General features: G+C 44.3%; 1 protein-coding gene across 1 annotated transcript; it reads right to left on the bottom strand.

Annotated features, from left to right (window-relative positions):
* Positions 1 to 32,074: 32,074 nt before the first annotated feature.
* Positions 32,075 to 66,939, bottom strand: asxl1 (ASXL transcriptional regulator 1). The gene is given in 14 exon segments (XM_061736889.1): positions 32,075 to 32,527; positions 32,529 to 33,254; positions 33,256 to 33,451; positions 33,453 to 34,348; positions 40,825 to 41,944; positions 42,044 to 42,149; positions 42,237 to 42,333; positions 43,735 to 43,901; positions 44,975 to 45,059; positions 46,213 to 46,382; positions 50,382 to 50,568; positions 53,516 to 53,633; positions 56,778 to 56,860; positions 66,627 to 66,939. Coding segments are annotated over 14 exon segments (4,407 nt in total). The 5' UTR covers positions 66,684 to 66,939; the 3' UTR covers positions 32,075 to 32,128.
* Positions 66,940 to 72,089: the final 5,150 nt, after the last annotated feature.

Raw genomic sequence — 72,089 nt, 5'->3', positions numbered from 1 at the left:
CTTTTTTCACGAACTTTTGACTTTTTTCTCAACATTTCGACTTTTTTCATGAAATTTTGACTTTTTTCTCAACATTTCGACTTTTTTCATGAAATTTTGACTTTTTTCTCAAAATTTCGACTTTTTTCACGAAATTTTGACTTTTTTCTCAACATTGCGACTTTTTTCTCGAGATTGTACTTCAACATTAATCTCCACATTTCGACTTTTTTCACAAAATTTTGACTTTTTTCTCGAAATTTTGACTTTTTTCACAAAATTTTGACTTTTTTCATGAAATTTTGACTTTTTCCTCAACATTGCGACTTTTTTCTCGAGATTGTACTTCAACATTAATCTCGACATTTCGACTTTTATCATGAAATTTTGACTTTTTTCTCGAAATTTTGACTTTTTTCTCGACATTTCGACTTTTTTCTCGACATTTCGACTTTTTTCACAAAATTTTGACTTTTTTCTCGACATCTCGACTTTTTTCTCGACATTTCGACTTTTTTCACGAAATTGACTTTTTTCTCGACATTTCGACTTTTTTCTCGAAATTTTGACTTTTTTCTCATCATTGCGACTTTTTTCACGAAATTGACTTTTTTCTCGAAATTGTACTTCAACATTAGTTTCAACATTTGACTTTTTTCTCGAAGTGCATAATGAAAAAAAAAATCTTCCCCTAGTTCTAACTTATATAGAAACATGCAGCATGTGTTTCTTCATTCTAATTCTGATACAAGACTTTTCATTTTTTGCGGCTCCAGACATATTTGTGTTTTGTGTTTTTGGTTCAATATGGATCTAAAACATTTTTGGGTTGCCGACCCCTGATCTAGAAGATGCACCTGCTGATTCCCAGCTGGGCCCAGAGTTTTTTACCGTGAGAAACGTCTTACGTCTGTAAGACAATCTTCCATCTCTGATGGGATGGAGGTGTTCCTGGAAGGACAGCCGCCCCCCCCCCAGGAAAGGGACATCAACACAAATGGTTCTTTCCCACCAGCACCTACTCGTCTCCTCCACTGATTTGGTTTATTTTCCACCAGGGTCTAACTACCGTGTAGATACTTTTCTGTTTCTATTCTGCAGAGGTTCTAAGCGGCTGAGTCGGGCTGTGATGTCATCACACTCCAGGCCACCGATTGGTCGGGGGGTTGGAGTCAGACGTCTGAGTCAGGATGTGACATCAGAGAAAGAGACTCTGACGGAGATTCTGGTTCATTTGATTCCAGCAGAAACGGCAGCAGAAGTTGGTGATCCAACTCTGAGGTGCAGATGTTCATAAACCTGGTGCTGAGGAGAGAATTAAAAAGATCTAGAGGAGATAAGGAACCACCAGATCTACCAGGAGAGAATTAAAAAGATCTAGAGGAGATAAGGAACCACCAGATCTACCAGATCTACTTTTTGCAGATGATGTTGTCCTGTCGGCTTCATCAGGACCTTCAGCGTCTGCTGCAGCGAACAGTCAGAACGGCATCACCGCCCCCTGGTGGTCGGCTGGTGATTTTCAGTCAAAGGTTCTAGTCCAGGATCTTCAACCTTTTTTATCCTTGGATGAGAGAAAAACAGAGCAGGACCCGCTTGGAATTCTTATTTTTTCCCTTTTTTTTAATGTGTCAAGTTTTAAGCCTGGTTTATAATAACGTTTGAATGTGTTTTCTGCTTCTATCACCTTATTCTCCAGTTCCTGACTGGGTTATTATAATAATAACTGTTGAATGTGTTTTCTGCTTCTATAATTCCTGACTGGGTTATTATCTACATGTGTTTACGGTTGATGAAACTTTGTCGTCGTCAGACGTGAAGGAGTAACGTTAGTAACGTTAGGCCGAGCTGGAACGTTACAATCTCCAGCTTTAGGCTTCGTTATCGTCACACATTTATCCTTCAGGTCTAACTAGTTAAATGTGAAATAGACAAGTCAATTTCACAACGAATTTTCTTCTCTTAAACAGCTAGCTTGTTTTTCCGCTCTAAAGTTGACATTAGTCACATGACTCACGTCAGGGGAATCATTTATGTAGAGTTGGAGACTAAATACCGTATTGGCCCGAATATAAGACGTGTTTTTTGAATTGAAATCAGACTGAAAAAGTGGGGATCGTCTTACATTCAGGGTCTAGACGTTATACTCATTTACACCGCTAGATGGCGCCAGATATCTTTAAAGCGAATGCTGAATTTAACTCCCCAGGACAAAGGAACCCCTGTCATGAAGAAGAAAAAGAAAAAATAGCGGTAAGAAAGAAAAGAGAAGAAAATAAGGGAAGAGATAACAGAAGAAGGAGAAATGTAGCAACAATCTGGAGAAAAGAGGGGGAAGTTCGGCAGGTTAACCTGCAGCTGAGGAGAAGTTATGATGCAAACTTCAACATGATGATTTGAATGAGGCAAAATAACAAGACTTTTCTCTCAAATATATTGTTATAATCATTTGTTTCAGATGTACAGTAATTATTTTCTGTATAAAAATGTAATTTGGTGTTCAAAAAAAGTATTTTTTCAAATTTGAGTCTTGAAAAGAGGGGGTCGTCTTATAATCAGGGTCGTCTTATATTCGGGTCAATACGGTAGATGTTGTCAAAAGTAGATTATTATCACCTGTTAATGGAGTTTTCTCAATCATATATATATATATATATATATATATATATATATATATATATATATATATATATATATATATATTATAATTTTGGTTAAAATTGCCTTTATTTCTTTCTAAGTTGGAGCACCCCCTGCAGGACCTCCGTGGCCCCGCTAGGGGTCACGGACCCCCGGTTGAAGACTCAACAAGAGTCTTGTGTGTCGCTCCGTTGTCATGGAGACGCACCGGCGGTCGGCCTGTTAGCGGCTCCTGCCGCTCTGATTCACCCTGAACTCCCGCCGGTGGAAACGCACCGGTGGTGTAAAGTTCAGCGGCATCGTAGCTCAGCACGGCTGTGATTGACGGGAGGTGGGCGTGGCCAGCCCGCAGGTGGGCGTGGCCAGCCCACTGGTGGGCGTGGCCAGCAGCAGAACTGTCCTGGTACCTGGAGGATGTCCGGTTGTTTTCCTCCGTTTTCCCTCCAGACAGGTGAGTTCCAGGTGATTTATGAGCTTAGCGCTGCAGCGCCGCCTCAGACACGCCCTGCAGCAGCATTAATGATGTGTGTATTTATACACACTGAAAGTACTCGTCTCGTCGCCGGTGGCCTCGTAAATTACTCCTGACTTAACCCACTTTCCTCCCGTCCTCCAGCGGTGACACGCCGCCGCGGTGCAGCGGCAGCAACGCCTCCAACACCGGGGATTGTTGTGTTTCTGTTGTACCTGACAGCTGTCAATCATTCTGCACTAAATTAAAAGTAACTAAAGTTGATTAAAATTAACTTTCTCCAGGACTCTGACATGGGTAGAAAGAACAGATTTCTCTTTTCTGCACTGCAGCATGTTGACAAGTATCTGATCTTCAGGATTTATTCATCAAAACAAAGATACTTGACCTCACCGTGTGAAAAACAACGTGAAGGTAGAACTGAAACCAGCACTTTAAATCCTACAGCAGCGTTAGGTGCTACTTCAGATTGCCCACCGTCATTTTCTTCTATTTTACTTACTTTATGTGATATAAAATTGGCACCGTGACCATTTTATTTAAATGTTTTTGCTTGTCTCAGGTTGAACTACTACAACCTTTAACCTTTAACCTGGTTTAACTGGGACAGGGGAATGTTGAGCGTAGCTGCAGCGCTAACATCAATGCTACATGTTGCAGGTGGACCAATGAGCTGTGAGCTGATGGAACCTGGCCACGCCCCCTGTGATGTCACCGGCTGCTTCTTCTTCTCTTCCCTCTGCGCTGCCCTGTTATGTTACATTAAATACTACTAAAATACTTAGTACCAATTGTTACAGATTACTTTTGTAATCCTGTATTTGACCCGGTCTTTGTACGTTTTGACCGTATAGAAACGCAATTCTTGCCTGCTGGACTCTCTTTTAGAGGAGAAAGATTTTTCATTATGCACTTCCAAATGTCGAGAAAAAAGGTGACATTTCGACTTCATTCACAAATTTTCGACTTTATTCTCCAAGTGCATAATAAAAAAAAATGTTCTCTCAAATATTTTTTCTCCTGCATGGCCCTGATTCTCTTCCGTAGCCCTTACTTTTTAACAACTTCTTTACTTTTTTAGTATTTTACCTCTTTTCTTATCATTTTATTTCATTTTCTTTGTTATTTACTGTTTAATTGTGTCTTGCTGCTTTTAATGTTGATGTAAAGCATTTTTGAATCATACGGAAGAGTATTAGGGCCATGCAGGAGAAAAAATATTTTGAGAGGGAAAGATTTTTTTTTTTTGTGCACTTTGAGAAAAAAGTCTAAATGTCGAGATTAATGTTGAAATACAATTTCGAGAAAAAAGGCGAAATTTTGTGAATAAAGTTGAAATATCGACTTTATTCACGAAATTTCTTATTTCTTATTTATTTTTGAAATTATATTTCAACACTCTCGACATTTCGACTTTTTCTCGACATTTCAAATTTTTTCTCGAAATTGTACTTCAACATTAATCTCCACATTTCGACTTTTTCCTCGAAGTGCATAATGAAAAAAAAATCTTTTATTTTTTTTCTCATGTCTGGCCCTAATACTCTTCCGTAGAATTACCTTGTGTTGAATTGTGCTGCACAGATAAACTTGACTAACAGACGGGTGGGACACGCCCCCTACTGTCAATCACAGCGTCTCTGAGTTATCATTGGTTGTGATCAGCTTGGCCCTGATTGGACGGCACGGCCGAGCCGTTACTCAGTCCTCAGGTTCTGTTTCCAGTCACGGAGGAGAAGGTAAATCAGAGATAAAGAAAGCGATGTTAGTTTTTACGGCCGTGTAGATGGTCGGGCAGCGAGCCACCTCTCACTTTCAGCAGTAATTGTGTCAAAGCTCAATTAATATTCATAAATCGACGGTGGAACCGTCCACACATCTGAAACTCTGGTTGGGAGCAGAGCAGGAGGCCTCAGCAAGATGCATGCTGGGTAATGACGACTGTTCAAGGCTGGGAAAATCTAACGAGATTCATAACAGTTTCATGACCCATTAAAATCGGGGGAAGTTTATGGAAGAGTATTAGGGCCAGGCAGGACAAAAATAAAAATCATATTTTAGAGGAAGATTTTTTTTTTCATTATGCACTTAGAGAAAAAAGTTGAAATGTTGAGTTTAATGTTTGACAATTTCAAGAAAAAAAATTCGAATGTTGAGAAAAAAGTCAAACTTTCGTGAATAAAGTTGAAATGTTGACAAAAAAAGGCGAAATTTCAACTTTATTCTTGAAATTGTATTTTTTTGTATTTTTTTCCATTTTAGATGTATTTCGGTTTTTAATTTTTGAGAAATTGGTTTTTTAACATTTTATTCAAATGTAACTTCAAGACAGTATATAAAGTAATGAAATATAGACAATTCATGCAATTATAACTAAACAAAAACCTCAATGTTTTTACCTTTAAACATATTTAAAGGTAAAAACATGGCACTAATTATTCTCGTGTCCAACAAAACATTCCTTTTTTGGGCAAAAACAAAAAAATACCAAAACGTATTTGTATGAAATAAATAACTAAGAAATAAATAATTCAAATATTCCTTTCAATATCCATTTAAAAGGCAAAAAAAGAAAGAAATTGCAACAGCTCAACAGCGCATGTGTGAATTAAATAGGGCTGGGGATCCATTCAAATGTAAAGAATCGATTCGATTCCGATTCTTAAGATTCCCAATCAATTATCAAAATTTGATTTGATCCGATTCTAATATTGATTTGGGTTAGTGTTATTAAAACTGTTTTTTGAGCTGTTGCATGAATGATATGACTGATATGAACAGATCCAGGGCAGTAAACAGAGACGGATGAAATCGCTTTTAGTTTTTCCAGATTTTTATTTTTTCCATTTTCGTCTTTTTTGGGTTTTTTAATTTTTGAGAATTTGTTTTTTTAACATTTTATGCAAATGTAACCCCAAGACAGTATATAAAGTAATGAAATATAGACAATTTATGCAATTATAACTGAAAACGTTAATGTTTTCATACCATAAAACATATTTAAAGGTAAAAACATGGCAGTAGTTATTCTTGTGTCCAACATAACATTCTTTTTTGGGCATAAACAAAAAAATACCAAAAGTTGTAAAGTAATGATGGAGAAAAAAAAATCGATTTTTAGGAATTAAAATGAGAATCGATTTAGAATCGGAACATTTTTTCCACCCAGGCCTGAGTCCAGCGTAGCTGCGTCCTCTTCCTTCTGTCACAGCTTTTATTTCCAGCGTGTCGTTTATCCGTCCGGCTCCTCCTCACGTAAAGAGCATTACAGTTAATCATCTCTCCGTCTCCTTGACCCTCCAGGTTTCCTCCCAGGGTTTCCTCCCGGATCCTCCCATCAGCACTTTCCTCTCCGGGGGGGGGGCAGGTTGGGGGTTGGAGTCCCACCATCCCCCCCCCCCAGGCCTCCGTCATCGTCCGGCTGTCCTTCAGGAGCCGCATCAGAACCTGAGTCAGCAGCAGATCACCTTCAGCTGGGGGGGGGGGCTAATGGATCTGCTCAGGCTCCGGCCACGAGCCAGAACCTGCAGCAGAACCTGCAGCAGAACCTGAACCTGCAGCAGAACCTGAACCTGCAGCAGAACCTGAACCTGCAGCAGAACCTGAACCTGCAGCAGAACCTGAACCTGCAGCAGAACCTGCAGCAGAACCTTCACCTGCAGCAGAACCTGCAGCAGAACCTGCAGCAGAATCTGCAGCAGAACCTGAACCTGCAGCAGAACCTGCAGCAGAACCAGCACTAGCAGCAGAACCTGCAGCAGAACCTGCAGCAGAATCTGCAGCAGAACCTGAACCTGCAGTAGAACCTGCAGCAGAACCTGCACCTGCAGCAGCACCTGCAGCAGCACTAGCAGACGCCACTGCTGCCTCCCGTTTAAATGGAAAATCCTGGAAAATCCTGGAGAATCCTGGAAAGTCCTGATAATAATTTCCACACTATCTGGAGTTCAGAGGAATAATATACGGTGGCCGAAACCCGCCATTGCTGAAAATAAAATAAACGCTGCAAACAGAAATAAACTCCGCTGCAAATAAAAGAAACCCCGCTGCAAATAAAAGAAACGCTGCAAATAAAAGAAACGCTGCAAATAAAATAAACCCTGCTGCAAATAAAATTAAAAAAACGACGCAAATAAAAAAGCCACAACGGAAGTGAATTACCGGGGACTATTTTTGCTGATGCACCAGTGTTGCACATTTTCACTTATTTTCTCGTTCGTTGTTCTTCTTATTCTTCGCTCTTCTTATTTCTTCCTTTTCACTTACGTCCTCTTCGTCTTCTTCTCCTCCCACGTAAAAAACACCGGTGCATCAGCAAAAATAGTCCCCGGTAATTCACTTCCGTTGTGGCTTTTTTATTTGCGTCACTTGTTTTTGTATTTGCAGTGGCGTTTCTTTTATTTGCAGCGGCGTTTCTTTTTGTTTGAAGCGTTTCTTTAATTTTCCTTTATTTTATTTCATTTATTGGACCAGGTTGAGACTGTCGTCTCTCTGCTGAACCCTGGGAAGGTTTCTGCGGCAGGTCCGTAGCGTCCATAGCATCCCGGCTACCCCCCCCCCCCGATGTCATGTGATCACAGGTGCATGCTGGGAGCCGCATTGATTTCTAATCTCCAGAGCGGCGTGTCATGACCGTGATAAAAGTCTGTGCTGCTTTGCCGGGTTGCGTCTGCCGGCCAAACACCTAAAGCCCTTAAATAAGGTTTTGTGTTACATCAACGCAGAGCACATGCTGTTGCCGCGACGCCGTTGCCGCGACGCCGTTGCCGCGACGCCGTTGCCGCGACGCCGTTGCCGCGACGCCGTTGCCGCGACGCCGTTGCCGCGACGCCGTTGCCGCGACGCCGTTGCCGCGACGCCGTTGCCGCGACGCCGTTGCCGCGACGCCGTTGCCGCGACGCCGTCGTGAACCTCCGGACTTCTCCGTCTCTCCATTTCTCCACGGTGCTAAACCCCCCAGAACACTAGTTGATACTTTGTTTAGCTTCCAGTTTTTCCGGTCACAGTGAATCAAAGAGATAAGGACAACTATTAATAAACAAAACAACAAAAATCACACATACACGAAGAAAAGAGGCTGAAAGTTCACGACTGCTTCACCAACCGGAACCAGAAATGCGTTGCTACCAAGCGAACCAATCACAGCCTCTCGGTCTGCGTTGGGCCGTAGTTACATTTTCTGGGAGGTGTAAGCAGGCTACGACGTAGCTACGGAGAGAGCGTAGCCGCGTAGCCTACAGCGCAGAACCAGAATTCAACCTTAAAGGTATTGTGACATCATTTTTAACATGCTTTTAACACTATTAAAAGTCTTGGCCAACATCCCTCAAATGTGTCTAAAAGAGTGTAACAAGAAAAACTTCACTCTAGTACTCTATTCCTGGCTTTTTATTACAGTGTTTTTTTGCGCCGTGAAAAACGCTTCCTTTCCCCCCTTTCCTGTCAATCATTGCTCCGCTCCTCCTCCAAACCTCCTCCAACCAACCGCTACACACTTCTGCCGTCTCCACACACACGCGCGCACACCGAACCACAAACACCCACACACACAGCCCAGACAGGGCGACTACAGCCCGGGGATGAAGTCCAACCGGGACCAGAGGACCGGGACCGCAGCTCCCCGCGAGCAATACGCTCACAGCGGCGTCGGAGAGTTAAGCCGGGAGCGACAGGCGAAGCATGCACGGAAAAGCAGCAGGGCGAAGCAGACAGTCCACAGCAAACAATCATAAAAATAAAGGCATGCAAGCAGCACTGTCCCCTTATCTTAAGTCCAGTCAGTGGCCGCGGGTCTTCTTAGCAGTTTTCCTCCGGTGACGAGAACAAAAGAGGCTCTAAACAGCTCCGTGTTAAGTCTGATTTATGGTTCCGCGTTAAATTGACGCAGAGCCTACGCCGTAGGGTTCAGCGTACGGTGCGCGTCGCCGCGTAACCCTACGCCGTAGGTTCTGCGTCGGTGTAACGCGGAACCATAAATCAGCCTTTATGGTGCGCTGGAGAGGAGAGGAGGCAGGAGCTGGGTGGAGGGGGCGGTGATTTAGCGGGTCTATACGTAACGATCCGCCACCAAACCAGATGCGCCGTTTTTACATAGTTATGCGGAAAATCCCAGAAAGCACACAATACACTGAATGTTAAAAGTTCGTTGTTTTTTGGGTGTAATTGATGTCAAGACACCCAACAAAACACAAAAAATCAAGAAAAATTTGTTTTTCATGTCACAATACCTTTTAAGAGTTTCCGCTAGCCGCGCGTCGGCCGGCCTGAGACATAAGAGTTTCCCTGTTACAGCTTGTCCTAACTGCATGCCAGCGTCCGACTGTCGCGTCGCACTGCGTGGAATCGGACCCTGTCCTGAAACACTGAGCGCGTTATCGGCCCCACGTTCTTCCACGTTCTTTTGATTGACAGCTGAGACTCGCCTTTTAAAAGGCTGATTTATGGTTCCGCGTTACACCAACGCAGACCCTACGGCGTAGGTTACGCGGCGCACTCACCGAACGGTGCGCGTCGCCGCGTACCCTACGCCGTAGGCTACGCCGTCGATTTTACGCAGAACCATAAATCAGCCTTTATTCACCCGCCCGTGCGCTCCTGAAAGAAACTCCTAAAATAACTCCTAAAAGAGTAAAGAGACAAGTAAAAGATGGTGATTACTTGTAATCTTCCTACGTTTGTACTTTCTAAACAGAAAACAAGCTTATTATTCGGTGGGGGTCTATAAGTGGGGAAAAAACCGAACGGTGACGCAATCAAACAGCGAACAGCGTGGAGTGACCGGCGTGTTAAATGCAGCAAACATGTCAGCATGTCAGATCATTACTGGGATGTGGAGGAAAAAGCAGAAAACACGAGAAATCCGGCAGGATCCGGCACAAATTAAGCCCTAGTAAGATGAAGATAAGATTCTTATTATATCTTATTATCTTATCAGAACCTTCCAGCTCCCTGATCTCTCTCCAGCAGCTGCCACTTTATGGAGGTTCTTGTATTGAAATGACTGTTTCCTACAGCGCTTTACACTTTTTTTTTCTTACTTTCAACCGGCTTTCAACGCAAAAGTCCAGCTCAAAACGCTGTGTCGCTCGCAACCAGTGTAGACAGTGCAATACAAAAAATAAAGCAATGGAACTGTTTTTGACGCTGACGCTGACACTCGCTCGCTCGCGTCGCATGCAGTGTGGACACGGTGTTAGAGGGATGAGGATCACGCCCCCTCCCTCTGACCCCGCCCCCAGGCCCAGCTAGCAGCTCTTCAGGGTTAATAAACGAAGCCCAGGTGGCTTTGACCTCCATGGAGACAGAAAGTGATGATGAAAAATGGCACTTTGACGCGGCGCGGACGGCGAGCCGTCGCCGCGGCGACCTTGATATTCTAACCAAGTGCTCTGTGCTCCATAATTGACTTTCCCCCTGAAATCCATCCTGCGGTAACAATCACATCCTCCTCCCTCCCGGGTCTGGATCTGCTGGAGGCAGATTGATGCTGCTCTTCATGCTAATGTTGCTCTCCGCTGGACGGGGGGGGTTAGACAGTGATGCATTCTGGGAAACCTGGCCAGGTAGCCGCGCTCCCACTCCACTAAACACTCATGAATCTGGGTTAGATGCTGAATTATCCAGACGACATTTAGAGACATCAGAGCTACAGCAGCACTCTGACATGGAAATAAGAACAGATGCAGTTCCTGAACCGGCCACCGGGGGCTGGAACTGCATGAACCCACTTCCCAAACACTTTAACAAACTATAGAGAGACAGGGATAAACACATAAGGTAAGATAAGATAAGATATCCTTTATTTTCTCCCTCAGTGGGGAAACTTATTTTTGTTGTCAGCAGTAACTTAGCACACATGCAGGGGAGGGTAAAAAGACTGAAAAGTCAGAAATAAAAAATAGATAAAAAATACAAAAAGATACGTATAAAATATGGATAATCACAGAATGTGAACAGTATATACAGTTAAATATGAATGAACATGAATATTTATTAGAAATGGTTATTGGTGCAAACTATGATATCTATACATTGTTTTGGCGTTTTTTTAGTAGTTTGTTAGTAGTTTGTTAGTAGTTTGTTAGTAGTTTAGTTTGTTAGTAGTTTGTTAGTAGTTTAGTTTGTTAGTAGTTTGTTAGTAGTTTGTTAGTAGTTTAGTTTGTTAGTAGTTTGTTAGTAGTTTGTTAGTAGTTTGTTAGTAGTGTGTTAGTAGTTTGTTAGTAGTTTGTTAGTAGTTTGTTAGTAGTGTGTTAGTAGTTTGTTAGTAGTTTAGTTTCTTAGTAGTTTGTTAGTAGTTTGTTAGTAGTTTAGTTTGTTAGTAGTTTGTTAGTAGTTTAGTTTCTTAGTAGTGTGTTAGTAGTTTGTTAGTAGTTTGTTAGTAGTTTTTTAGTAGTTTGTTAGTAGTTTGTTAGTAGTTTGTTAGTAGTTTAGTTTGTTAGTAGTTTGTTAGTAGTTTGTTAGTAGTTTGTTAGTAGTTTAGTTTGTTAGTAGTTTGTTAGTAGTTTGTTAGTAGTTTGTTAGTAGTTTGTTAGTAGTTTAGTTTGTTAGTAGTTTGTTAGTAGTTTGTTAGTAGTTTGTTAGTAGTTTGTTAGTAGTTTAGTTTGTTAGTAGTTTAGTTTGTTAGTAGTTTGTTAGTAGTTTGTTAGTAGTTTGTTAGTAGTGTGTTAGTAGTTTGTTAGTAGTTTGTTAGTAGTTTGTTAGTAGTTTAGTTTCTTAGTAGTTTGTTAGTAGTTTGTTAGTAGTTTAGTTTGTTAGTAGTTTGTTAGTAGTTTAGTTTCTTAGTAGTGTGTTAGTAGTTTGTTAGTAGTTTGTTAGTAGTTTCTTAGTAGTTTGTTAGTAGTTTGTTAGTAGTTTGTTAGTAGTTTAGTTTGTTAGTAGTTTAGTTTGTTAGTAGTTTGTTAGTAGTTTGTTAGTAGTTTGTTAGTAGTTTGTTAGTAGTTTAGTTTGTTAGTAGTTTGTTAGTAGTTTAGTTTGTTAGTAGTTTGTTAGTAGTGTGTTAGTAGTTGACACCACAAGACTTTTTTAGTCTCAGGTGATAAATAAAGTGTCAATCAAGAGACCACACCCCTTATTATACCTACATTTGTGGTTTTAATAAAGAATTCTGTTTCACTGTGTGTGTGTGTGTGTGTGTGTGTGTGTGTGTGTGTGTGTGTGTGTGTGTGTGTGTGTGTGTGTGTGTGTGTGTTTGTGTGTGTGTGTGTGTGTGTGTGTGTGTGGTTCCTGCAGGAACCTGGTCCTGCAGGAACCTGATCTGGGCCCAGACCTCCCTGGTATTCTGATCCGGAGCAGCAGGAGTCTGTAAACCTGTTGGATCCAGCGTCTCTGCATTAATTATCTTGTAATTCCTGCTGATGTCTTAAAGAACGGCCGGTTCATCGGCAGGAAACGACCCCTTTTACTAGAAAGCTCAGCGCCGTAGATCAGCGCCGGGTCCGGGCCGACGGCGGCCAGACCGGGCCGGATTCTGCTGTTAGCGGGCCATTAAACCCCCTGAGTTACGATCATGAGGCAGCAAACCTCTTCAAATATCTGCTTACGCCGCGGCGTTAGCACGTGGACGCGCCGCGTCGTGATGGAAAACACGACTCTGCAGGTCCGGGGGTCGGAACATTGATTTTTTAATGTAAAGGAGCGACGGGGGGGCCAAAAGAACCGGAGAAGCCTCCGCCGCCGGGGCTGCGTCTGGAAACGACTGATTTATAGACGGGGGTTCAGGCGGGAGCTAACGCCGCCGCCGTCAGGCTCCACCAGATCCAGGCTCCACCAGATCCAGGCTCCACCAGATCCAGGCTCCACCAGATCCAGGCTCCACCAGATCCAGGCTCCACGAGATCCAGGCCCACGAGACGGGAACCTGGAAAGACATGGACCTGAGGAAAGTCGCTTTATTTGATAATATTTTAGAGGAGAAATATTTTTTTTTCATTATGCACTTTGAGAAAAAATTTGAAATGTTGAGAAAAAAGTCGAAATGTCGAGATTAATGTTGAATTACAATTTCGAGAAAAAAGTTGAAATGTTGAGAAAAAAGTCGAAAAAAGTTGAAATGCAGAGAAAAAAGTCAAAATGTTGAGAAAAAAGTCGAAATGTCGAGATTAATGTTGAATTACAATCTCGAGAAAAAAGTCGAAATGTTGAGAAAAAAGCCAAAATTTCATGAATAAAGTTGAAATGTTGTGAAAAAAGGCCAAACTTCGACTTTATTCACGAAATTTCGACTTTATTCTAGAAATTGTATTTCAACATTAATCTTGACATTTGAACTTTTTTCTCAACATTTTCGACTTTTTAGTCAACGAAAATCATGACTAAATATCGTCGTCAAAGAACCTTCATCACCTGAGGAAAACGAGACGAGACGAAAATGCTGCTGACGCCGCGGCGTTAGCGCGTGGACGCGCCGCGTCGTGATGGAAAACACGACTCTGCAAGTACGGGGGTCGGAACATTGATTTTTTAATGTAAAGGAGCGACGGGGAGCCAAGAGAACCGGAAAGTTCTCCGCCGCCGGGGCTGCGTCTGGAAACAGCTGATTTATAGACGGGGGTTCAGGCGGGAGCTAACGCCGCCGCCGCCAGACTCCACCAGATCCAGGCTCCACCAGATCCAGGCTCCACCAGATCCAGGCCCCACCAGATCCAGGCTCCACCAGATCCAGGCTCCACCAGATCCAGGCTCCACCAGATCCAGGCTCCACCAGATCCAGACTCCACCAGATCCAGGCTCCACCAGATCCAGGCTCCACCAGATCCAGACTCCACGAGATCCAGATTCCACCAGATCCAGGCTCCACCAGATCCAGGCTCCACCAGATCCAGGCTCCACCAGATCCAGGCTCCACCAGATCCAGGCTCCACGAGATCCAGGCTCCACCAGATCCAGGCTCCACCAGATCCAGGCTCCACCAGATCCAGGCTCCACGAGATCCAGGCTCCACCAGATCCAGGCTCCACGAGATCCAGGCTCCACCAGATCCAGGCTCCACCAGATCCAGACTCCACCAGATCCAGGCCCCACCAGATCCAGACTCCACCAGATCCAGACTCCACCAGATCCAGGCTCCACCAGATCCAGGCTCCACCAGATCCAGGCCCACGAGACGGAACCTGGAAGGACATGGACCTGAGGAAAGTCGCTCTCGTCGACAAAAACTATGACTAAATATCATCAACGAACCTTTATCACCTGAGGAAAATGAAACGAGACACGATGAAAATGCTGGTCATGTGAAGATAACGATAATTAAATATATAATACAATATCGTAGAAGAAGAAAAACGAATCTAAACTGTAGATTACAAAATAAAAACACAAATGTAAAATGGGTCTTCAGTTCCGTTGACCAAAACCAGACGAAATGTTCTACCAAATATCCTTAATGCCACATGCTCCAATATACGCTATTTATATATATATATATATATATATATATATATATATATATATATATATATATATATATATATATATATATACGCACACACACACACACACACACACATATATATATATATATATATATATATATATATATATATGTGTGTGTGTGTGTTTGTATATACATATATATTATATATATACACATATGAATGAATTAATGAATTAATGATTTTTATTTTTGTGTCATGTCCGAAGACCCATCCCTTACAGGATTATAAAACACCAGAAACAGAAAATCATCAATATACAATATCACACTCACTTAATTGGGAGCTGCACAATGTACACCAGAAAAACTAAATAAATAAAATTGAAAAATAAATAAAATAAAAATACTTAATATTTCTTTCTCCCCAAAAAAAACCAGAATGGATATTTTCACATATATGTTATTTTACATACATTTTAAATCCGTTTGAGCCTCTCAGTGTCACTTTCCCACATCAAATCCAAGTTCTTACACCTATCAAATAATTTCTGACGCAGCTCATGATATAGAGCAGTGATTCTTAACCATAGGGCCGCGGCCCACACTTGGGCCGCGAGCGCCATCTAGTGGGCCGTGAAAGAAAATCAGTTTTGTACGTGTGGGCCGCGAGAGTGCATAGCAACTCCCGACCAAATGAGGAGAAGAAGACACTCAGCTAGCTGTACGTGTAATAGTAAGAGAAATGGTGTGTATTTATAGAGAAAATCCTTCATTTTGCACAGAGTAGGTTTAGATCCGCCAGGATCAGGGATCGATTACTTGGGTCTGCGCCCAGAGCGAGCGAGCGAGCGAGCGCGGCGTGATCATTTATCCCGACGGGTCCCCGCGGAGGTCGGTGCCGCTCGGGCTCACCAATGAGCACCTTCACATGTGCATGAGGTTCTGACACCATCCAGACCAGATTTAAAGTCCTGGCAGGAGAAATTAGAGCTCAGTTCTCTCACTGAACGACAGAAAGTGGGGGCATAAGATTATAAGAGGGGAAGAAAGAAAAACTGCAAAACTGTTCAATTGTTAAGATGTGTTTATATTCATTAATTATAAAAATGTGTTGAGACAATTAACAAAGAAAAGGGGAAATTCAAACTGCTGGTAAAGAAATAAAATAAGATAGCATTTGAAAAATAAAATAAAATCTACTTTATTTTTAAGAGAAAAAAATATGTGTAATTGAAGTTACACATGTTATGGGCAAATATGTACTTTTTTAATATAACAGTCAGATGCAGATGTTGATACAACGATGAGGCTACTTGAATATATATATATATATATATATATATATATATATATATATATATATATATATTTATTATGATGTTCTGGACCTTCGCTTGAGTAAATTTTCAGCGGCGTTGCTGCTGCTGCTTCCACCTGCCTGCTGTGCTGTTGCCGTCCCTGACCCACCAGTCTGGCCCTCGGCAGGAGGGTCCCCCCTTATGATCCAGGTCCAGGTCCAGGTTTCTTCCCTCCTAAAGGGGAGTTTTTCTTGCCACTGTTTGGCTTAAGGTTTTTCTCCCACTAGGGGAGTTTTTACCTGCCATTGTTTATGTAATAACTGCTCGGGGGTTTATGTTTATGTTCTGGAAACATCCTGGAGACAACTATGTTGTATTAGACGCTGTATAAATAAAATTGAATCTAATTGAATTCTAGAAGCATCTGCTCAACGGGTCCCGAGCCCCGGCCCGGTCCGGTCCCGATGCCCGGCGACTCATGGATCCAGACCCCAGGGTGGTTCTCCAGGATCTGATCAATACTCCTCCTTAACGGCGGCGCTGGGACGTCTGCGGCGCCGAGGCTCATTAGTGGATGTAGAGCGGATGTTAACGGACCTTAGTGCCTCGTTCAGCAGAATCAGGCGGGATTAGGGAAACCACGACACAGCAGTTTATTTAAGACGCTCCTGAGGAACAAGAACAGGCCTGGAGGGTGAAGACAGGCCTAACCTGGGGGGATCTGAGACCAGGACCTGGACCTGGACCTGGGGGGACGGGGAGAACCAGATCCTAATCCAGATCCAGATCCAGATCCTGATCCAGATCCAGATCTAATCCAGACCTGATCCAGATCCATGTTGATTTCATTTTATTTATCTCATATTTTAACATTTAATAACATTGTACCAGTACAACAAAACTGGCAGTACAAACCCTTCCATTTTAGAATAAAAAGACATTTAAAACGACGAGACCCCCCCCCCTCCTCACTGTAGCAGTTTAAGGAGACAAAGATTATTCACATTGAGATTCAGCAGCACATGTGGTGATTATAGAAAAGGCTGGTGTTTACTGCACGTCCCTTAATGTCGTTACTATAACACGGATGGAGATTTAGAGATAAAGGTATTTGCTGTTAAGCACTGATATAGCCTTGGATAAAAACAGTTCTTAAGTCTGATTTAATACAATTAATTTTGTTTTAAATACCTGAGATGTTTCTGCGACTACTTTCCGCTTTTATGGATGGAACACACCGTCGCCCAAACATGTCAGGTAATTAAAAACCTAAATATATACACACACACACACACACACACACACACACACACACACACACACACACACACACACACACACACACACACACACTTCCTCTGGGGGGGAGAGAGCAGGTGCAACATGCTAGCTGCAGCATGCTAGCTGCAACATGCTAACTGCAACATGCTAGCTGCAACATGCTAGCTGCAGCATGTTTGCATTGCGGTGCTAGCGGAGCTGGAAGAGCTACAACTGTGCTTGTATCCAGGTTTTCCACCAGGTAGTTTTTTAAAACTAAAATTTCCACCCCCGAACCTCAGCCCAGCTGTCACTCACAGGTTGAGTGACAGCTGTGGTTCAGGTTCTGGTTGGGCTGTAAGTTCAACTTTTTCAATTCAATTTTATTTATATAGCGTCTATTCCAACATAGTTGTCTCCAAGATCTTTCCAGATCCAGAACATAAACCCCCGAGCAATTATTACATAAACAATGGCAGGTAAAAACTCCCATACTGGACCAGGACCGGGTCCAGGCAGGCAGGTGGAAGCAGCAGCGGGATGACCAGAGGAGGGGGGGGGGGACCACGGGCAGGTGGAAGCAGCAGCGGGATGACCAGAGGAGGGGGGGGGGACCACGGGCAGGTGGAAGCAGCAGCGGGATGACCAGAGGAGGGGGGGGGGGACCACGGGCAGGTGGAAGCAGCAGCGGGATGACCAGAGGAGGGGGGGGGGGACCACGGGCAGGTGGAAGCAGCAGCGGGATGACCAGAAGGGGGGGGGGGGGACCACGGGCAGGTGGAAGCAGCAGCGGGATGACCAGAGGAGGGGGGGGGGACCACGGGCAGGTGGAAGCAGCAGCGGGATGACCAGAGGAGGGGGGGGGGACCACGGGCAGGTGGAAGCAGCAGCGGGATGGCCAGAGGAGGGGGGGGTCTGCAGGTTCTGGTTGGTCTGGAGGTTCCAAGGAAGGTAAACTAAACTAGTATGCTAAGATGGACCTCTGGTGGAGCTGGTTTCTCTGGTCGTGGAACACACACACGCATACGTGTGTGTGTGTGTGTGTGTGTGTGTGTGTGTGTGTGTGTGTGTGTGTGTGTGTGTGTGTGTGTGTGTGTGTGTGTGTGTGTGTGTGTGTGTGTGTGTGTGTTAGCGCCCCGTCAGCACATTTCCAGCTAATTAAAGCTCCTCCAGGTTTATTAACGTCTCAGACTCTAAACCTTCATAACCAGCTTGTACTTCAGCGTCTCCTGAACATAAATATAAACTAGTGATTGATGGGGGGGGGATTACCTGAGAACATATTTCCTGATCCCGGGGGGGACGGGGTCATATTTAATGTGTAATTGATTTTTAAACACAGTGGTCTCAAGTCAAAAGTCAAGTCAAATATTATTTGTAGAGCACATAAACAAAAGGCTGAGCCGCAACCAAAGGCTTCACAGGAAGAGCTTAAAGAGCAGATTGCAGGTTGGAGACCCCTGTGAATCAATGTGTAGGAAAATAATGTAGGAACAGAATTTTCATTGAAATACGCATAAATATATACTACAGTGACCTCCGGAGTTGTTTTTGTGAGAGTATTTTACTTCCGCATCTGAAAAAGCTGAACCGGAAGTGACGTAGCTTTTTTCTGATTAAATGCATCCGAAATAGCCGGGTATTTTTAAAACTGAATATTTCCCCCTCTCCGTTTATAAAATAATTTGCATCCACATTACATCGTTGTTAAAAAAAACAACCTTCCACACATAACCGAAGATCTGCGTTTTCGACCACATTCATAAGCATTCTAACCTGTAGATCATCTGTAGATCATCTGTTCTTCCTTCGGGCCTGCCCGGGAGCGGCGTCTCCTTCTCGGTAACGAGCCCGAGTCCCCCCGTGTCCTACCACTGCCGTGTTAAATCGATGCAGCCCTACGCCGTAGGGTATGGCGTAGGCTCTGCGTCGGTGTAACGCAGTAAACGGTGGTCAAGAGCAGAGACCATTTATTTAATAAATAGCTTGGAGAACAGATGGTGGATCATCTGTAGTTCTGTAGTAAACAAAGGTCGCACGTTAGACGTCAGAATCAGAGCAGATTTGTTGTTGTTTTGGTGCATATGTTTTTATCACTTTTGACCGAGTCAAACTCAAAATAATGTCTGTAATTCCAGGCGTTAAACGCCGCATGCTGCTGCTCTCTCTCGCACTCCATGTCTTCTCTGGTTTAATTACCACTGACTTTGCGCCGCTCATACGTCAGTATGAGCGGCGCAAAGTCATGAGGTATTTTCACAAAACAAATACTGCATTTAGTACACAGTAACGCAGCCTTCTTTCAGAAAAGTAAAGGTAATCTAATTACTGTTTTTGCAATTTTAATCCCTTACTTTACTTGTTACTTGAAAAAAGTAATCGGATTACAGTAACGCGTTACTTCTAACGCGTTTCTGCCCATCACTGGTGATTGATCCCAGTGTCATACAGCCCCACACGGTTCTGTTCTGCTGGTTCTGCTGGTTCTGAGAGAATCAGAGATGATTGCAGGTCTCCAGGTGAAGCCAGTGACTGGGTGGGGGGGCCGGGGCAGAACCGGGGCAGAACCGGGGCAGAACCACTGTGGACCCGGGGCAGAACCGCTGTGGACCCGGGGCAGAACCGCTGCAGAACCGGGGCAGAACCGCTGCAGACCCGGGGCAGAACCGCTGCAGAGCAGCTCGGTTCCCCCGGGGAGCTCCTCTCCTCTAATCAATGCTTGTAAAATCAATGCTCTGAATAATCAGGACAATCCAAGGGTAAGAAACTCCTGCTCTGCATTTTGCCGTCGTCGGCACTAAAGTCCCGCTAACGCTGCTAACGCCGCTAACGCCGCCCTGCTGCACCGCTGCAGGTCCAGCTGCACCGCTGCAGGTCCAGCTGCAGGTCACCGGTACGATACCAGGAAACCTGTCGGGCCTCGCCCCCCCCACCCCCAACTCATCTGGGCCTTCATCACTAAAGACCTCCTTGAGACGAAGTGGTTTACACTCGTGCAACAGTTTCCCTTGATGTGAGTCAAACACACAATACATCAATCAATCAATCAATCAATCAATCAATCAATCAACCACACAATCAATCCATCCATCTTCTTCTTCTGCTTATCCCCGGTTGGGTCTGGGCACATTTGGTCCCCGTTTGAGGGGGTTGTGGTCCTGGAGGGTTTGGACCGTTTGAGGGGGTTGTGGTCCTGGAGGGTTTGGACCGTTTGTGGTCCTGGAGGGTTTGGACCGTCCCATGCCGGGTGGCTGGTGCTCGGCTGGGTCCTGGTCCGGAGTCCCCGGATTCCCCGGACTCCCCCGACTCCCCGGAGTCTCCGGAGTCCCCGGAGTCTCCGGTACTCCCCCGACTCCCCGGAGTCCCCGGAGTCCCCGGAGTCTCCGGTACTCCACTAATCTGAAAGGGAAACCCGTCCGGACCTGAAACCGGTCCAAGACTCCGGCAGCAGCAGCATTTCCAGACGTCGGCTCATAAAAGCGTCTCATCCCGGAGCTTTAATCTGTCTAAGTGTCTTCCAGACGTGTCTCCTCCAGACCTTAACGCTCCTCCCTCATAAATCCCAGTTACTGCTGATCTGGTTCAGAAACACTTACCAGATTAGATCTGAGACAAACCGCCCATCAGAGACGTTCAGCTTCCCCCTGACCTCTGACCCCTGACCTGTGACCTCTGATTTTTAATACATATAAAATAACTACAAATGCATATCAGAACAATATGAACGATTTCACTAGGTATTATCTTTCCCAACACTTGTACCCAGAGCCGCCTGGGAGATTTGCGAGGCCCTAGATGCGAAATGGCCGGGGGGGGGCCCTCGCGCGTGGAATTTTTTGGGTTTTTAGGGTTGGATCGGGTGTCTATATGCGCAATTTTAACTCTCCAATGATCAAAATACTGGATACCTTCCCCTGCCTCATCATCATCTCTTGCCTCCACGCGGGGCCCCACGGCTGCTTGAGACCCGGTCGGATCGGTGATTTTTGTAACAAATTTATCAAACAAGCCTTTCAGAGAGGCATTAAACTCTTCCATTTTCTTTAGTTCTTTTCTTTTTTCATCCCCTGATGGAAATGTCCTGATTCTGTCTCGTTCTCTCGACATTGTGTGACAGTTTGTTCCAACTCCACCGTCTGGATCAGAGCAGCTTGTGTCTGCGCTTGGTCTGATCAGTTGTATTGAACAACAGACACATATATTTATTGATATGCACAGACTAGTACACATTTAGGTCTGTAATGGAACGTGACTGTTGATATTTATAAGGGAAAAAAGGAAAATTAAAAAAAAAAAGGAAAAAAAAATGTTTTAATTTTTTTAATTTTTTTTTTTTCAAAAAACGGCCCATAGCGGGAGGCCCCGTGCGGTCGCACGGTTCGCACACCCCCTGCTTGTACCCCCCTCATATCTTCAAATGTGACGTCCCAGCGTCCCTGACGACAGTTTAAGATTAAGATTCCCAGAACATTCAAATTTTTTGAGATAGGATATTTGAGTTTTCTTAAACCGTAAACCATGATCAGCAATATTAAAATAATAAAAGGCTTGCAATATTTCAGTTGATTTGTAATGAATCCAGAATGTATGACATTCTTGTTTTTGTAATTGCATTACAGAAAATCACAATATTCTAATTTTCTGAGACAGTCCTGTATATTATAGGCTTTAGGTTTTTACCAACATGCTATTAACCATTAATATATATCCAGACAAGTTAGAAAGTAAAAAAAACTTACTACAACAGTATCATAAAATCCTGTAATGATGGTTTTTAGTTTTGGTTCCACCCCAAGAATTAAAGTGGCCCCATCTGGCCCCCCCTAGGAAACAGTTTTGGAGACGCCTGGTCCTGGTCCTGGTCCTGGACCTGGACCTGGACCTGGACCTGGTCCTGGTCCAAGTCCAGACCTGAAGAAGTTGCTGAGCCTGGACCAGGAGGGGATTATGGGAGAATTCAGAGTTACGCTCATGACTCTGTTTCAGCTTCATGTTTGTTGAGCAGCGAAGCAGAAAAACCGATCTGGAGATAAACGACGACCAGCTTTTAACCTGCTCCTTTAAATCAGGATAAAAACATGACTGTTTCCTGAAGCTACTCTGAAATTAATACTGACCTGCTGGATCTACTGCCCTTACTTTTTAACAACTTGTGCTTTGTATTATTTTACCTCTTCTTTTATCATTGTATTTCATTTGTTATTTAAGCGTACTCTTAAATTAAATACTTATGATTTTTGAAAACCGCGCAAAGTTATGGATTAAAGCCCTGAATACAGGCATTGTGACGTAGAATTGTCAAATTGGTTTAATTCCCCGTAAGAATTGTAACAGATTACTTTTGTAATCCTGTATTTGACCCGGCCTTTGTACGTTTTGACCGTATAGAAATGTAATTCTTGCCGTTGTAAGAATGAGATGTACCTGCTGGATCTACTGAGTATTAGGGCCAGGCAAGAGAAAAATAAAAATAATATTTTAGAGAAAGATTTTTTTTTTCATTATGCACTTCGAGAAAAAAGTTGAAATGTGGAGAAAAAAGTTGAAATGTGGAGAAAAAAGTTGAAATGTGGAGAAAAAAGTTGAAAGGTGGAGAAAAAAGTTGAAATGTGGAGAAAAAAGTTGAAATGTGGAGAAAAAATTGAAATGTGGAGAAAAAAGTTGAAATGTCGAGAAAAAAGTTGAAATGTCGAGAAAAAAGTCGAAATGTCAAGAAAAAAGTCTTATGTAATTGTAAGATATTTTGAAGAGATTAAATGAAGTTTATCAAAATTGGTGTGAATACCTGTCAATCACTGTTGAGCTGACGGATTTTTGTTTTTTTTTATAAATAATGTTTCTACATTTTTTTTCTAATAATACATGGGTGCAAATATACAGAAGAGTATTAAGGCCATGCAGGAGAAAAAATATTTGAGGGGAAGATTTTTTTGTTATTGTGCACTTCGAGAAAAAAGTCGAAATTTTGCCTTTTTTTCTCGACATTTTGACTTTTTTCTCGAAGTGCATAATAATAAAAAAAAAATCTTCCCCTCAAATATTTTTCCTCATGCATGGCCCTGATTCTCTTCCGTAGCCCTTACTTTTTAACGTGTTCCGTTTTTTATTATTTTACCTCTTTTCTTATCATTTTATTTCATTGTATTTGTTATTTACTGTTGAATTGTGCCTTGGTTTCCCCCGACCCGCCGTCAGAACGGGTCCAGTTTGACTGCAGCCTCTGGTTCTGCTGAATCAGTGCAGGGAGCCGTCAGCGCGGCCACGCCGCCCCCTGGTGGCCGCGGTGGGAACTGCAGTCTCTGGCTCTGCTGCAGGGACCGTCAGCGCGGCGACGCCGCCCCCTGGTGGCCGCGGCCGGAACTGCAGCTGGACTCACCGCAGTCATGAAAGATCTTTATTGTAATGGTTTAATTCACTGAACCGGAGATGAGTTACAACCAGGGTCACCCGACTGTTATTGATCCTGCTGACGTCACAAACTGTCTGATCTGCAGGTCTGGATAAGATAAAGACTCAGCACTTTAAGAAACTCTTCTGCATCTGGTATGTACTTACGACAAGATGGTGTCTTTTTACACGTAGCTTTCTTATATAAAGGGGAAAAAGATTTTTTTTTTTTTATATATATATATATATATATATATATATATAAAACACACAGACACACACACAGGACTGTCTCAGAAAATTAGCTTACAGTTTAAGATTCCCAGAATATTCTAATTTTTTGAGATAGGATATTAGAGTTTTCTTAAACTGTAAACCATGATCAGCAATATTAAAATAATAAAAGGCTTGCAATATTTCAGTTGATTTGTAATAAAAGAATGTATGACATTTTTGTTTTTGTAATTGCATTACAGAAATTCACAATATTCAAATTTTCTGAGACAGTCCTGTATATGTGTGAGTATATGTGTGTGTGTGTGTATATATATATATATATATATATATATATATATATATATATATATATATATATATATATATATATAAAAGTGTGTGTGTGTGTGTGTGTGTGCGTGTTTGATTCCTGCAGGACTGAAATGTCATAGCTATGGAGGAGGCGTGCCACTTGGCGCAGCCGTGGCACTAACTAGAAAATTTCAGGACATTTTGAAGTGCCACGGGACTACTGCCGGATGATTGCGATTTTGATGACATTTCCTATATCAAACCATTCAAAAGTTATTGCAGAAAATAGGAACTGTGACATATCAACCGATCAGAAGAAGGTGGGGCTAATTTGCACCAATAAAGGTCAAGGACTCAATAAGGAGTCCGATAACACCACCTACGACTCTCTACCATTCAAAAGTTATTACAGAAAATAGGTAATAGGCTAACAGAACCACTAACAGAACGGGACTGCTAATAGAACTGCTAATGGGACCGCTAACAGAACCGCTAACGTGACCGCTAACGGAACCGCTAACAGGATTTTCTAACAGGACCGCTAACAAAGCGTCTCATCTAAGAGAACACAAGATGAGTCGCTTTGGATAAGAGCGTCTGCTAAATGACTGTAGTAGCAGTAGTAATAACTAGTAATAACTAGTATTAACTAGTAATTACTAGTAATTACTTATACTTGTGTGGTTGTAAGAACGTGTATTTATCTTATTCCAGGATCAGATTTGTTGACAGTTAATGAACTTTATTCATCTCTTTTATCTGGTTTCTGTCCAGGGGACATGGACGTCTCCTGGACGGTTTCCAGCTCATTCATTTTATTTCTTATTTTCCTCTTCAAGACTCGTGAAGAAACGGTTCCGTCTGCAGGATTTATGTTTAGGAGAGATGAGAACACCTGGAAATACCTGAGAAAATACCTGAAAACACCTGAGAATACACCTGAAAACACCTGAAAACACCTGAGAATACCTGGAAATACCTGGGAATACACCTGAGAACACCTGAGAACACCTGAGAATACACCTGAGAACACACCTGAGAACACCTGAGAATACCTGGAAATACCTGAGAACACACCTGAGAATACACCTGAGAATACACCTGAGAATACACCTGAAAAAACACCTGAGAATACCTGAGAATACACCTGAGAATACCTGGAAACACCTGAGAATACCTGAGAACACCTGGAAACACCTGAGAATACCTGAGAATACACCTGAGAATACACCTGAGAATACACCTGGAAACACTTGAGAATACCTGGAAACACCTGAGAATACACCTGAGAATACACCTGGAAACACTTGAGAATACCTGGAAACACCTGGGAATACGTGAGAATACCTGGAAACACCTGAGAATACCTGAGAATACACCTGAGAATACACCTGAGAATACACCTGGAAACACTTGAGAATACCTGGAAACACCTGAGAATACACCTGAGAATACACCTGGAAACACTTGAGAATACCTGGAAACACCTGAGAATACACCTGAGAATACGTGGAAACACCTGAGAATACCTGGAAACACCTGAGAATACCTGGAAACACCTGGAAACACCTGAGAATACCTGGAAACACCTGAGAATACCTGAAAACACCTGAGAATACCTGGAAACACCTGGAAACACCTGGAAACATCTGAGAATACCTGGAAACACCTGAGAATACCTGGAAACACCTGGAAATACCTGAGAACACCTGAGAATACCTGAGAATACCTGAGAATACCTGGAAACACCTGAGAATACCTGGAAACACCTGGAAACACCTGGAAACACCTGAGAATACCTGGAAACACCTGGAAACACCTGGAAATACCTGAGAACACCTGAGAATACCTGAGAATACCTGAGAACACCTGAGAATACCTGAGAATACCTGAGAATACACCTGAGAATACGTGGAAACACCTGGAAACACCTGAGAATACCTGAAAACACCTGAGAATACCTGAGAACACCTGAGAATACCTGAGAATACACCTGAGAATACGTGGAAACACCTGAGAACACACCTGAGAATACACCTGAGAATACGTGGAAACACCTGAGAATACACCTGAGAATACCTGGAAACACCTGAGAATACCTGAAAACACCTGGAAACACCTGAGAATACCTGAAAACACCTGAGAATACCTGAGAATACCTGAAAACACCTGGAAATACCTGAGAATACCTGAAAACACCTGGAAATACCTGAGAATACCTGAAAACACCTGGAAATACCTGAGAATACCTGAGAATACCTGAGAACACCTGAGAACACCTGAGAATACATCTGAGAATACGTGGAAACACCTGAGAACACACCTGAGAATACACCTGGAAACACCTGAGAATACACCTGAGAATACACCTGGAAACACCTGGGAATACCTGAGAATACACCTGAGAATACACGGAAACACCTGGGAATACCTGGAAACACCTGGAAATACCTGAGAATACCTGAAAACACCTGGAAATACCTGAGAATACCTGAGAATACCTGAGAATACCTGAGAATACATCTGAGAATACGTGGAAACACCTGAGAACACACCTGAGAATACACCTGGAAACACCTGGGAATACCTGAGAATACCTGAGAATACCTGAGAACACCTGAGAATACCTGAGAACACCTGAGAATACACCTGAGAATACATCTGAGAACACCTGAGAACACCTGAGAATACCTGAGAACACCTGAGAACACCTGAGAATACATCTGAGAATACGTGGAAACACCTGAGAACACACCTGAGAATACACCTGGAAACACCTGAGAATACCTGGAAACACCTGGGAATACCTGGAAACACCTGGGAATACCTGGAAATACCTGAGAATACCTGAGAATACCTGAGAATACCTGAAAACACCTGAGAATACCTGGAAACAGCTGGGAACACCTGGGAATACCTGAGAATAGCTGGAAATACCTGAGAATACCTGAAAACACCTGAGAATACCTGGAAACAGCTGGGAACACCTGAGAATACCTGGAAACACCTGAGAATACCTGAGAATACCTGGAAACACCTGAGAATACCTGAAAACACCTGAGAATACCTGGAAACAGCTGGGAACACCTGAGAATACCTGAGAATACCTGGAAACACCTGGAAACACCTGAGAATACCTGGAAACACCTGAGAATACCTGAAAACACCTGAGAATACCTGGGAATACCTGGAAACACCTGAGAATACACCTGAGAATACCTGAGAATACACCTGAGAATACACCTGAGAATACACCTGAGAATACCTGAGAATACCTGGAAACACCTGAGAATACCTGAGAATACACCTGAGAATACACCTGAGAATACCTGGAAACACCTGAGAATACCTGAGAATACCTGGAAACACCTGAGAATACACCTGAGAATACCTGGAAACACCTGAGAATACCTGAGAATACACCTGAGAATACACCTGAGAATACCTGGAAACACCTGAGAATACCTGAGAATACCTGGAAACACCTGAGAATACCTGGAAACACCTGGGAATACCTGAAAACACCTGGGAATACCTGGGAATACCTGGAAACAGCTGGGAACACCTGGGAATACCTGAGAATAGCTGGAAATACCTGAGAATACCTGGAAACACCTGAGAATACCTGGAAACACCTGAGAATACCTGAAAACACCTGAGAATACCTGGAAACACCTGAGAATACCTGAAAACACCTGAGAATACCTGGAAATACCTGGAAATACCTGAGAATACCTGAGAATACCTGAGAATACCTGGAAACACCTGAGAATACCTGGAAACACCTGAGAATACCTGGAAACACCTGAGAATACCTGGAAATACCTGAGAATACCTGAGAATACCTGGAAACACCTGAGAATACCTGAGAATACCTGAGAATACCTGGAAACACCTGGAAATACCTGAGAATACCTGGAAACACCTGAGAATACCTGAGAATACCTGGAAACACCTGAGAATACCTGAGAATACCTGAGAATACCTGGAAACACCTGGAAATACCTGAAAACACCTGAGAATACCTGGAAACACCTGAGAATACCTGGAAACACCTGAGAATACCTGAGAATACCTGAGAATACACCTGAGAATACCTGGAAACACCTGGAAACACCTGAGAATACCTGAGAATACCTGGAAACACCTGAGAATACCTGGAAACACCTGAGAATACCTGGAAACACCTGAGAATACCTGGAAACACCTGGAAACACCTGAGAATACCTGAGAATACCTGGAAACACCTGAGAATACCTGGAAACACCTGAGAATACCTGAGAATACCTGGGAATACCTGGAAACACCTGAGAATACCTGGAAACACCTGAGAATACCTGAGAATACACCTGAGAATACCTGGAAACACCTGAGAATACCTGAGAATACCTGGGAATACCTGGAAACACCTGAGAATACCTGGAAACACCTGAGAATACCTGGAAACACCTGAGAATACACCTGAGAATACCTGGGAATACCTGGAAACACCTGAGAATACCTGGAAACACCTGAGAATACCTGAGAATACACCTGAGAATACCTGGAAACACCTGAGAATACCTGAGAATACCTGGGAATACCTGGAAACACCTGAGAATACCTGGAAACACCTGAGAATACCTGGAAACACCTGAGAATACCTGGAAACACCTGAGAATACCTGGAAACACCTGAGAATACCTGGAAACACCTGAGAATACCTGAGAATACCTGGGAATACCTGGAAACACCTGAGAATACCTGGAAACACCTGAGAATACCTGGAAACACCTGAGAATACCTGGAAACACCTGAGAATACCTGGAAACACCTGAGAATACCTGGAAACACCTGAGAATACCTGAGAATACCTGAAAACACCTGGGAATACCTGGAAACACCTGAGAATACCTGGAAACACCTGAGAATACCTGAGAATACACCTGAGAATACCTGGAAACACCTGAGAATACCTGAGAATACCTGGGAATACCTGGAAACACCTGAGAATACCTGGAAACACCTGAGAATACCTGGAAACACCTGAGAATACCTGGAAACACCTGAGAATACCTGGAAACACCTGAGAATACCTGGAAACACCTGAGAATACACCTGAGAATACCTGGGAATACCTGGAAACACCTGAGAATACCTGGAAACACCTGAGAATACCTGAGAATACACCTGAGAATACCTGGAAACACCTGAGAATACCTGAGAATACCTGGGAATACCTGGAAACACCTGAGAATACCTGGAAACACCTGAGAATACCTGGAAACACCTGAGAATACCTGGAAACACCTGAGAATACCTGGAAACACCTGAGAATACCTGGAAACACCTGAGAATACCTGAGAATACCTGGGAATACCTGGAAACACCTGAGAATACCTGGAAACACCTGAGAATACCTGGAAACACCTGAGAATACCTGGAAACACCTGAGAATACCTGGAAACACCTGAGAATACCTGGAAACACCTGAGAATACCTGAGAATACCTGAAAACACCTGGGAATACCTGGAAACACCTGAGAATACCTGGAAACACCTGAGAATACCTGAGAATACACCTGAGAATACCTGGAAACACCTGAGAATACCTGAGAATACCTGGGAATACCTGGAAACACCTGAGAATACCTGGAAACACCTGAGAATACCTGGAAACACCTGAGAATACCTGGAAACACCTGAGAATACCTGAGAATACCTGAAAACACCTGAGAATACCTGGAAACACCTGAGAATACCTGGAAACACCTGAGAATACCTGAGAATACCTGAGAATACACCTGAGAATACCTGGAAACACCTGAGAATACCTGAGAATACCTGAGAATACCTGGAAACACCTGAGAATACCTGGAAACACCTGAGAATACCTGAGAATACCTGGGAATACCTGGAAACACCTGAGAATACCTGGAAACACCTGAGAATACCTGGAAACACCTGAGAATACACCTGAGAATACCTGGGAATACCTGGAAACACCTGAGAATACCTGAGAATACCTGGGAATACCTGGAAACACCTGAGAATACCTGGAAACACCTGAGAATACCTGGAAACACCTGAGAATACCTGAGAATACCTGGGAATACCTGGAAACACCTGAGAATACCTGGAAACACCTGAGAATACCTGGAAACACCTGAGAATACCTGGAAACACCTGAGAATACCTGAGAATACCTGGGAATACCTGGAAACACCTGAGAATACCTGGAAACACCTGAGAATACCTGGAAACACCTGAGAATACACCTGAGAATACCTGGGAATACCTGGAAACACCTGCAGGCGCCTCAGGCTCCGAACCAGCTGAACAGTTTTTACTGCAGGTTCCACGATCAGCAGCAGCTGCACCAGTATGGACCAGTATGGACCAGTATGGACCAGTATGGACCAGTATGGACCAGTATGGACCAGTATGGACCAGTATGGACCAGTATGGACCAGTATGGACCAGTATGGACCAGTATGGACCAGTATGGACACTTACCTGACCTGAGGTCCAGTAGAACCAGGACTGGTAGGACCGGTAGGAACCGGTTCTACGCCGTAACTTCACAGGTTAAAGAGTTCAGAGTAGTGATGCACCGAAATGAAAATTTATGGCCGAAACCGAAAATAATAATAAACACTTGGCCGAATACCGAACAATACCGAACATGGTTCTTCACAGTTTTTCATTTATTTTGTCAATTTTTTCACCATTGCATAAATCAAATAAGTTTGATTTAGGCTTTTAAAAGAAACAAATCTTTTACAAAATTACAAGGTAGAAAACATTTGTTGAACATAAAAAACTGAACATTTTTTAATTTCCCAGCATTTCTTAAATATTCCAGCAGACATTATACCAGCAAAGAACAATATCTTAAAATAAATAAATTAGCAAAATACATTTTTTGGCCATCTTTGAGCTTACGTTAGGCTTAACTGACTGAACATTGTAACATAGGCCTTAAAACAATAAAAATGCATTAAAGCGCTCAGGGTTTTTTATCATTTCAAATGATAAATCAAACTTGTAGCTGAAAGACTTTGCAGATGTTTCCCCTCTAGATATTTGAGCAGAACATTCATGTCAAACAGCCATTCTTGTTTTATTCTTTGCCACTCTAAAATACTTCCACACTGCTGACATGTTTGCACCACTTCACTCGCGCTCTTCCACATTTGAGTTCGTCATCTAAACCTGTAATAGATTGATTTATGTTGTTTTGGTTCCACCTGCTGGTGAATGTTGGTAAAATTCTTATGTGGTTAGTTTTTGACTTTTTTCACAAAATTTTGACTTTTTTCTCGACATTTCAACTTTTTTCGACATTTTTTCACAAAATTTCGACTTTTTTCACAAAATTTCGACTTTTTTCTTGACATTTGAACTTTTTTCTCGACATTTCGACTTTTTTCACCATTGCATAAATCAAATACATTTGATTTAGGCTTTTTAAAGAAAAAAATCTTTTACAAAATTACAAAGTAGAAAATATTTATTGAACATAAAAACTGAACATGTTTTAATTTCCAGCATTATGTTGTTTTGGTTCCATCTCCTGGTGAATGTAGGTAAAATTCTTATGTGGTTAGTTTTTGGTTGGCCAACGATGTTTGTGGTGCAACAGTTACGGAGCGGCCAGTCTATTTCCTTATTTTACAACGCCGTTATTAATTGTTCGTTTTTTTTCCCACTTATTCCACCGAACACCAAAAGTGTTTTTTTTACCAATTTCAGCCGAACAATTTGGGTTACCGAACAATCGGTGCATCACTAGTTCAGAGTCACAACAGGAAGCAGAAGTGATGTCATTTACTCGTTTTAATGGTTAAAAAAATACTTCTTTGCGCAGAGACAACAAACAAGGAGCCAAAAACAAAAGATGACCTCCAAATGATGACCGGCGGAGCAAGACGATGAGGTAAATGGCTAAATTTACAATTAATCATGCCCCAAATTCACAATAATAATAATAATAATAATAACAATAATAATAATAATAATAATAGTCATTGCAGCTAAAAAAAACAAAAAAAACCAAACCTGAACCTGCCAAAACAAAAAGTACAGACCTATCATACACGGCCTGGCCCCGCCCCCCGGCCTGGCCCCGCCCCCCGGCCTGGCCCCGCCCCCCGGCCTGGCCCCGCCCCCCGGCCTGGCCCCGCCCACAGTTCTGAGCGCGCTCAGTGGCCCTCATCTGACCACCAGGCAGGACACGCAGAGCTTGGAGGGGCCGATGCAGTCGTCGTGGCAGAAGGCGCCGCAGCCCTGGCACATGATCATGGCCTTGAGGCGGCACGAGCACTTGAGCTGCACCTCGTCGGCCGCCGCCGCGTCGGCGAACGCCGCGATGCTGAGGGCCGGGTGGTGGCGCGGCCGCAGCTGCAGCACGCCGTCGGCCCGCGAGAAGCCGCCGTTGTCCACCACGGAGACGTTGGCGGTGTAGCTGACCGCCCCGCCCACGCCCCCCGGCTTGGGCAGCTTACCGTACAGCTGGAACGGCGGCGACGGCGCCTTGCCGCCGCCGCGCTCCTTCTTGGCGATTCGGGCCAGAGTCATTTCCATGTTCAGGAGCCCCTCCATGGCCCCCCCCGCTCAGGTAGCCGTCCATAGAGTTCCCCGGCTCCTTCTTCAGGGGGGGCCCGGCCTTGGCCAGGGCCTGGCAGGAGGGGCGACCCCCTTCGCTCTTCACCGGGGGGGGCCGCATGTTCACCTTGATGGTGGTCACCCCCTCCGTGGGGTCCGGGGGGGCCCGGGGGGCCGGCGGGGCCTCGGGGGACCTGGTCTTGGAGGAGGGGGGCACCGAGGTGATGACGGGGACCGCCCCGGGGGCCTGCTGGGGCTCCACCAGGCAGGAGCCTCTGGACTCCGGACTCTGGGGCCTGCCGCGGCCCCCGGGGTTCCCGGGGGGTCTGGGGGCCCCCAGGACCCCCGGGGACCCCGGCAGCCTGGGCAGCCGGCTGATCTCCAGCCGGCTGGCCGGGTGCGGGGGCAGCACCTTCTCCAGGGGGAGGCTGCCCTGCAGCAGCTGCGTGACCAGCGGGTTGTTGGCCTCCACGCTGGACACCGGCCGGCCGCCGGAGCCGCCCGGCCGCTTGGAGGCGATGACGGTGGCCTTGTGGGGCCCGCGGACCTCCTCCGCCTCCTCGGGCTCCACCTTCACCACCACGTGAGCGTCTCTGAGCCCCCGCGGGAGGGTGGGGGGGTGCAGGTGGGGGTGGGGGTGCAGCGGCGCGGGGGGGAGGCCGTTGGGGAAGCAGGGCTGGATGACGGTCTGGCCGTGGCGGCCGGAGACGTGGGCCTGGATGACGGGCTGCTGGTTGGGAGGGGGGGGGGCTGCAGATGACCAGGGGGCCCTTCCGCTGGGGGGGGGTCAGCTGGGGGCCCCAGTCCTGGTAGCGGCTCTGCTGCGTCTCGTCCTCACAGTCCGACGCCGTCTCCGTGGAGTCGCTGTGGGTGCTGAGCTCGTCGTCCCGGTCGGTGGGGGGCTCCTGGGGGGCCGCGCCGGTCTGGGGGGGGGGCCACGGCCGAGTGGGAGCCGTGCTGGATGATCCCGCCCCCCAGCCCCGCCTCCTTCCTCTTGTCCGGGTCTTTGGTGTGACTAGAGAGAGTCTGGATGACGTCCACGCCCTGCGCCCCGAACCGGGGCAGGGAGTCGGGGATGGAGGTCTGGGTCAGCGGGGGCCGGTCCCCCTTCGGGGGGGCCGGGGGGTTGGGGGGAGGCTGCTGCCCGGCCGACTCCGAGGACTTGGGCGTGGCGTCCGGGTCCGAGGACTCGCCGGAGGAGCTCTGCACCGCCGCCGACACTTCCTCCGTCTCCTCCCCGACCTTCGTCCCCCTGGAGGCCCCGTCCAGACCCGGACTGGGGGGCTGGGGGGACGCCTCTAGACCAGGACTAGGGGCCCGCGGGGACCCCGGCGACGTGGAGGTGCTGGAGGAGGAGGGCGACGGCTGCGAGGGCGGCAGTTCTACGTTGGAAAGCTGTAGTTGTGTTCCAGACGGATGAGGGTCCGGAGACGGTCCCTGGTCCTGCTCCTCCACCGCAGCACCTCCCTCTCTTCCTCCTCCTGTTCCTCCTCCTCCTCCTCCGTCTCCTCCTCCTCCTCCGTCTCCGTCTCCTCCGGGCTCGACGGGTCCCGGGTGCTCTCGTCGGGTCCCGCCGCTGCTAGCCGGTAGCCCAGCAGCAGGCCGCAGCCGGACACCGGTCGCCGCGCCGTCGCCGGCGGCCGCGACAGCAGCAGCGGCCTCCCGCTGGGCGCGGGCCTGCTGGGCGCGGGCCTTGATGTCCGCCAGCGTCCGCGCGCCCCCCGTCCCCGACCGCCGCGAGCCCTCGCCGGGGGGCACGATGCGGGGGCAGATCTGGTAGGTGGGGTGGCCCTTGACCCAGGGGGGTTTGATTCTGGACAGTTGGATCTGGAACAGAAGAGAGAGAAGGGGGTCAGAGTCCGGCTGGAACCTCCGGGGCTGCGACCCGGTCTGGACCCAGCAGATCTGGGACGTTACAAGAAGAGGGTCTGGACTAGGGCTGGGCGATATATCGAGACTTTAATATATATCGATATATTTTCAAACGCGATATGGTACAAGACAATATCGATTTAAATTTTTTTTTTTTTTATGATTTTGATATAGCTTATTTTGTGACAAATTGACTTGAATGTTTTATTTGATATTGTCACAAATGTTTTGTTATTTGCACAACTGTCAACCTCAGTGGAAAAGTCTGCCTGTTACTGTCTACATTGTATTAATTACAGTGTATTTTAATTGAATTGTTATGCAGGAAAGGGATATTTGTTTTATTTTATTCAAGAAGCATTTTTATTCTATATATGCAGGCAGTTTATTTTTATTTCATTTGTTTTATACATGTTGATATTGTGCAGACCTCTGTTAATAAAGGAACCTGTGTGACATTTGGCACGAGGTTTTGTATTAAAACTGACTGATTTTTTAAGGTTTTGCCTCAGAAAAAAATGAAGCTAACAGAGATGCTAACAGAGATGCTAACAGCGATGCTAACAGAGATGCTAACAGAGATGCTAACAGAGATGCTAACAGAGATGCTATGCTATAATGCTTTGGGGGAAACCCCAATTATAGCACAGAAAAAATATTGATATATATCGAGTATCGACATTCAGCTAGAAAATATGGAGATATGACTTTTGGTCCATATCGTCCAGCCCTAGTCTCCAGGTCTGGACCGAGACCAGGTTCAGGTGGTCGGTATGTTTCTTAGGTTCCTATCTTTGGTTCTGACCCGGTGTCCAGTAGGGGAGGGTAAAAAATATTGATATTTTATCGATATACATGTGTGGGTCGATTATCGATACATAAATCCAAGTATCGATTTAAAAATCCCAATTTTTCCCAAATGTATCACCCAGTGCTCCTACCCAAGTTAGTCCTGGGCATTGCTCCCTCTACCAACCCTTAGTTTGGCCTCAATTGCCAAAGCAAAATTTGTATTGTAACTAGAATATCGATATTGAATCGTATCGAAAATCGTATCGACTTGGGTCCGTGGACTTCGCGGCCATCCGTCTTTTGTTTTGAAATGACAAAATAAAAATAGAGATATAATCCAAAATAATCCGTTTCCCATCTTTTGTTTTGATGATAAAAAACGGAAAACGGATCGTTATCCGTTATCCGATTTCATTGATGTGTTTGAAAATCACTTTTTTTTCTTCACTCCTCCAAAACTCTACAATCATGGAATTGATTAACTGGTCTCTCAGCACAATCGACCAAATTTTTGCGACGAGAAGTCAGGGGGTTAGGGAGCCCTCTTGCCCCGACGGGACATTTTTTTCTGGATATATAATGGATTCCTGGAAACAGTGGAAGCCTTTATGCATCAAGATCTTGGCCGGGTTTCCCAGATCCGACCTCTCTTAAGGATTTAAGAGAGGTTCAAAGAAGGTTTCACTTAAGAGAGAACCCTAAGATACGGGTGTTTCCCAGATGACTTCTTAACACCGTTCTTTAGTTTCGCTCTTTCAGAAGCTCTTTGGAGCAGCTGTCCGGTTCTGAAACCAAATCAATCGATGCCAGGCAAATCGATCACCGATCACTATCAGCGCATTTTCACACGCAGCACTGCTACCTAACGCACTAATTCCCTGCTGCTTGTGCGTTATAATGAAAAATATAATTCAATGACCCTTTTTCATCCAAACGGTGCGTTACTCCGTTATTTCTGGCTACAGTGAGGCTTTTTTTCCCCACACGCAGAGACCGGGAGTAAACGGGGTGGGCTTGTGTGTGTTCAAAAACATGAGCCAAGAGAAGGCGAGTTTCGCAAATCGCAACTTGGAATTACAGCAAACCCTGGTTTTTCGCAGGGGTTATGTTCCAAAAAGAACCCGTGATAAGTGAAATTCTTTTTATAATTATAGAGGGCTTCAGATTGCAGAGATCATCCCCGCCTCGCACGTATTCCTGCTCTTCTGATGCTGCTGCATCCCGACTCTGTAGCGTCTTTTTATCCTAAACCCCGCGGTGCAGGTGGGTTTTTTCAAGAGAAGAAAATAGTTATGGGTCGTTGTCTTCGCTCTTTTTTCTTCTGGGCAAAAAGATTCTTTAATATAAACCGACACCATTGATTATATTTGAGACTGTAATGAACGATTCATCAAAGGATCACGTTCTTCAGCTGCTGCTTCCCTGTCATCACATAGGTGCGCTCGGGCAGGAGGATCGGTGTGACGGCTGCCTGGACAGCCCGGTCCGACACACGTCCAGGGGACTGAAGGGCTGACGCACGAATGCGTTCATATAAACAGTTCTGCTTCGCGCACGGTGACGCGGTTGATTTGCAGCGAGAACATGCTGTATAGCAGCCAAATTATCAAATAAATGATATTCATGATGATCGTTTTATTTGTGCGCATAAAGCATATACAGGAACACACTTGTTATTCCTTATTTTTCTTTTTTTTCCCCCTTTGCTGTCACCAATAAATGCTAAACAATATAAATCTAAAGTATAAAATAGATCAAAATGTGTGCGGGGTGCATTGTTTTAATATCTCATTGCTTGGTGTGATATTGATTTGCCTGACGCGGCTGGATCTGTGAGTCTTTGTTCACTAAGATGGTTGTAAAGACTGGGTCAGCAGCATCTTTCATTTCCTTCTTAATGAAAGAGATTCTTAAGCTAAGAGCAACTCTGGGAAACGCGATTTTCTTTCACAAGCTCCTTAAGAAGGTTTGAAAGAAGTCTTTCGCTGTTAAGAACTACTTAACTGATCTGGGAAACCCGGCCCTTATCTGTTGAGGACGTTGAAGATGCTTCATAATTGGATTTATGATAGCAGGATTTCTCCTAATTGGAGCGGGGGGATTCCTCGTCTATCGACAAACGCGCAAGTCTGTGACAGTTGCATTGGCCCTCTCCGAGCTGCCTGACGTGACTGAAGGGATAAGCACTCTGACTTTAACGCTGTTGGAGCAAGGCCTCAAGTTGGATGCAGGCTTTTGCAGGCTTGCGGCGTCTTTGAGCTCATTGGCAAGATGGAAAAGAACTTGGAGAAGTTGGAAGCTCGGCTTGGCGGGAATTGATCACAAATTCGTCTGATTGGAGTCGCCATTGATGAACCAGAGACTCGAAGGTTGACGGAAAATTACTGCTCTGCCCGTTTTTTTTTTCAATAAAAATTGTTGATCCTATAATCTGGCTTTGACAGGGCGGTTTGGCTGATCGCTGTAGTCACAATCTCCCTGGTGGAATGTAAACAGGTGACTCTGCCCCGGAATAACCCTTCCCCCTCCAGATCACCTGACCGAGCCGTCTGATAACACCAAGGACACTGGCTGAGGAGCAACTCTGAGCAGGTTCATGGACTCACCGCTACACATACACTTGCTGATAACCACACCTCCCTATTTTTCAACGCCTTCCTGGCTATAAGTCAGGTGCTTTCTGTGCTGAGATGTTTTTTTGCACTTTCTCACTGTGTACATATACACAGCGTGAAGATGCCTTTTTCTGAGAGAAGCTCTCCCGGAGGTGGGAGTTGAAGATGTCCCTGACAGAGGGCTCAGCCAGACGTTCCCAACAGATCCTCACAATCCGTTTGGGTCTGCCCGGTCTGTCCAGCCTCCTCCTCCGCCAGCGCATCCAACTCACCACCAGGTGGTGATCAGTTGACAGCTCAGCCCCTCTCTTCACCCGAGTGTCCAAGACATGCGGCCGAAGGTCAGATGAAACGACAACAAAGTCGATCATTGACCTCCGGCCTAGGGTGTCCTGGTGCCACGTGCACTGATGGACACCCTTATGCCTGAACATGGTGTTCGTTATGGACAAACTGTGACTAGCACAGAAGTCCAATAACAGAACACCGCTCGGGTTCAGATCGGGGAGGCCGTTCCTCCCAATCACGCCTCTCCAGGTATCACTGTCATTGCCCACGTGAGCGTTGAAGTCCCCCAGTAGAACAATGGAGTCCCCAGTTGGAGCACTATCAAGTACTCCTCCCAGTAGAACAATGGAGTCCCCAGTTGGAGCACTATCCAGTACTCCTCCCAGGGACTCCAAGAAGGCCGGGTACTCCCCACTGCTGTTCGGCCCGTAGGCACAAACAACAGTGAGAGACCTTTCCCCGACCCGAAGGCGCAGGGAAGCTCTCGTTCACCGGGGTGAACTCCAACACATGGCGACTGAGCTGGGGGGCTATAACCAAGCCCACACCAGCCCGCCGCCTCTCACCAGTAGTGGAGGGTCCAGCCCCTTTCAAGGATCCGGGTTCCGCCGATCCGGGCGACGTGACTAGGGCTGCAACGATTCGCCGACGTTGTCGACAAAAATCGATAATCAAAGTAGTCGACAATGAATTCCATTGTCGACAATAGTCGCCAGATGTGTTTTTCCAACGGAGAGAGGCGTCTCACTTCAATACGTTCTCTGCAGAGAGTCGCGCATGCGCGATAGCGTCTCTGCCGACGGGTAGCGGGTAAGCCTGTCCTGTACGGCAGCTGCATGTATCAAAACTTCAAAAGTTTGGGAGCATTTTAGCCTCGATACGGCGAATAAAAAGATTACTTGCAAGGTTTGCAAAGGAGACGTTGCTTATCACGGGAGCACGTTGGTAATGCACGAGCATTTGAAGAGAAAGCACGTCGAACAGTTGAACGAAACGGACTCGCCTTGGTAAGATATTAAGCGTATTTTGGCTTTAAAAGATAGCTGTCTGACTGTGCCTGACAAAAGTATTTTAAATTAAATGCATACAGTCCGAAGAAGAGCCACCATGGACCCAGACGTGTAGCGACTGCCCTCACTGAGTCAATACTGATCTGTGATATGAGGCTCTCCATGGTTGTTGGTGACGGGTTTCAACAAATGATACACCTGTTTGACCCAGAGAACGTCCTGCCATCCAGAACCCATTTCACCCACTTGGAGAAAAAATACGAGACGTTTTATTTTATCAAATATTTTTTATATAACACAATTGCCTGTCCTTAAAAAATGAAAAATAATGGACAGAGGTTTATTTATTTATGTCTATACTGACTGATCACTGTGCCTGTCATTGGTTTTAAATAGGACGTTTTATTAACTTTTTGTATGAACAGCAGCAAAGTTGAATAAAATATTTATTTTTCATTGAAGTGCCATCTTTCTTGTGTTTATTATCATTTGCCACATAATTAAAGCAACCTCATACTAAATTTAAGAAAAAATTACTAATTATCCGATTAGTCGACTAATCGTTTCAATAGTCGGTGACTAGTCGACTATTAAAATAGTCGTTAGTTGCAGCCCTAGACGTGACAGTCCTCGATTTTTTCTTATCCATATTAGCTCTTAGTCTGGCCCGTCACCCAGGACCTGGTTGCCATGGGAGACCCTACGAGGGGCGTGACGCCCCCGACAACAACGCTCCTAGGATCACTCGGGCACACAAACCCTCCACCACAGTAAGGTGGCGGTTCAAGGAGGGGCGGCGCCAATACAAAATATAAAAATGAGGAGCTTGAAATTGAAGTTACAATTTAGAGTAAAAAGTAATTTACTCAAAAGAATTCAAGAATTGAATCAAAATCATAAGTAAGTTCAATACTCTTGACCAGAACCGGAAACTTCTTTCATTTGCTTCTACGATCAGATTGTAATTGTTTGTGTTTTTACTTCCAACAGAATAAAGAAACAAAGAACACAGTAGGGCTGGGCGATATATCGAGATTTTAATATATATCGATATATTTTCAAACGCGATATGGTACGAGACAATATCGTTTATATCGATTTTAAAAAAAAATAAAATCTTTTTTTTTTTTTTTACATTTTTTTTAATGATTTTGATATAGCTTATTTTGTGACAAATTGACTTGAATGTTTTATTTGAGATTTGCACAAATGTTTTTTTATTTGCACAACTGTCAACCTCAGTGGAAAAGTCTGCCTGTTACTGTCTACACTGTATTAATTAGTGTATTTTAATGTAATTGTTATGCAGGAAAGGGATATTTGTTTTATTTTATTCAAGAAGCATTTTTATTCTATATATGCAGGCAGTTTATTTTTATTTCATTTGTTTTATACATGTTGATATTGTGCAGACCTCTGTTAATAAAGGAACCTGTGTGACATTTGGCACGAGGCTTTGTATTAAAACTGACTGTTTTTTTAAGGGTTTGCCTCAGAAAAAATGAAGCTAACAGAGATGCTAACATAGATGCTAACAGAGATGCTATGCTATAATGCTTTGGGGGAAACCCCAATTAAGGCACAGAAAAAATATCGATATATATCGAGTATCGCCATTTAGCTAGAAAATATCGAGATATGACTTTTGGTCCGTATCGCCCAGACCTAGAACACAGAAAACCCGGATTAGGGGCGGAGCTACCAGCTCGGAGGAGGCGGTTCTTACCCGGATCGGTGGCACCTTGGGCTCCTCGGTTGTCGGCTGCGGCTTCTCTGAACAGACACCGTCGATTGTGGTACGAAAGGACTGACGGCTGTCGAGTCGGGGCCTCTTCTCGGGGAAGCTGGGGGGGGCCTGGGCCTGGTCCTGCCTCCTCTTCTGCTCCTTGGTCTGGGCGCCGAGCCCCGGGCCCCCCGGGCCCCGGGTGGGGGCCGGGCTGAGCCCCGGGCCCCGGGTGGGGGCCGGGCTGCCCGGCGGGCTGCTCTCCCGGCTGCTGGTGGTGGCCGTGCCGCCGGTGACGGAGGTGACGGCGGAGGCGGCGTCGTCCAGGGGGTCGGCGGGAACCGCGGTGCTGGACGAGGCCGAGGAGGAGGAGGAGGAAGAGTCCAGGCCCGGGGCTCCGAAGGGCCCCTGTCTGTCCGGCGAGGAGGTGGAGGAAGCAGGGGAGGAGGCGGAGGACGAGGACGAGGAGGAGGAGGACGACGACGGGGACGTGGTGGAGGCCAGAACGGGCGCCGCCTCCTCCTTGGCCAGCAGGCGCTCGGCCACCTCGGCCACCTCGGGCTCCTCTGCGACCTCGGGTTCCTCGGGCTCCTCGGGCTCCTCGGGCTCCTCGGGCTCCTCGGCGACCTCAGGCTCCTCTGTGGCGCTGGTGGAGGCGGGGCTGGGGCTGGGACTGGGGGCCGGGGTGGGGGGCGGCAGGGCCACCGGTTCTGGGGTGGAAGGGGGCTTCAGTTCTGTTGGGGGGGTCTCCTCGGGCAGCTCCACGCCACAGATGGCCTGGAGAACGACCTCGGCCTGCACCGCCGGGCTGCTGCAGGCCGGCGAGTCCACCGACACGGTGGACACGGTGGAGACGGCCGACGTGTCCAGGGCCGGCTCGTCCTCCGGGGTTTCTGTGGCCGGCAGGGCGGCCGGGGGGGCCTTGCAGAGGGTCCGGCGGGCCCGGCGCCGCAGGTCGGCCCGCGTACGTCTCCTCATACGGCCGTCCCTCCTCCGCCGGCCCACGCTCCGCCTCTTGGGGGCGCCGCCGCTCGCAACCACGGCAACGTCGCTCTCGAGCACCGCGACGTCGCTGGCTTCGCTCATGGTCAGCTTCAGGGACTCCTCGGGGGTCAGACCGGACCTGCAGAGAGACCAGGGACGGTTAGGGGGGTCACCGAGGACCAGACACGGTCATGTGTCTGACTCGACTTCAGAATAAAACACCCTTTCAGGCTCTTACTTCTGTCCGTGGTACTCCTCGAAAAACTTCTCCTTCCACGCCTCCACCTTCTTCTCCTTCTCCATTTCCTGGCGGAAGCGAACCTGCATCTCGTGGGTGAACTCCCCTGAAAACACAGTTGGAGGTTTAACGGACGGAAGGATTCACACGTGAGCAGTAGAAGAAGAAGAAGCCCCGGCGGAGCGGTGCTTACCCTCAGCCAGCCTCTCCTTCCAGCTCTGCGACGCGTGGGTGAAGAACTCGTTGTTCAGGGCCGAGCTGCTCAGTCGGGCCATTCCATCAGGTCCGATCTACGGGACCAGAGTCAGAGGTGAAATGGAATAGGGATGCCTCAGTACCAATGTTTTCACACCGAGTACGAGTATTTTAATTTGTGTACTTGCCTATACCGAGTACCGATACGATACTTCTACTACAAAAATAACTAGGCTAAAGATTTAATGAAAAATGGAATAAATTGGAAGACAGGTTTTATTTGCAACAGATAAATTCTATAAAAATAAAATAAAAGTTTAAACAAAAAATAATCTGTGTAAAAAAAAAAAGTCTCCACATTGGCACTGTCTTCACGTTAAAGAAAATATCAAACATAGTATTGGCCCAAATATAAGACAACCCCCTCTTTTTCAAGACTCAAGCTCTCCGAGACATAAATACTGTGGTATAATGATCTGATTGGTTGTTAACTGTGGTATAATGATCTGATTGGTTGTTAACTGTGGTATAATGATCTGATTGGTTGTTAACTGTGGTATAATGATCTGATTGGTTGTTAACTGTGGTATAATGAGCTTATACCACAGCTTCTATTCTAAAGCCTCATCACAGCAGATCATTCCACGTCAGGGAAGCAACAATGTTTCCATGACAACAACCAACTGGTACAGATTTATGACGGTTACAGCAGGTAGCAAAAATTATTGGTGTTAAAGTTTATTTTTTATTTTCGTTAACAATTAATTAGGCATGTGTGAGGAGTTCCTGTCTCCGAAAAAAAAGACGACATGCGGAGCTACGTCTGGAGAGATGGGCTATTTTTTTCCCACAGTGGAGCCATTTCTACTGGATAATACGTCTTTCTGATTAATTAAAAACTACATAAAATAGATTGTGTATTCCTCTTTCATATTTACATTATTGGTAATCGTTTTATAAAAGCAATACATCATTTGGCGTCAGCCCGGAGACACCGCTCAGCTGTGATATAATGAGCGTATACCACGGCGTGTCGTGATGTATTGTTTAAATATTAATAATTAATTTATTATATTAAATTCTCCCACTCTGTTAAAAACGTCCTGTGTTTATCTTCATATTTTCGTTTGGCCGTGCATTTTTTCCCTGCTATTTTGAGAGTAGATTTTTTCCCCTCCAAGTTATTTGTGTCACCGACGCAAAATTAAATACGAGACCCATATAGTTCAACGGGTTGAGCAGGCTACTTATGTAAACTTTCCCCTGTACAGCAACACGGGTTCGATTCCAGTCACGGCATATTTCGCCCACTTCCTACGTGTCTGTCTTTCACTGCACCATCAAATAAAGTTGCAAGAGCCGCATGACGCCGGGCAAAGAGCTGCATGCAGCTCGCGAGCCGCGGGTTGGCCACCCCTGTCATGGAGGGAGTTGATGCTCGTGACCTTGAACATCTCTCAGTTTTCCAGGATTCAGCAGGAGACTGAAGCACGTACCTGTCGGTCCACCTCTGGCAGCAGCTGCAGCAGCTGCTGCTGGGAGTGGGAGGGGAAGGCTGAGAAGGTCCGAACGTTGATGAGCGCCCTGATGTTGGTGTTGACCAGGATGGAACCCGGAGTCTCAAAGTCCACGTCCACGCCTCCTCGACTCCTTTTCATGGGTCCTGGAGAGAGCAGCGGAGACTCAAGCACCCTGATGAGGTTCAAACTGGAACCCCCCCAGCCTGGGTTGCCTTAAATCAGGCAGGGCCATCCCTGCGTTTTGGGGTCCTTGCCCAATGAAGGTTGCCTTTCCTTATCACAGAGGGGCCGCAAATGCAACCATGCAGTCAACGTTAATAAATGGAGGCTGGCCTCAGAGTTTGGCCTTGGAACTAGAATCAAGTCTTCCCATGTTCAACGCAGGACTGTGGCCCAACGCCCCCCCCCCCACGTCTGATAACTGGGATGCTGGTCGTAGTCGTTGGAGCCAACCGCAGGTGCAACAGTCCATGTGTTGCACAGTTCAAACTTAATATTGGATTATTTTACACAGATTTGACAAAGCTGGTTTTATTAAAAGCCTCACACGGGGCACCATTTGTGTTGTGCAACTAAGGGAGTGCTGGTTCAGTTATTGGAGAGTTAAGTGTCTTACGATAGTAATTAATAATGAATATGAATTATCAAAATGAATTATCAAATTGAATAAATCAAAACGGGGCACCAGCTGACTCATCAGGAATGGGTACTGCAGCTGGGCCTCCTTCAGCTCCAGGTCGGTCCGAAGGCGTTCACGTCGTCAGGGCAAGGCTCCCTCGTTCGGCTCATCTGGGGCTCAGATCGTTGGCGGGTCACTCGCTGCAGACTGTGGCATTTCCAGGCAACCAGACGCTTCTTCAGGCACGATAATGGAGAAGGCCGGCCCATAGCTAGTAGCTCCTCATGCTAAAATAGGAGCTGTGGCCTTCTTCATAGCTCACAGAGAACTCAATGGGAGAATGGACAGGGCTGAGGGAGAAGATAGAGAAAGGGGGGCCTGGGCTGCCATAAATTGGCAGTAGCCCCCTCCTGCATTTTGGGGAACATGCCCATAAAAGCAAAGCCTGCCGAGGCCTTGGGTCATCTTGGAGGTTCCTTTGCTTCAAACCATACGGTCAAAGTTAAGACTTCAAGTTTGGCCTCAGAGTTTCCCTGTTGCATCATTTACAGTTGTATTTACTTAGCTGAGATTACTCTCCGGTAGGCGCGTCGTTACCTGAGGGGACGTGCTCTCCGTTGACCTTCAGAGGCGTGAGGACGACGCGGGGCATCATGACGGCTTTCTTCCTCTGCCTCCCCGACTGGAAACAAGGAAACAAACAGTACATTTAGTTTGGTCTTCTTTGGGTCTTTGCTGTTTATTAGCCAGTTAACGACACCAGAACCAGAGCCACTAATAACACCTGGAGGGGCGGGGAGAGATTTCTTTCTCTCCTGTAATAAAAATAAACTCAATCCAAACCAAGACATGCGTCAGTCGGGTCTAAGGTACGGCAGGCGCCACACCTCGGCTTCAGGGGAAATTGTAAATGTTTGTTTTTTTAAATACATTTATGGAATTACTCTGTGTCTATTTGTATTGATTTATTCTATTACTTAATACATATAAAATAACTACAAATGTATATCAGAACAACATGATGGATTTCACTAGGTATTATCTTTCCCCCCCTTCATATCTTGAAATGTGATGTCCCAGCGTCCCTGACGACAGCGGTCGCTATCAATCTGGATTTTAGCTCTGCAGTGTTACTAACTTACAAAAATGAAAAGAAAGCAGACAACTCCGCAATTTTTTTTCATAAAAAGAAGGCAAGTGATGGGTCCAATGTTGCCTCAGCAATGGAGGGAGTCAGGCTATTAACGAGGCTGTTAGACACTGATAGATTAATTATGCAAGTTCATCTTAAGGTAAGATATCAAATCACCCTACCCTCTAAATCGGTTTAAGGGAAATATTTGACTTTTTTTACTCTCTCTCTTTCTGTCTTCTGCTCCCTCCCTTTCCTTTTTGCATTTGAACTTTAACTGTTTGAAGTTAAACTGGGATGTCCACGTGATATTGTTGCACTGACATAGTGGATGAAGTGAACAGAATGAGTTAAATTGCGTTTGTCAGATACGAGATTTCTGCTCTCTAACTGACGCTTGTTGTCCGTGGTGCTGAAAAAGGATGCGTATTGCGTAAGGTTGTTAAAGTGTAGTGTTCATAGTTAGCAGGATGTGAGTGAGGCTGCATTTGAAAAAGTTCCAGTTTTCTTGACCACACAGATCAGCTACATAGCAGACTCTGTGATGAGTATTTGCTGGACGTGTTGATTGATACTGTAGTTCAGTTCTGAGACTCGTAACCTTGCCGTACCTTAGCTTTGACTGAAATGACGCCACTGACATGCATGCTGTCATTATTGTCCCACATTCACCAAGGGGGGTCTCTGTAGTCCCGGTTCTGACCTGTCTGGACCGGCTCAGCCTGGTCTGGGCGTGCTGGGCCTGCTGGGCCTCCAGGCGACCCTGCTGCACGGCCGCCCGGCTCAGGCGGGTCTGGGGTTGGGAGGTGGGGGTGGAGGAGCTCTGCAGCTCTGCGGAGCAGGAGGCGCTGGACGAACTCTCATCCACCGACGCTGCAGGCAGAACACACACACGTTCATGTCCAACACTTCCTAACACCAGGGCTTAAAGTTAAAAAAATTCCTGAGCCTGAACTTTTTTCCGGGAGCGGGGACACATGCGCTCGGCAATTTGGCAAGCAACAAAAATGACGTAATTTGAATATTATTTTCCTTTTCACTATGGATGCTTTTGATATCAAGTTTCGCTAGTTGTCATTGTGTTTGACGGGGTGTAAGATGACCCATCAAAAATGTGAATATTTTAAATTAAAAGGTCAAAATGTTATAAGGGCAGGTGAAACTAATTAATTGGTGGAATTATTGATTAGCAACCATTTAATTAAGTAAAGGACAATACACACACACACACACACACACACACACACACACACACACACACACACACACACACACACACACACACACACACACACACACACACACACACACACACACACACACACACACACCTTGACTGAATTTTAATTCTGGTGCTGTGCCCATACCTGTCAAGTCTCCCGTTTTGGCCGGGAAACAACCGTATTTTACCTCTCCCCGTATTAGTATTTTCCTGTAAATTTCCTGTTTTATGTTATAATCATCATTATAATCATCACAATCAAACTGAATTGTCACTAACCTCACAAGAACTGCCCCTTGCTGTCGCCTGGAGGGCAGTTCTCACAAAGTTAGTGGCAACAACGGGAACAAAAACAACAAATCAGATGGATGGATGTAGGGCTGGGCGATATATCGAGATTTTAATATATATCGATATATTTTCAAACGCGATATGGTACGAGACAATATCGTTTATATCGATTTAAAAAAAAAAAAAAAAAAAATCTTTTTTTTTTTTTTTTACATTTTTTTTTATGATTTTGATATAGCTTATTTTGTGACAAATTGACTTGAATGTTTTATTTGTGATTTGCACAAATGTTTTGTCATTTGCACAACTGTCAACCTCAGTGGAAAAGTCTGCCTGTTACTGTCTACGTTGTATTAATTACAGTGTATTTTAATTTAATTGTTATGCAGGAAAGGGACATTTGTTTTATTTTATTCAAGAAGCATTTTTATTCTATATATGCAGGCAGTTTATTTTTATTTCATTTGTTTTATACATGTTGATATTGTGCAGATCTCTGTTAAAAAAGGAACCTGTGTGACATTTGGCACGAGGCTTCATATTAAAACTGACTGTTTTTTTAAGGGTTTGCCTCAGAAAAAATGAAGCTAACAGAGATGCTAACAGAGATGCTAACAGAGATGCTAACAGAGATGCTAACAGAGATGCTAACATAGATGCTAACAGAGATGCTAACAGAGATGCTATGCTATAATGCTTTGGGGGAAACCCCAATTATGGCACAGGAAAAATATAGATATATATCGAGTATCAACATTCAGCTAGAAAATATCGAGATATGACTTTTGGTCCATATCGCCCAGCCCTAGATGGATGTAATGACAAAGAATACATTTCTGCCAGAAAATCTTGTGAATATATCTAAAAATGGGAGCCAGAGACCCACATGAGTGACAATGACAAATTAAAAGAAAATGTTTCACTTGAAGACAATGTGTATATAAACTGAAAATATTTAAAATAAATAAATGTGCTTTAATTCCCCTTTGTTTTCATTTAGACTATTATAGGAACTACATACATAGGAATGTCCACAGCATTTCAGTGTCAACAAAGGTACATAAAGAGCACATAATTGTAGTTTGTAAGTGATTGACAGGTATATATTTTAAATATTTTGTAAACCTGTCTTAAAATGTAATACTTGTTGGGCTGGTTGGACAGCGGGTGGCGGAACATTTCCCTTATTTTTAAATCCAAAACTTGACAGGTATGTATGCCATGAGTATTCATATACAGTAATCCCTTGTTTTTCGTGGGGGTTACGTTCCAAAAAGAACCCGTGATAAGTGATATCCGCATAGTAGCAACCCCCTTTTTTTTTTTAGGGTGTCGGACTAGAGATGCACCGATCGATTCGCAACCGATCAGTATCGGCCCGATAATGGCCCTATCGGTTTTGATCGGAGATCGGAAAATAATAGATCAAAGCTGATCCAATGACGTTTACAACAACAAACCCCCAGGTGTCCTAAGGGGGCGTGGCCGTCTCTACAAAGCATCAACACTGAAAACGGCGTCGCCGGTACAGGAGTTTTACAATGTCCGAACAGGACAACAAACTTGCAGTTTGCAAGTGTGCCCAAAGGAGACACCGCAAGGAGGAATGTTACAAAAGAATTTCAACACAACGAAGCTGATTAGACATTTGAAAGTTTTTCACACAAAGGACTATATTGAGCTGCCAAAGTCGGCTGCAGCTAAGGCAGAGAAAGAAAAGGAGCAACGCCGCTAACTCAGCTAACTCTGCAAACTCAGCTAACGCCACTAACTCCGCTGAACGTAACATATAAACGACAGCAAGAAAAATGAAGAACCACATCGTAATGTAATTAATTCATAAGCTTTGATCATCAGCCGCTTTCTCCTGTAGAAGACATCGGGTTTAAACGCGTCGTTAGCTGCTTGGATCCGCGGTTCGCGCTGCTGCATCGTAGGGATGGGCGGTATGGACTAAAAAAATGTATCACAATAATTTCTGGCATTTATCACGATAACGATAAAAATTACGATAGAAAAAATACCAATTCACCAAATCTTTCTTTTTCTTTCTGGCTCATTCCTTCCTTTCTTTCTTCACGTATGTTGTGCATGGATTTAACGCAGAACCATAAATCATCTTTACACAAAAACGTCATCAACGGGAATTTATCGTTTTTACCACGAGATACAAATTCTTACCGTGGGGAATTTTTTTGACGGTTTATCGTGAACGGTAAAATATCACCCATTCCTACTGCGTCGTTAATATTTCACTAATGAATGTCCGCTGGAGTTTTACCAAACTATTTACATCCAAAGCCTCACGCAGGACGACAGTCGTGTCAGTCGCTTCAGGAGTGACATGTGGAGTTCTAGTGTGAAGAGTTTTGCTTCACTCACAAGAGTTTCCTCACACACGGCGGATGCTACCGCTAAAGCTTTCACAAAGCTTAATAATTCATAATTAATTTTTAAGATATAATTCCTCTTTCCAGAGGAAAACTAAGGTTTATAGTTTACAACTTGTATCAACGTTTAGAGCAGTGGTTGTTAACCTGGGTTCGATCGAACCCCTAGGGTTCGATCGAACCCTAGGGGTTCGGTGGAGCCTCCGCCACAGAGGTCCACCCCTCAGTCTAGTCTGCAGTTAGTGGGCACAGTCATTGAAAGCGTCCTGTTCTGGGATTTCCTACCGGTCCGCTTTGAGAGCGCTGGATAAGCAGCAGAGTGAGACCTCCTTCTCAGTCGGGACCACACACCGGAACGGTGTGACGTTGGGTTAGCGTTAGTGACGCCGACCCCACGTCCACCTCCAACCGCCACAACGTGTGACTGTCGGTGTGTCGTGTGATTTCTTACGGAATATTTTAATCCATGCTAACTATGCCGGGCAAAAAAAGAAAGTGGTCGGACGAATATGTAAAACAGGGATTTACATGTATCACGGAACGTGACAGGAGTGAGCGTCCCATCTGCATGATTTGCAATGCCAAGTTGAGCAACTCTAGTCTCGCACCTTCAAAACTGAAGGAACACTTCTTGAAGCTGCATGGAGATGGGGAATACAAGAACACAACGCTTGCTGAATTCAAGGTGAAGAGAGCCAGATTCTACGAAAAGGCCACTCTGCCCGCTCTTGGATTTGTACCCATCAACAAACCGATCCTCACAGCATTATATGAAGTTGCTTATCTGATCTGATTTGTTATTTGAACAAGGTGATGTTAATGCACAATTCATTTCGTGCACCAGTAAAAAAAAAAAAAATCACATTTTATTTTTTACTAAAGAAGGGTTCGGTGAATGAGCATATGAAACTGGTGGGGTTCGGTGCCTCCAACAAGGTTAATAACCACTGGTTTAGAGAGTGTCCTCACCGTCGTTGTCCATGATCGTGGCCACCACCGTCTCCGTGGAGTCGCAGCTCTCCTGCTCGTTGGCCTCGGTGGAGTCTCCGGGGCCCGGGTTGGATCCTGCTGCACCGCTGGACCCCTGCAGGGCGGCGCTGCCCGCTGGTTCTGATGAGACCTCTGACGTGGTCTTGGTCCACTGGAGGGCGTTCTTCTACGAGGACAGGGAACAGAACCAGTTAGGACCCAGCAGATCGACATTAATGTGCTGATGTCACAGACAGAAGTGGTCTGTCCAATCAGGGCTGAGGCGCCAACAGAGCCGCGGCTGGTTTGTATCAACGGGTCGTTACCAGACTGGTGGACGGATTGTTTTTTGGACATTTAGTGCGAATACATTTGATGCAGTTTAGAGCTGCAGCTATCGAATATTTTAGTAATCGAGTATTCTACTGAAAATTACATCGATTAATCGAGTAATCGGATAAAACATATTTTTGTTTAGTTAAAGAGCGATTATAAATATACATGATGTTAGATGTTAATGGACATCACTAAGACTAAATGATATAATCCAGTAGGTTCATGGCTGTTCATTTAAAAACCCTGAACTTACACCAGTCGACCAAATTCACTGATTCACTCAAAAAACTAAGGATCTTACCAAGAAATACCTAAAAATGCCATTACACCTGATAACACACATCACTTAAAAGGTTAGCTGTTTTTCCCACGTGTTAAAATTTAACTTTCATTTGTGTCAGGCACATTTTAAGTTCTAGTTACGTTTTAAGGTATTGTGACATCATTTTTAACATGCTTTTAACACTATTAAAAGTCTTGGCCAACATCCCTCAAATGTGTCTAAAAGAGTGTAACAAGAAAAACTTCACTCTAGTAATCTTTTCCTGGCTTTTTATTACAGTGTTTTTTTGCGCCGTGAAAAATGCTTCCTTTCCCCCCTTTCCTGTCAATCATTGCTCCGCTCCTCCTCCAAACCTCCTCCTCCTCCAGCCATACGCTCACAGCGGCGTCGGAGCGACAGGCGAAGCATGCACGGAAAAGCAGGAGGGCGAACCACAGCAAACAATCATAAAAATAAAGGCATGCAAGCAGCACTGTCCCCTTATCTTAAGTCCAGTCAGTGGCCGCGGGTCTTCTTAGCAGTTTTCCTCCGGTGATGAGAACAAAAGACGCTCTAAACAGCTCCGTGTTAAGTCTGATTTATGGTTCCGCGTTACATCGACGCAGAGCCTACGCCGTAGGGTTCAGCGTACGGTGCGCGTCGCCGCGTAACCCTACGCCGTAGGCTCTGCGTCGGTGTAACGCGGAACCATAAATCAGCCTTTATGGTGCGCTGGAGAGGAGAGGAGACAGGGAGCTGGGTGGAGGGGGCGGTGATTTAGCGGGCCGTTACGTAACGGCCCGCCACCAAACCAGATGCGCCGTTTTTGCAGAGTTATGCGGAAAATCCCAGAAAGCACACAATACACTGAATGTTAAAAGTTCGTGGTTTTTTGGGTGTAATTGATGTCAAGACACCCAACAAAACACAAAAAATCAAGAAAAATGTGTTTTTCATGTCACAATACCTTTAAGTATAAGATTTTGAGTTTTGTCAGTGTTTAAAATAAACTTCTGATCCTGCTGTATTGGAGCACATTAGACACTAGTGCTTGTTTTATCCATGAACGACTACAGAGATAAAACTGAAAACTACCCAGTTAGCTTTATTACGTTTTTATTTTTTTCTGCCTTTTCTTTTAGTTAAAACTGTAGCGGGAACAGATGTTTAGAGGAACCTATGTCTGTACCGGGTTAGAGGGGGAACATATAGGAGAACGGACCAGAAGGATATAGCGTGGATTGAAAATAAAAGTTAAGCACTGAGCTACACGTGTCTCGGCATGTTACACAAACCAAACATATCCTCCTCTTTCTTCTTCCTTTACGTGCGCGGCGTCAGCGCGCTGTGCCGCATTAAATGTAGTCCGGGGGAAACACCTGCTTTGAGCTGCAAAATTAAACGATTCCTCGAGGCAGAGAAGATTCCTCCATCATTTTTTGTAATCGAATTACTCGAATTATTCGAGTAATCGTTTCAGCCCTAATGCAGTTACAGACAGGGTAGTCCAATCGGGCCCGATCACGTCATTTCCAAAACATCGGTATTGGCCAAAAAAGTATCGGGACATACCTAGTTATTAATGTTTTTAATATATATTAATTATTAAATCGTTTAATAATTGTATTTAACAACTGTATTTCACAATACAGACAGTTGATGTGTGTTTATAACATATTGCTTTTGGGCAGAAGAGACGTTTGTGCTGGAGGGAAAGAAGCGTGGCTAACAGAAAGCTAACAACAGCTAGGCTACGCTCAGATAAACGGGGACACTGTTTGACGTGTGGAAACTCTATAAACTTGAAAGCGAAGGCAGCTCAACAGCCAAATGCAATGTTTGCCAGGCAGACGTTTCCCGTGGAGGAACAAACAGATCTTCATTCAATACGACAACCTTATTCGACACCTGAAGACCGAGCATGAGAAGACGTACAGCTAGTCCGTCAGTACGAGACAGCCGACAATCAAAGAACGTTTTAAAAAGAAAGAAAAGTGACAGGGCCAAAACTATAAACTCCGCGATGGCTGAATTCTGCACTTTTTGTTTTAGTTTACAGTCTCATGTTTCTACATTTTGTGGCACCAGAGCTGATAAGCTTTGTTTTGATCCAATGATGCCGTCGGTGAAAAAACATATGTCCATGTTGGAGAGAATGGACAAGAAAAGAAACTTGGGACAATTTGAGTTTTAGTCTTCTTTTTTTTCTCTTTTACTTAATTAATTGCCAAAATGTATCTGATCAGGAAAAAGTATCAGAATTGTATCGGGAGCCAAAAAAAGTGATCGGATCGGGAAAAATCGGGATCAGCGGAAACTCAAACTCAAGTTATCGAAAAAAATCCTGATTGGGACAAACCCTAGTAACAGACGTGAAAACAACGATGGACCGACGGGTCGGTTCACGTGTGTGCTACCTTCAGAGTGTGTGTTTGTCTGAGTGTGTGTGCTACCTTCAGAGTGTGTGTGTGTCTGAGTGTGTGTGTGGGTGAGTGTGTCGGGTACCTTCAGTGTGTGTGTGTGTATTTGTGTTTACCTTCAGGGTGAAGAGGCTCATCCGTCCAGGGAGTTTGAAGAAGATGCTGTTCTTGACTCGGTCCCCCCGAACCTGGGAGTGCAGCATGGTGACCAGACAGGCCAGGGGCGCCGTCCCACTGCACACACACACACACACACACACACACACACACACACACACACACACACACACACACACACACACACACACACACACACACACACACACACACACACACACACACACACACTTCTGGGTCAGAACTAGATGTAAACATCATCAGTTAACCCCCCCCCCACTGGTGCTGTGGTCAATAGGGCGTCTCGGCTTAAACGCAGTAGAAATCCCCGGGTTGAACCAGGAACCAGCTCGCTGACATGAAGGGTCCAGGTTAGAACCGTAGGAACTTCCTGTGGTTCTACGCCGACGTAAACAGTTCAACACGTTCACCAGGTAGCACCTAGCCCTGCACCGTCATACCGTCACGCCTCTCAACCTGCCGCGCGCTACCTATGCGTGGAGCAGCCGGTACCCTAACCCTGAAAGCCCTGGTACCCTGAAAACCCTGGTACCCTGACCCTGAAAACCCTGGTACCCTGAAAACCCTGGTACCCTAACCCTGAAAACCCTGGTACCCTGAAAGCCCCTGGTACCCTGACCCTGAAAACCCTGGTACCCTGAAAGCCCCTGGTACCCTGAAAGCCCTGGTACCCTGAAAGCCCCTGGTACCCTGAAAGCCCCTGGTACCCTGAAAGCCCCTGGTACCCTGACCCTGAAAGCCCTGGTACCCTGAAAGCCCCTGGTACCCTGAAAGCCCCTGGTACCCTGAAAGCCCCTGGTACCCTGAAAGCCCCTGGTACCCTGAAAGCCCCTGGTACCCTGACGCGCGTCCATCACTAGGGGTGAAAATCCCGTAATGGAAACAGTTTCAAATCGAAACAACTCCCAAATATCGCAAAAACCTTTCACGAGGCGGTTGTTCAGGCGTGTCGTACCAGTTGTCATGGTAACACGTACATCAGCTGCCCTCAAGTCCTCCTCTAGTTTCCGGCTGGTCTTGGCCTCATTAACACCGACCAATCATGAGGACTCCAGCTCTGAACGACCTGCGGACCGGTTTAACCACAGCGACGAGTCACACCGACCCGCAGCGGAGTTTCACTTGATGAAGTTTTGATGAGAAATAATATTTGCGTGGCTTTCTGCTCCGAATTTTAACCAACTATTGATTAATCAATCTTTTGCACCCGGAGTCAAAAGCAACGTTTTGTTGAACCAGAAACAGCAGCGTTGAGTTTAGGAACATTTTAAACTTTGACACAAGTGCAGAAGAGCAAAGGAAGCAGGTGATATTGGGGGAACTTACCTTCTGCTCCGCCGCCAGCAGGTCCACGAGTGCATGGGAAGAGAGGGAGACACCAGTTAGATCCTTCACACCTTTACCTGCAGCAAACATTAACCACCTTCTGCACCAAAATAAGAATAAAAACACTTTGGTTTTAGAGGAGAAGCAGCTGGGACTTCGGTTGTTAGCATCAGTTATACAGCCTTGACAATTAAACTGAACGCTAACCCCAACACCCTGGTACCCTAATCCACCCCCCAACACCCTCACACCCTGGTACCCTGACAACCCTGGTACCGTAACCCTGATACCCTCACAACCACTCCCCACCCCCCCACCACCCAGTACCCTAACACCCTCACACCCTGATGCCCTGGTACCCTAACCCACCCGGTACCATGACAACCCTGGTACCCTGACGCCCTGGTAATAGAATAGAAGACTTTATTGATCTCCCAGAGGAGAAATTCAGCCGTGCAGCAGCCAAACACACACACGCTTCATACAAAAAATTTAAAATAGAAATAACCAATTCATTCACCTGACGCCCTCACACCCTGGTACACTAACCCTAACAACCCTGGTACCCTAACAAACCTGGTACACTAACCCTCACACCCTGGTACCCTAACCCCAACAACCCTGTTACCCTGACAACCCTGGTACACTAACAACCCTGGTACCCTAACCTTGACACCCTGGTACACTAACCCTGACACCCCTGGTACACTAACCCTGACACCCCTGGTACACTAACCCTGACAACCCTGGTACACTAACCCCGACAACCCTGGTACCCTAACAACCCTGGTACACTAACCCTGACAACCCTGGTACCTAACAACCCTGTTACCCTGACAACCCTGGTACACTAACCTTGACACCCTGGTACACTAACCCTGACACCCCTGGTACACTAACCCTGACAACCCTGGTACACTAACCCCGACAACCCTGGTACCCTAACAACCCTGGTACACTAACCCTGACACCCCTGGTACACTAACCCTGACAACCCTGGTACCCTAACAACCCTGGTACACTAACCCTGACACCCCTGGTACACTAACCCTGACAACCCTGGTACACTAACCCTGACAACCCTGGTACCCTAACAACCCTGGTACACTAACCCTGACAACCCTGGTACCCTAACAACCCTGGTACACTAACCCTGACAACCCTGGTACACTAACCCTAACAACCCTGGTACACTAACCCTGGTAAACTAACCCTGATACCCTAACATCCTGGTACCCTAACACCCTGATACCCTAACACCCTGGTACCCTAACACCCTGGTACCCTAACACCCTGGTACCCTAACACCCTAGTACCCTAACACCCTGGTACCCTAACACACTGGTACCCTGATACCCTGATGCCCTAACACCCTGGTACCCTGACCAGGGAGCAGCACTGAAACCACCAGAGGACCCGAAACACCGGCCAACCAACATGAAACACCTTCAGCCACGTTAGCAAGTAAAGGCTCCTCTTCAACAGCGGGTACAAAAGAAGTTTAAGGTTTAAGGAACGCCACTAGATAAATATGATCCTTCTAAGTTCCCGCTGTTTTTTTGTTTGCCATCTTTACTTGAACTCAAGTCAAAAAGATCAAATAGAAACTATTCTAATACTAAAAAGAAGCATATTTCCTGCCAATAAGTACATAAATAAAAAACATCTCTGGTTCTCCAGAACTGTTATTATTGATCTTCTAGTGATACGCTGCCCCGTGTGGCCAGAAGTGGTACTGCTACATAGAGTTCAGAGTTCAAATCTGAGACTGATTTCTGTCATTTCCAGCAGAAGCAAAAGCAGCCGTGTTTAAAACCCCAGAAGGGAAGAATCCAGGTTTTTTCCAGGTCTTTCCATGTACCGTGCTGACGTCCCCGAGTCCAGCTGGTAAAAACATATGTGAACGCTTCTGACCTCATTTCCTTCAGGCCCTTGGTCTGGATGACGTGGAGGATTTGTTTGGGAGTCATGGGAGCGTCAGAGAAGTTCTCCAGAACCTGGAAAACAGACGGATTAAAACGTCAGGGACGAATATCCCAAATACACGATCAGAGTTTGTGTGGATTCACCGGATCCTTCTGATTCATCACAGTAAAACGTAAACGTCTCTTAACACCAGGGGCCTGTACTACGAAGCAAGTTCAACATATCCAGGATATCTTTTCCTTATCCAGATTCACTAAGCGGGACAATTGCAATCACGCTAAGCGGTCACACGACGGCGGTTATCAACTCGGTATATCAACCCAGGTTTCTCCAATCTGGATATGAGCGCGTGCACATAAAAGGGGCGGTGTTTTCAGCGCATGACCAATCGCAAGCATGGAGAAGTCCGCTGTCAGAGCCGCTTATTTCAGTAGCGAAGAGCAAACAATAATTTTACGGAAATATGATGAGTATAGGCATATAATACAGGCAAAAAGCAACACAGTTGCAGCTGCAAAATGCAGGAAAGACAGCTGGCAAAAGATCGCTGACTGTATAAATTCATAGGGATATAAACATATATTTGAATATTCTGGGAATCTTAAACTGTAAACCATGATCAGCAATATTAAAATAATAAAAGGCTTGCAATATTTCAGTTGATTTGTAATGAATCCAGAATGTATGACATTTTTTTTGTTTTTGTGTTTGCATTACAGAAAATCACAATATTCTAATTTTCTGAGACAGTCTGTATATATTGGTTCTATAACTATTGTTGTTGACCGATAACTTGTGCTGATGCTGTACCAAAGAATTGAGTTTATTTATTTATTTTATTTATTTTTTTATTTTTTCAGGAGGGGGGTATTTAGTATTTTAAAGTGACTTCTCAGAATGTTCGAGGGACGAAATTGGAAATCCCTTTTTTGCTATCCCCTTACAAATGCATCTTCTTTTTCATTTCTTCTTGATTTATTTATTTAATTGGTATTAGTTTTGGATTGACTGTACATCGGATTTTGGGTGATGATTTGTTTTATTTATTCATTGATTGATTTATTTTTTATTTTCTCCTCCACCTCTTTTTTCTTTTTTTCCTTTTTTTTGGATCGTTTATACAGGTACTCATCAGGGAAAGCAAAGGGGTTTTGGCGGTCCCTGAATACGCGTTCTCTTCGGAGGGATCCTCTCACGATCCGCGCACCAAGCTCCACTGGATTCTCTTCGAAAGGGCATGTCATTTTCCAAGAGAGCTGATTGGTCAGTGGGCGGTGCTTTTATACCCGGCGATCTGTATCTGGAACATAACCTGCTCCGGAGCAGGTTAGCTGTTCAGCATAAGTTACCATGGCGATGTACCCCGGTAAGAAGTGAACCACCGTCGTAGTCCTGAAAACCCAGGGTTAAACCTGAAGTTACCTCGCTAACCCCAAATCCCGCTTCGTAGTACAGGCCCCAGGGCTGTGGATCCATTCAAATGTCAAGAATAGATTAGATTCCGATTCTTAAGATTCAGAATCGATTATCAAGGTTTGATTCCGATATTGATTTGGGTTACTGTTAATAAAACAGTTTTTTCAGCTGTTGCATGAATGATATGACTGTAGTTCTGCAACATATTAATACTAGTATTATATTGAGATTCAACAGCAAGTATTGCAGCTAATGATGCTGTAAGGACCAATCAGCTCCCAGAATGCTGATAGAACTGAAACAGAAACATCGTGGGTCAGAATTATCAAACAGATCCAGGAGGAAACAGAGACGGAGGAAATCAGTTTTAGTTTTTTGTTTGTTTTCCATTTTCGGTCTTTTAAATTTTTGAGAATTTGGTTTTTAGCATTTTATTCAAATGTAACCTCAAGACAGTATATAAAGTAATGAAATATAGACAATGTATGCAATTATAACTGAAAACTTTAATGTTTTCATACCTTTAAACATATTTAAAGGCAAAAACATTGTCAAAAAAAAAAAAATCCTATATATGTATAAACACAAAATTACCAAAAGTTGTAATGTAATGATGAAAAAAATAATTAAATACAAAAAAAATATTCTGAATGCGATGAAGGAAAATGGGTAATAAAAACTAGTTCAACCAAACGAGACGGTCCGGGGGACTCGGTTCGATTGGGCCGGAAACGACCAGGAACTTCACACGTTCATCTGGTTCAGTTCATTTTTACACATCACTTTTAGAAGATTCCCAACCGGCCATCGCTGGTCGGAGCGCACAAAGACTGATAAAACAAAAAGAAGCTTGCACCGAAACGTTCATCAACAACCAAACAAACCAGATACTTTTGTTTTTAACTAAAATAAATCGGTGATAAGTGATTAATCACTTCCAACTCTATCCAGCGATGAAGGAAGCAGCAGGAAACCCTCGCTGCCGTGGAAGCACCTCAACGTTTCCCCTCGTCCAGCTTCCACCTCAACGTTTCCCCTCGTCCAGCTTCCGCCTCAACGTTTCCCTCGTCCAGCTTCCGCCTCGACGATTCCCCTCGTCCAGCTTCCGCCTCAACATTTCCCTCGTCCAGCTTCCGCCTCGACGTTTCCCCTCGTCCAGCTTCCGCCTCGACGTTTCCCCTCGTCCAGCTTCCGCCTCGACGTTTCCCTCGTCCAGCTTCCGCCTCCACGTTTCCCTCGTCCAGCTTCCACCTCGACGTTTCCCTCGTCCAGCTTCCACCTCGACGTTTCCCTCGTCCAGCTTCCACCTCGACGTTTCCCCTCGTCCAGCTTCCACCTCGACGTTTCCCTCGTCCAGCTTCCGCCTCCACGTTTCCCCTCGTCCAGCTTCCACCTCGACGTTTCCCCTCGTCCAGCTTCCGCCTCAACGTTTCCCTCGTCCAGCTTCCGCCTCCACGTTTCCCCTCGTCCTCGTCCGGCTTCCGCCTCGACGTTTCCCTCGTCCAGCTTCCACCTCGACGTTTCCCTCGTCCAGCTTCCGCCTCGACGTTTCCCTCGTCCTCGTCCGGCTTCCGCCTCAACAATTCCCTCGTCCAGCTTCCGCCTCGACGTTTCCCTCGTCCAGCTTCCACCTCGACGTTTCCCTCGTCCTCGTCCAGCTTCCGCCTCCACGTTTCCCTCGTCCTCGTCCAGCTTCCGCCTCCACGTTTCCCCTCGTCCAGCTTCCACCTCGACGTTTCCCTCGTCCTCGTCCAGCTTCCACCTCGACGTTTCCCCTCGTCCTCGTCCAGCTTCCACCTCAACGTTTCCCTCGTCCAGCTTCCGCCTCAACGTTTCCCTCGTCCAGCTTCCGCCTCGACGTTTTCCCTCGTCCAGCTTCCACCTCGACGTTTCCCTCGTCCAGCTTCCGCCTCAACGTTTCCCTCGTCCTCGTCCAGCTTCCACCTCAACGTTTCCCTCGTCCAGCTTCCGCCTCAACGTTTCCCTCGTCCAGCTTCCGCCTCAACGTTTCCCCTCGTCCAGCTTCCACCTCGACGTTTCCCTCGTCCGGCTTCCACCTCAACGTTTCCCTCGTCCAGCTTCCACCTCAACGTTTCCCCTCGTCCAGCTTCCACCTCGACGTTTCCCTCGTCCAGCTTCCACCTCAACGTTTCCCTCGTCCAGCTTCCACCTCAACGTTTCCCCTCGTCCAGCTTCCACCTCGACGTTTCCCTCGTCCTCGTCCAGCTTCCGCCTCGACATTTCACCTCGACGTTTCCCTCGTCCAGCTTCCGCCTCGACATTTCACCTCGACGTTTCCCCTCGTCCTCGTCCAGCTTCCACCTCAACGTTTCCCTCGTCCTCGTCCAGCTTCCACCTCAACGTTTCCCTCGTCCTCGTCCAGCTTCCGCCTAAACGTTTCCCTCGTCCTCGTCCAGCTTCCGCCTCGACGTTTCCCCTCGTCCAGCTTCCGCCTCGACGTTTCCCTCGTCCAGCTTCCGCCTCGACGTTTCCCTCGTCCAGCTTCCGCCTCGACGTTTCCCTCGTCCAGCTTCCGCCTCGACGTTTCCCTCGTCCTCGTCCAGCTTCCGCCTCGACGTTTCCCTCGTCCTCGTCCAGCTTCCGCCTCGACGTTTCCCTCGTCCAGCTTCCGCCTCGACGTTTCCCTCGTCCAGCTTCCGCCTCGACGTTTCCCTCGTCCAGCTTCCGCCTCGACGTTTCCCTCGTCCTCGTCCAGCTTCCGCCTCGACGTTTCCCTCGTCCAGCTTCCGCCTCGACGTTTCCCTCGTCCAGCTTCCGCCTCGACGTTTCCCTCGTCCAGCTTCCGCCTCGACGTTTCCCTCGTCCAGCTTCCACCTCGACGTTTCCCTCGTCCTCGTCCAGCTTCCGCCTCGACGTTTCCCTCGTCCTCGTCCAGCTTCCGCCTCGACGTTTCCCTCGTCCAGCTTCCACCTCGACGTTTCCCTCGTCCTCGTCCAGCTTCCACCTCGACGTTTCCCTCGTCCTCGTCCAGCTTCCGCCTCGACGTTTTCCCTCGTCCTCGTCCAGCTTCCACCTCGACGTTTCCCTCGTCCTCGTCCAGCTTCCACCTCGACGTTTCCCTCGTCCTCGTCCAGCTTCCACCTCGACGTTTCCCTCGTCCTCGTCCAGCTTCCGCCTCGACGTTTCCCTCGTCCAGCTTCCGCCTCGACGTTTCCCTCGTCCAGCTTCCGCCTCGACGTTTCCCTCGTCCAGCTTCCGCCTCGACGTTTCCCTCGTCCAGCTTCCGCCTCGACGTTACCCCTCGTCCAGCTTCTACATCTACAATCTATTTTTTCGAGTCCGTTGCATCCTCAGACGTTCTGTACGGTGCATACTGGGAAAAGCTGGTTGGTAAAATCTGATATTACCACCACCAGAGGGCCAACATCGCTACACTGGCCTGAGCAATCTAATCAAACTTTATTTATATAGCGCTTTTCATGCATAAAAATGCAACACAAAGTGCTTTACATCAAATATTAAACAAACATAAAACGTATTAATGCCCTGGAGAGCTCCCCATGAGGAAAAGACTGGAGATAGAAAAATAAATTTAACTAAAAAGTACATCCATCCATCCATCTTCTTCCGCGTAAACCCAATCAGAAACGTTGCAGATATTTTGTGATTTTTTTTATATATATATAAAAAAATAAAGGATCCCCATAACTTTGATTGGGTGGGCAGGATGCACGTTTGGGTGGACACAGCTCACCCCCCCTAAAACCGGCCTCGAGCTCCAGTAACAGAAGTCCGACGTGAGGATTATGATCGTATAGTGTGTGGTAGGGCTGGGCGATATATCGAGATTTTAATATATATCGATATATTTTCAAATGCGATACGGTACGAGACAATATCGTTTATATCGATTTTTTTTTTTTTATGATTTTGATATAGCTTATTTTGTGACAAATGGACTTGAATGTTTTATTTGAGATTTGCACAAATGTTTTGTTATTTGCACAACTGTCAACCTCAGTGGAAAAGTCTGCCTGTTACTGTCTACATTGTATTAATTACAGTGTATTTTAATTTAATTGTTATGCAGGAAAGGGGTATTTGTTTTATTTTATTCAAGAAGCATTTTTATCCTATATATGCAGGCAGTTTATTTTTATTTAATTTGTTTTATACATGTTGATATTGTGCAGATCTCTGTTAATAAAGGAACCTGTGTGACATTTGGCACGAGGCTTTGTATTAAAACTGACTGTTTTTTTAAGGGTTTGCCTCAGAAAAAATGAAGCTAACAGAGATGCTAACAGAGATGCTAACAGAGATGCTATGCTATAATGCTTTGGGGGAAACCCCAATTATGGCACAGAAAAAAATATAGATATATATCCAGTATCGACATTCAGCTAGAAAATATCCAGATAAGACTTTTGGTCCATATCGCCCAGCCCTACCTGGAGCAGACGGGTCGTACAGTGTGAGACGGGGCTAAATCAAACCATTTAAAATATCGCAGTGTTTGCCCAGCTTAACACGTAAATAAAGGTGCTTAACGCCGGCCCGATGAACCGCAGGTCCTCCAACAACCGTCCTCAGACACCCGTCCTTAATCGTCCTCCAACAGCTCTGAAGAGTCTCTGGTCCACACCAGGACCTGGTTCTGGTTCTGGTCCACACCAGGACCTGGTTCTGGTTCTGGTCCACAAAAGGACCTGGTTCTGGTTCTGGTTCTGGTCCAGGACGTCTACAGTTTAACACGGTTCCCACAGACATGAGCTCTGAAAGTGTTTAGTCTTGTTGTTTCACTGCGTTCACCCCGATCATAGTGTACGTGATTATATTGATCACACCTTTACGTGATCATATTTCTGCTCATTGATCATAAATGATTATATTTCTGCTCATTGATCATAAATGATTATATTTCTGCTCATTGATCATAAATGATTATATTTCTGCTCATTGATCATAAATGATTATATTTCTGCTCATTGATCATAAATGATTCTATTTCTGCTCATTGATCATAAATGATTCTATTTCTGCTCATTGATCATAAATGATTATATTTCTGCTCATTGATCATAAATGATTATATTTCTGCTCATTGATCATAAATGATTCTATTTCTGCTCATTGATCATAAATGATTCTATTTCTGCTCATTGATCATAAATGATCATATTTCTGCTCATTGATCATAAATGATCATATTTCTGCTCATTGATCATAAATTATCATATTTCTGCTCATTGATCATAAATGATCATATTTCTGCTCATTGATCATAAATTATCATATTTCTGCTCATTGATCATAAATGATCATATTTCTGCTCATTGATCATAAATGATCATATTTTTGCTCATTGATCACACCTGTACGTGATTTTATCCTCTTTTTCTCGGCTCTGGTCACATTTAAACATGATTTTATTGTTTCACCAGCAGAAAAAAAGTAACGCTGCAAACAGAAACAAACACTGCTGCAAATTAAAGAAACGCTGCAAATAAAAATAAACGCTTTGCAAATAAAAACAAACGCTGCTGCAAATAAAAGAAATGCTGCAAATATAAAGAAACGCTGCATATAAAAGAAACACTGCAAATAAAAGAAACACTGCATATAAAAGAAACACTGCAAATAAAAGAAACACTGCAAATAAAAGAAACACTGCATATAAAAGAAACGCTGCAAATATAAAGAAATGCTGCATATAAAAGAAACGCTGCAAATAAAAGAAACACTGCAGATAAAAGAAACGCTGCATATAAAAGAAACGCTGCAAATAAAAGAAACACTGCAAATAAAAGAAACGCTGCTGCAAATAAAAGAAACACTGCAAATAAAAGAAACGCTGCAAATAAAAGAAACGCTGCATATAAAAGAAACGCTGCAAATAAAAGAAACACTGCAAATAAAAGAAACGCTGCATATAAAAGAAACGCTGCAAATAAAAGAAACACTGCAAATATAAAGAAACGCTGCAAATAAAAGAAACACTGCAAATATAAAGAAACGCTGCTGCAAATAAAAGAAACGCTACAAATAAAAGAAACGCTGCAAATATAAAGAAACGCTGCAAATATAAAGAAACGCTGCAAATAAAAGAAACACTGCAAATATAAAGAAACGCCACTGCCAATAAAACAAAACGCTTTGCAAATAGAAACAAACGCTGCTGCAAATAAAAAAGCCACAACGAAAGTGAATTACCGGGGACTATTTTTGCCGATGCACCGGTGTTTTTACGTGAGAGGAGAAGAAGAAGACGAAGAGGACGTAAGTGAAAAGGAAGAAATAAGAAGAGCGAAGAATAAGAAGAACAACGAACGAGAAAATAAGTGAAAAGGTTAGTGTTCAACGTCGCTACGTGTCATTTTTAATGTGAAACACCGGTGCATCGGCAAAAATGGTCCCCGGTAATTCACTTCTGTGTGGCTTTTTTATTTGCTTCGTTTTTTTATTTTATTGGCAGCGTTTCTTTATATTTGCAGCGTTTATTTTATTTGCAGCAATGGCGGGTCTCGGTATAAACCAGAATGTTTATGTTAACAGCAGAAATATAATTATGGAATATGATGGATTTAATCAAACATGAACAGAATGCTTTAAGAAAGTATTTTAAAATACTGGAAACATAATAAGATCAATCCTGCGTGGAAACATGAATATACAGGTGAAATAATAATAATAATAATAATAATAATAATAATAATAACCTCCTCTAGTCACCTGTGTAACCAAACTGCCGGGATGGAGACGATAATAGTCGGTATTTGAGTAGAAGTGAACAGGGCTGGTAACCACCGACTCTTTGCACCATTCTGCACAACTGGATATAACATTTATGCACTGGACGTTTTACCTTTTAACCACCTCCTCTAGTGCTGTAGATCCTCCACTCATGTAAATATTATCTTCAATCACCCATGTATGTACTGACACTCAAATCTGTGTAAATCATATAATCACATCTGTTCATAATATATATATATATATATATATATATATATATATATATATATATATATATATATATATATATATATATATATGTGTGTGTGTGTGTGTGTGTGTGTGTGTGTGTGTGTGTGTATATGCTGTAAATTGTGTTTATTTCACTGCATAAGCACTTCTGGTTAAATTAACTGCATTCCGTTGCCCTGTACTTTAACATGTGCAATGATAATAAAGTTGAATCTAATCTAAAAATATGGAATATGATGGATTTGATCAAACATGAACAGAAACTGCTTTAACAAAGTATTTTAAAATACTGGAAACATAATAAGATCATTCCTGCGTTAAACATAAATATATAGGTGAAATAATAATAATGATAATAATAATACTAAGAATAAAAATACTAAGAATAATAATATTACTAAGAATAGTAATAATATTACTACTAAGAATACTACTACTACTAAGAATAAGAACAATACTACAACTAAGAATAATAATACTACTAAGAATAATAATAAAACTACTAAGAATAATACTACTAATAATAAGAATAATACAACAACTACTACTAATACTAGTAATAATAATACTACTACAACTAAGAATAATAATAATAATACTACTACAATAATAAAAATAATACTACTAAGAATAAGAATACTACTACTAATAACAATAACAATAATAATAATACTAACCACCTCTCGTCACTATAATACTCGGTATTAATCGGGTTAAATAATAATAATAGTAATACTAAGAATAAGAATAATAACAATAATAATACTTAGAATTAGAATAATAATACAACTACTACTACTAATAGTAATAATACTAGTACAATAATAATAATAATAATAATAATACTAAGAATAATACTACTACCAAGATTTAAAATAATAATACTACTGAGAATAAGAATAATAATGATGATGATAATAATACCACTACAAATACTAACAACCTCCTCTCGTCACATTATTAGCCTGATTAAATAATAATAAATACTCTCTATAATAACACTGAGGTTAAACGTGTTTGTAGCTTTATATATGAATACTACTACTAATAAAATAATAATAATAATCATTCATAGTAGTAATAACAACCTCCTCTCGTCTCTATAATACTCGGTATTAATATATATATTATATATGTATTTATATCAGTCTGATTAAATAATACTATAGTTTAAACGTGTGTTTCTTTAGCATCCTCGTTAGCCGTTAGCATTAGCCTAGCATTAGCTTAGCTTTAGCTCCTGGTTCTGCACATGTTTCTGATCAAACGGCTCGGTTCTGGAGCTGCGTCCTCGGAACCGGATCTCTGGTACCGGTACCGGGCCGGGGCCGAACCCCCGGGCCCGGTACCGGTCCCGCTGGCCCGGTTCCGAGGGTCCAGAGCAGCAGCAGAGCTGCTAACGCTAGCAAACAAAGAGCCCGTTAGCAGGTTAGCTCAGTCCGAACCGAGCCGAACCGAACCAGCCGAACTCACCATGCGAGCCGCCTCCGCCCACGTCCTCTCCTTCTTCCGCTTCTGCTTGTCCTTCATGGTACCGGTACCGGTCCTGGTGGTTCTGGTTCTGAGGGTTCGGTTCTACAGGCTCTGGACTGGACCGGAACCGGGCTGTTCTGCGGGACCGGGGGTTCTGCTGCTGGACTGGACCGGAACCGGGCCTGGAGCTGGGGGCGGGGGGGTTCTGGAGGTTCTGGTCTGGACCGGGCCGGAGGTTCTGCTGGTTCTGGTTCTGGTTCTGCAGGAATGGAGCAACAAACGAGGTCAGAGGTCAAACTGAGGAATGTGAGCGGCCCCGCCCACCCGCGCATGCGCAGAGAGGGCTGCACCTATACACACGGAGGGGGGAGAGGGGGTCTGCAGGACCGGTACTGAACCAGAACCAGAACCAGAACCAGAACCTGAACCAGAACCTGGGGGGGGGGGGTCTGCAGCAGGACCGGGTCTGGTTCTGGTTAAAATGTCTCATTTTTAGTCAAAAAAAATCTCATTACATTTAAAACAAGACTCATCACTGGAAAAAACAACAATTTTCACCTGTTTCAAGTAGATTTTCACTTAAAATAAGTAGAAAATCTGCCAGTGGAACAAGATTCTTTTGCTTGTAATGGCAGATTTTTCTACTTATTTCAAGTGAAAATTTACTTGAAACAGGTGAAAATTGTCAAATAAGTCATTTATCTGGTGATGAACCTTGTTTTAAGTGTAATGAGATTTATTTTGACTAAAAATGAGACATTTTAACTAGAAATAAGACAAATATTCCTGGTAAGATTTTGAGTTTTTGCAGTGAGCGAGACTGCATTTGAAAAAGTTCCAATAAACCCCCTTTCTGATTCTGATTCTGATTATTTTATTCAGTTGATTTTGTTATTTTGTATTAAAGTGAATTGCTGGATAATAATTAGTTTTCCACGTGTTCAACATTCAAAAATATGCATCTAATTCAATTCAGGTTCCAGTCAAATAGTTAAATCGTTTCAATCACTAAAAAAGGGCTAAAACAATTCACCACGACAGGAAGAGTGAAGGAAACCGGGTTGATGAGGTCCCTGATTTATTTTACAGGGAGTCTGTAACCCTGGTTCTGGTTCTGGTTCTGGTGCTGGTTCTGGTGCTGGTGCTGGTGCTGGTGCTGGTTCTGGTTCTGGTTCTGGTTCTGGTTCTGGTCCAGGACCCTGATCTGGTTCTGGTGCTGGTGCTGGTTCTGGTTCTGGTTCTGGTTCTGGTTCTGGTTCTGGTTCTGGTTCTGGTTCTGGTTCTGGTTCTGGTGCTGGTGCTGGTTCTGGTTCTGGTTCTGGTTCTGGTTCTGGTCCAGGACCCTGATCTGGTTCTGGTGCTGGTGCTGGTTCTGGTTCTGGTTCTGGTTCTGGTCCAGGACCCTGATCTGGTTCTGGTTCTGACCCGGGTAGGGTTGCCGCCCCGATTTCAGCCTCAAAACCTCTAAACTGCAAAGAAATGTGTTTATTTTATATGAAAAAACTAAACACTTTGATTTTTATTATTTTACCTCTTTTCTCATCAGAATCAGAATTGTCTTTATTGGTTTCGTATCATCAATAAAGCTGATTACTATACACTCACACAGATCCACTTTTTCTAAATTCTCATGTTATTAAATTTTATGATTTGTTTTATTTTAAAATCATGCAAATTATGTTCAGAGCAAAATCAAAAATGCTCCGTGACTCAATACAGAGGTTTTTTTCAATTCAGGAGACTCGTTACAATCTTAGAGGTGTCTGCAATTTCACTGTACAAATAGCTAAAAAAGGTATAAAAGGAGACGAGTCTCCAATTATTGGAGTTAAACTCTGGAATGATGAACATACATTTAAAAACATGTCATTCTCTTTTTATATTTAAGAAAATGGTTTGTAAAGCTATTTTTGAAGCTTATAAGTGTGATTGACCATCTGTAAATGTTTCTTTGCTTTTCTCTTGTTTCTTTGCCTTTTGTTGTTTCTTTGCTTTTCTATTCTCTTTTTGGTTTTCTGGAGGTCGGTAGCCAAAAAAAGAAAGTTGGTACAATAGGAAAGGCTTTTATAAGCATTTTGCTTCAGCCTTTTCAGTCATTGTTCAACACATTTTTATGCTGTGCACAATGTTTTTTTTTGGTGTTGTTTTGTGTTGTCATGACTGAATAAACTTCATTAATTCATTCATTCTTTATTGGTTTCCAGGTTCGAACATTGTCCAACAAGGAATTTGACTCTTATTAACATATATACAATTAAAGAACTGAAGGTGCAGCAGAATGAGGTAGAAAAATGACGGCTCTGAATAAAATAACATTTACAGGACTGTCTCGGAAAATTAGAATATTGTGATTTTCTGTAATGCAATTTTAAAAAAAAATGTCATACATTCTGGATTCATTACAAATCAACTGAAATATTGCAAGCCTTTTATTATTTTAATATTGCTGATCATGGCTTACAGCTTAAGAAAACTCAAATATCCTATCTCAAAAAATTAGAATATTCTGTGAATCTTAATCTTAAACTGTAAACCATAATCAGCAATATTAAAATAATAAAAGGCTTGAAATATTTCAGTTGATTTGTAATGAATCCAGAATGTATGACATTTTTGTTTTTTTAATTGCATTACAGAAAATAAAGAACTTTATCACAATATTCTAATTTTCTGAGACAGTCCTGTATACAATTATACAAGAAAGTGAGAGGCGCAGCAGAGTGAGACATGATTATTGCCAGAAGCTGCTTGTTACAGCAGTAACTGCTGTTATTGCACGTGATTGGTTTCTCTGAGACTCTGAGTGATGAGATTTATCAGAGCAACAGCTCGGGGGAAGAAACTGTCTCTGAGTCTGGAGGTTTTAACGTACAGAGCTCTGTAGATCCATCCAGAGGGAGGAGTTGGAACAGTTATCATTTTATTTCATTTTATCTGTTATTTAAGCGTACTCCTAAATTAAATACTTTTTGAAAACCGCGCAAAGTTATCAGAACCAACTTCCAATCTGGGTTAAGGAGGCTGACACCACCTCCACCTTTAAAACTAAACTTAAAACCTTTCTGTTTAGTAAAGCCTATAGTTAGTGTTTAGTAAACCTCTAGCTGGTGTTGGTAAATCTCTAGGTAGTGTAAACTCTAGTGTGTTAGAGTCAGTAGTCATAGTTGCAGCTATAGAACAAGACTATAATAGTTAGTCTCAAATATAGCTTGGTGGTAGATATGCTGCTATAGGCTTATGCTGCAGGGGGGACCGACATGATCCAAAACGTACGAAAAAACGTACGAAAAAATGTACGAAAAAACGTACGAAAAAAAACGCACGACAAAACGTACAAAAAAACGTACGAAAAAACGTACGAAAAAACATACGAAAAAACGTACGAAAAAACATACGAAAAAACGTACGAAAAAACATACGAAAGAAAAACGTACAAAAAACCGTACGAAAAAACGTACAAAAAAAATGTACGAAAAAACGTATGAAAAAACGTACGGAAAAAAAACGAAAAAACGTCCGAAAAAACGTACGAAAAAACGTACAAAAAAACGTACGAAAAAACGTACGAAAAAAAATGTACGAAAAAACGTACAAAAAATTTACGAAAAAACGTACGAAAAAACGTACAAAAAAACGTACGAAAAATTTACGAAAAAACGTACCAAAAAACGTACAAAAAAAAACGCACGGCAAAACATACAAAAAAACATACCAAAAAACGTAGGAAAAATCGTACGAAAAAAAACTAACAAAAAACGTACAAAAAAAAACGTACGAAAAAAAAACGTACGAAAAAAAAACGTATGAAGAAACGTATGAAGAAACGTATGAAAAAAAACGTACGAAAAAACGCATGCTATCAGGCACCATTACTATGGAACCAACTTCCAATCTGGGTTAAGGAGGCTGACACCACCTCCACCTTTAAAACTAAACTTAAAACCTTTCTGTTTAGTAAAGCCTATAGTTAGTGTTTAGTAAACCTCTAGCTGGTGTTGGTAAATCTCTAGGTAGTGTAAACTCTAGTGTGTTAGAGTCAGTAGTCATAGTTGCAGCTATAGAACAAGACTATAATAGTTAGTCTCAAATATAGCTTGGTGGTAGATATGCTGCTATAGGCCTATGCTGCAGGGGGGACATGATCCACTGGGCGGTGCCTCTCACCCTTCTTCTCCTCTCCTCTTCCCTTCCTCTCTTCTCCATTTCCATTTTTATTTATTATAAATATCTCATAGCCATCGTTTTTGTCCATCGTTCCTGTAGTTTCTTGTGCCGGCCCCCCTTTTTTCTCTTTTGTGCATGTTTGCAGGCCGGAGCCTCAGGAGCTGCGTGCTGGCCTGTGTTCCCGGTCCCCCCCCCCCCCCCCACCCCCGGTCATCCCGCTGCTGCTTCCACCTGCCTGCTGTGCTGCTGACGTCCCTGACCCACCAGTCTGGCCCTCGGCAGGAGGGTCCCCCCTTATGATCCAGGTCCTGGTCCAGGTTTCTTCCTCCTAAAGGGGAGTTTTTCCTTGCCACTGTTTGTCTTAAGGTTTTTCTCCCACTATGGGAGTTTTTACCTGCCATTGTTTATATAATTATTGCTCGGGGGTTCATGTTCATGTTCTGAGTCTCTGGAAAGATCCTAGAGATAACATCTGTTGTATTAGACGCTATATAAATAAAATTGAATTGAATTGAATTGAATTGAATCAGAATCATCTTTATTGGCCAAGTTTGAACATTGTCCAACAGGGAATTTGACTCCGGTTATTTCGCCCGCTGTACCCAGATTAAAAAAAAGCAAACAGTAAAGTAAATAAACAAATGTAGGTACTTATTAAAGGAGCATGAGGCAGGATTGAGGCAGGATTTATGAAAAAAATGCGTATACGTTTTAAGTTTTCTAGTAATAATGTCAGATGAAGCGTTCCAAACCAAAAAGAATGATTCCTCTAGTGTATCTCTCCTTTGCCTTGAACAGGCTGTTGCTGCAAAATGTGCTGCAATTCGGTCCCGAATTTCCCGCACTGTCCTGCGGATGTGACGTCACATGACGCTGCATGCGCGTTCTCCCCGTTCTCCTGTGCCGGCTTCACTGTTGGCTGCAGTACCTCCAACGACCGTCGTGGTGAAGGGTGGCGCTAGAGAGTCTCATTTCTTAAAAGGAGCCTCAAGCTCCTTTAAAGGGATTGTGACATGAAAAACACATTTTTCTTGATTTTTTGTGTTTTGTTGGGTGTCTTGACATCAATTACACCCAAAAAACAACGAACTTTTAACATTCAGTGTATTGTGTGCTTTCTGGGATTTTCCGCATAACTATGCAGAAACGGCTCACCTGGTTTGGTGGCGGGTCTTTACGTAACGATCCGCTAAATCACCGCCCCCTCCACCCAGCTCCCTGCCTCCTCTCCTCTCCAGCGCACCATAAAGGCTGATTTATGGTTCCACGTTACACCGACGCAGAGCATACGGCGTAGGG

This window comes from Cololabis saira, chromosome 12 (assembly GCF_033807715.1).
Source record: "Cololabis saira isolate AMF1-May2022 chromosome 12, fColSai1.1, whole genome shotgun sequence".
NCBI lineage: Eukaryota > Metazoa > Chordata > Actinopteri > Beloniformes > Belonidae > Cololabis > Cololabis saira.
Note: the sequence above shows the minus strand (reverse complement) of the source record. Positions and strands in the feature narration are given on the sequence as shown.